General features: G+C 57.3%; 3 protein-coding genes and 1 long non-coding RNA gene across 4 annotated transcripts; 2 read left to right on the forward strand and 2 right to left on the reverse strand.

Moving 5' to 3' along the window:
* Positions 1-6,331: 6,331 nt before the first annotated feature.
* Positions 6,332-12,551, reverse strand: KRT83 (keratin 83). The gene is made up of 9 exons (XM_038577736.1): positions 12,168-12,551; positions 10,373-10,581; positions 9,284-9,344; positions 9,061-9,156; positions 8,685-8,849; positions 8,362-8,487; positions 7,905-8,125; positions 7,200-7,231; positions 6,332-6,756 (listed from the first exon to the last, which is right to left on the reverse strand). The coding sequence occupies exons 1-9, from the start codon at positions 12,549-12,551 to the stop codon at positions 6,587-6,589; spliced, it is 1,464 nt and encodes a 487-aa protein (XP_038433664.1). The 3' UTR covers positions 6,332-6,586.
* Positions 12,552-26,747: 14,196 nt separating this feature from the next.
* Positions 26,748-40,323, forward strand: KRT89 (keratin, type II cuticular Hb5). Its single transcript, XM_038577735.1, has 9 exons — positions 26,748-27,234; positions 29,476-29,684; positions 31,233-31,293; positions 31,889-31,984; positions 32,649-32,813; positions 33,038-33,163; positions 36,159-36,379; positions 38,861-38,892; positions 39,571-40,323. Exons 1-9 carry the CDS (start codon positions 26,809-26,811, stop codon positions 39,720-39,722), a joined length of 1,488 nt encoding a protein of 495 aa, XP_038433663.1. The 5' UTR covers positions 26,748-26,808; the 3' UTR covers positions 39,723-40,323.
* Positions 40,324-45,125: 4,802 nt separating this feature from the next.
* KRT85 (keratin 85) lies at positions 45,126-52,575 on the reverse strand. Its single transcript, NM_001346052.1, has 9 exons — positions 52,050-52,575; positions 49,870-50,078; positions 49,213-49,273; positions 48,988-49,083; positions 48,177-48,341; positions 47,854-47,979; positions 47,243-47,463; positions 46,463-46,494; positions 45,126-46,105 (listed from the first exon to the last, which is right to left on the reverse strand). The coding sequence occupies exons 1-9, from the start codon at positions 52,467-52,469 to the stop codon at positions 45,912-45,914; spliced, it is 1,524 nt and encodes a 507-aa protein (NP_001332981.1). The 5' UTR covers positions 52,470-52,575; the 3' UTR covers positions 45,126-45,911.
* LOC111092804 lies at positions 46,377-50,713 on the forward strand. Its single transcript, XR_005379676.1, has 3 exons — positions 46,377-48,633; positions 48,935-49,065; positions 50,516-50,713. It is a non-coding gene; the product is annotated as an uncharacterized LOC111092804 (long non-coding RNA).
* Positions 52,576-57,041: the final 4,466 nt, after the last annotated feature.

The following is a 57,041-nucleotide window of genomic DNA, read 5'->3' on the forward strand; positions in this document are numbered from 1 at the left end:
TTTGAATTATTCTTTTTTTAATAAATTAATTTTTTATTGGTGTTCAATTTACCAACATACAGAATAACACCCAGTGCTCATCCCGTCAAGTGTCCCCCTCAGTGCCCGTCACCCACTCACCCCCACCCCCCGCCCACCTCCCCTAACACTTCTTCACTTAATGTCACATCAGCTTATGAAATGTTTCCTAGGAATGCTCTGTGTTTGGATAGCGGGAGACCATGATTCCCCATCGCTCATGATTGTGGGCTTGCTGGGAAGTTCCTCTCCTTTCTGTGCTGCTGTGTGGGGTGTAGGATGTCTGTGAGGTCCAAAACAGTCTCCTCGCGCATGGCTGGGAGCCCAGCGAGAGGTATTGAGCTGAGTTCTGGAGAGACGTGGTGCTGCAGGAATCTGCCAAGAGGAGGACACTGGAACCTGGAAGGAAACCCCCTTCCTCCTGCACCGTCTTTCCAGCACCCTCTACTGACAAAGCCCAATGTCGTGTCAGCTGATGAAAAGCACTTAAAAGGCCCGTCTAAATGTCCACAGAGTGGGCAATGATGGATATGAATCGGGAGCTGAGAGACCATAAATTGATGATTGGCTTACAGGGACTTGGTTCTCTTCTGTATGAACCTCCGCCATGTGCTCCTTGGGCTTCCCCGCAGGAACAGTTCCTAGAAGAATGAAGCAAGGAAGCAGAAATTACCAGTCCCCTACAGGCCTGACCTCAGAAGGTCACTTCCACCATGTTCTATCAGCCAAACCTGTCACAGGTTTGATTCAAGGGAAGGGGAATCGGGCTCCATCTCTTGATGGCTTCTTGTGCAGGGAGGAAAGAATGATTGGTCCCGCGTCGCACTTGCTGGCCACAACCCTTCATGTCTCCCCTGCAAAGAACGTGTGCTCGCCCCCTCCCAAATCCTGCAAAGTTTCATCGTGTTGTGGCATCAACTTGAGGTTCAGGATCTCACTATTTGGATCAGATCCGAGTATGCACAGGCTCTTGGGACGTGCTTCCCTTGTTGCAGCTCCCCGCCGTGGTTTACCTCAGTCTGAAGGCCTGTGTTTTTATGGCCACCACACACCTGTCACGTATGGCGGGATAGGGATCGCATCGCCACATTAGTCGCTCCCGTTAGAGGGAGGAAAAGCTGGGGGCACTTAGAAGTCGCGGGTTCAAAGCAGTTCTGAGTAGAGTCAGGCAGGCACTGCTAACCCCTCCTGTTGTAGGGGCAGGGAGCGTGTTTCATCAGTGCCTACTTTTGTTCCCTAGAAGTGGTCGTCCTCTGTTCTTGGCTCTATCCTTTGGAATCTTGGTTCCCTTTTCTGAATTGTTCTTCCTTTTCCATGATAAGTGGGCCATGTTTTCTTAGCCTGCTTCCTGTCTGTAGGAGGGCAGGTGCCCAGAGGCTCATTTCCATTTTGAGCCATTTCTGTTCCTTCAGGTGAGAACTGCTAAAATTCTTTATAAAAATGTTGTTTCTGGTGTATCAAATGATAGCAGACTTCCTTAGATAAAAAGCTATCCCCATAAATATTTTTGAGATAGGGTCCTCTCACCCTTGGGCTGTGAGTCCTAATGCTTGGGGACGACACCGAAGATTCTCGGAAGCCCTGCTGCTTAGGAGGAGGATCTATAAAGTTGCCTTCAAGATTCTCAGAAAACTTTTGGTCGGCTGAGTGAGTCTAAGAGACTCTGAATTAAGTCTTTCTGAGATCTCAGCGAAGGGTCCAACAGCTGCAGTCTTTGACTTTGACATGAGGGCATGGTTTACTAGCAGTGCTTTGTGTGCGATCTTTGCTCTGAGGCCTGCTCGTTCGTTCTTTCTTTCTTTCTTTCTTTCTTTCTTTCTTTCTTTGTTTCTTTCTTTCTTTCTTCTTTCTTTCTTTCTTTCTTTCTTTCTTTCTTTCTTTTCTTTCATTTTCATCAGATTTTATGTATTTATTCACGAGAGACACGCAGAGAGAGGCAGAGACACAGGCAGAGGGAGAAGCAGGCTCCATGCAGGGAGCCCGACGTGGGACTCGATCCCAGGACCCCGGGATCATGGCCTGAGCCAAAGGCAGATGCTCAACCACTGAGCCACCCAAATGTCCCTCTGAGGCCCTTTCTTACCCTGAGAACCTTTGGCCGATTGGAAAGACCGTCTCCGTCTCCATTATTCTTCTGAATTGTGCTAAGAAGCTAATCATTTCCTTCTCTAGCCCTCTGTCTCCTCTTATATTTTATTTTTTTATTTTTTCCTCTTATATTTTATCGTAGGTGGCTGGGGGAAGCCAGTGGCATTCTCATCATTCTCCTGGAAACCTTAGCCAGGTCCACAAATCCATTCGATGTCCTTTTTTGTCTTCCTTGTCACCACAGGCCAGAGTACTGCCAAACCCGTCACCACTACGTAACACGTGTCACCTTTTACAGCATCTACTAATAACTTCCTCATTGTCCTTCCAGCAGCCTTCACCAATGACCTCCTTAAGGACATCCAGAGTCAGCCTGGTGCCCGGTCCCCAAACCAGTTGTAACCAAACTCAAGTTCGTTTGCCCAACGAGCCGCAAAGCCGACCGTTGAGACACAGAGCACGCAGCAAGGAAAAGGTCTATTCGAGAGGCAGCCAAACAAGGAGACGGGATGGCAAGCCTCCAACCCTCCTCTCTGAAGGGGGAGAGGACACGTTTGTCTACAATCATAGGAGATGAGATTATATACATCTTCACGGAAAGGGCAGGGGAACCTATGACTAGTTCGGAAAACAGGTGGAGCACGCGCACTGAGCAATCGTAGACGGGACATACATACCATGCTCACTTTAGGGTGGGCACTTAATATCAGCAGGAGGCAAAATTTAGCTCCTGCCGTTAAGCGTTAAGTGGTTGTCTCAGGACAAAGGAGAAGGGTCTATGGGTGTGCTCCGAGAGCCCTACAGATTGGACGGGCTCCTTGTCTCGGGTAAGGAAGCGGGGCCTTGCTGCGTCCCAGGCTGGACCCCTAGCGGTTGACCTGGAGTCCAGGCTTCTGCAGAGACAGCTCGTGGATTTGCCAGTGGGATCTGAGAAGACGCAGTGGCTGATCAGGGAGAAACAGTTCCCTGTGAAGAACAAGCTTTACGTTTTCTGTGAGTTTCGATCTCGGGATCTCTGTGGGGCACAGTTTCGTGACGTCACGGGGTTTAGATTTTCCTACAGTAGCGCCGACTTCCAGGTACCGGTTTCTTCACTTATCTATTGCTGTACAAAAATAGCCCCCAACCTAGCGGCTTAAAACAATGCTCTTCCTCACGATCGTGTAGTTTGACTGGATGATTCTTCTGCTTCCTATTATCGGCCGGGGCTCCGGGATGTCCAGGATGGCTTCTCTCACGTGGTTGACCTTGGTGTGGGCTCAGCTGGGGCTGGTGGCCAGGAGCCTCCCTCTGCTCCCCTCCACGTGCTGCTGGTTCTCCTAAGGCTGGGGGTGCGGTTGATGGCACAGAAGCCCCACGATGTCATTTCTACCGCATCGTATTGGTCAAAGCAGTCGCAGGGCCAGCCCAGACCCAGGGAAGGGGAAATAAGCTCCAGGTCTGAGATGAGGGGTGGCTGGCGCAGGGAGGGAGTGAGTAGCTGGGGGCCGCTTCTGACGATAGCTGCCACGAGGGCATTAAATGAGACCCTACAGATAAAAGGCCAGAGTGCGGCACATAACCGATACTCAACAGCTGCTGTTATCATTGTTGTTATTTCTGTGACTGTGGCACCACAACAGCCCAGCATCCCGAGCCTTTAAATAGCAGGAGGCAGGAGGCCTGGGGTGCAGGAGGGAGAAGGTTGGGTGAATGAGGAAAGCCCGACCAAGGGCGAATAAAAGCTTTCCTGGGGTGGAGTTGGGGTTGGGGCAGGAGTGGGCCATGGAGGAGAGTATGGACAGGAAGGGCTCATCTCAAGCTTTCCGAGGGCTCCAGAGAGCAGTCTCCCTCCTCCCCACCAGCCTGAGGACTTAATAGAGTTCCTGGATGTTTCCATGCTCTTTCTCCAGCCCACCTCTTTGGATGCTCTTCCCCTATGTCCAGAACACATCTCTTCCTCCTGGTTAACTCCTTACTTATGTTTGCTTTTTTGCTGTAAAGTATTAACTTCCTGGAGGACAGGCATCCGTGGTGATTTCCATCACGTATATGAACCCAGGCTTGTATAACAGTACTTGGTGCATGTTAGGTGCTCAATAATTATTTGTTGATAGAATAAATCAACTCCTGTTCTTCCTTTAGGCCTCAGCTTCAATATTTTCAGGAAGTAACCAGATTTCCCTGGTTAATAATCCTCCAGCCATGCTTCTCCTCTCCTCCTTGTACCAAGGCCCAGGCCTCTCTGTGGCTGCACCTCTTGCTTATGGAGGGGTGGCGGTGGCGGCAGAGGAGGTGGGGCTCAGAGGCTCAGGAAAGGAGGCTCTAGTAGTTGGAGAGCATGCACTGTCGGTCCTGCCTGGCACCTCAAGCTGATAGGGTGGAAGGAAGGTGCATCGCGTCCAAAGGCATGGAGTCTCCCTGGGATACCCCGGTGGCACCTGGATGACCTGCCAAGACCGGAAGTCCTCACAGTGTTTTCCTTAAGTCCCTGGGAGGGGAGTGTTAGGATTCCAGAGCGGAGCTCAGAGTCATTGCCCAAGAAAGAAGGTCAGATGGAGAGGCCCTTGCAGAGCCCCTGGGCCAGCCCTCACTTGACGCATGCTCAGGACATCTTGAACCAGAGGAGGGGAGGAAGACCGAGGCGGTGGGGAGTGCTGAGAGGCAGAGACCAGTCAGAGCCAGATACTGGTATGTACCAGAGGGGTACACCACGTTCAGGAGTCTGGACTTCATCCCGAGGGCAGTGGGGACCCGCTGAAAGGTCAGACTGGTGCTTTGTAAAGCCCCCTGGCTGCCGCGTTGTGTGGGTTGGCAGGGGGATGAGCAGCAGCGCTCTGGCAAGATGGTGGGGCCAGAATGTGGGTGGTGGTGGCGGAGAGAGACAGAGGAAAGAGACGGACTGGGTGGGGGTGCTTAGGAGGTAGAAGAGGAGAGCACTTGGGGGTTAGGTTGAGGGTAGATCATAGGTCTGGGCAACGGTGTTGATGACCTTGCCAGGGGACAGAGAGGGGGTCCCGGTGGAGAGTGTGGAGTAGCGAGTGCAGCTGGAAGGTCTGTTGGGTAGAGGCAGCTGCGGGAGACCCAGTGGAGATGTGAGTGGGAACTGGGGCAAGCGGGTCTGAAGCTGGGGAGTGAGGTCAGGCAGCCGGCGTGTCGGGAGGCACAAGTGCGGGTGGAGGATTTGAACCAGGAAGGCCGTTAACCCATTAACCGTGGGGGCAACTGAAGGCCAGAGACTGATGTCATTGCCCGGGCCGTGTGTGCAGAGGGGTGAGAGAAGGGCCCCAGGGCCCTGGAACGGTCCAGGGCCAGGTTGTCTGGATGAGGGACATGAGCCAGGGAGCAGCGCAGCCTGGGAGCTGCTGAGGACCTGGGAGAAGGCAGAATCAGGAGAACAAGGCAGTGGAGGCCCGAGACTCTGGGCAAGGAGGGTGTGACGGAAGGTAGGAGGGGCTCCTAGGACAGCGTGGGGAGATGGGTGGGCAGGAGTGGGGCTGGGGCCCACGGAGGGCTGATCCAGGCCTGGTTCCTCCTGAATGGGGCTAGGGGCTTCTCAAGGTTTTCCTCCTGAGAACTCCCGGACTCTTCCTGAACTGAGACCGGGGGAGTCCGGGCCACGCAGGGGGCGGGGGAGCCCTCTCAGCCTTGGGAGTGAAGCTCTGAGGCGCCTGAGGAGGAGAGCAGGGGCGCGGGGAGCTGAGAAAGTGGGTGTGCGGTGTCCTCTTGCCAGCTACGGGGCTTTCGAGGAGGCTGTCCCGGCTGTGCCACCCACGGGGCGGGGAGGGGCAAGAGGTGGGTGTCAAGGTCTCATCTGCCCTTGGTTGATGGGCAGCAGTGGGCGTGGGACGGGCTGGGTCTGGAATGACCCGGGGCGGCCGCCGAGTGGTGCCTGCGTGTGGTCGTGGGGACGGGAGACAGCGACGGATGCCAAGAAAACGGGGTGTCTGTGCGGGGGAAGGAGGCTAAGGCCACACGCACACGCTCCACCCGCACACTGCCTTCCAGGAGGCCCCGGCCTCCCTTGGCTCCCTCCAGACCCAGTCAGAGGAGTAAGTCCCAGACTCCCCGGCTGACAGGTGTGACTCGGTCCCGGGTGCTGCACCCGTGGGCACTGCCTGGCCGGGGGAGGGCGGCTCTGGGGAAGGCCCCGCAGGTGTGCGGCTGGGATGCTCAGGCGGCGCTGGCGCTCATGGGTCGGCGGACACGGGCTCGCTCGGGGAAAGCAAGGTGCACAGCACAGAAGGCGGGTCCCCCAGTTTATTGGGACAACAGGAGACAAGAGACCAGAGAGGCGGGCGGGAAGGGGGTGGGCATCAGCCGTGCTCCTTCGGGGGCAGGAGAGCCCTTCTCCGCGCGAGGGGCCTGCAGCCAAGGCAGCCGTGGGCCGAGGTGAGCGGAGGAGCCACGGGGGGTGTCTTCTCAGAACCCGAGGGGGAGAGCCCCGCGGCGGGCGCGTCCGGCAGGCAGGGGGGCTTCTCCGGCTCTATGCGGGGGCCGCCTAACACCGCCCTCCGCAGGTGGTGTTCAGCGGGCCGCAGGGCGCGCACATGCCCGTGCTCACCGCCACGTTCCCGGTGCACGGGGCGCTGCACACGCTGCCAGTCACGGGCCGGGAGCCCGACACGCAGAGGTCACCGCACACGACCCCGCCCCGGGAGCTGCTGACGCCTGCAGGAACGGGGCAAGTCAGGAGGCCGGGCTGGTGGCCTCTCTGACCTGCCTGACCCTCCAGGGAAGGACACAGAGGGCCTTGAGCTGTAGTTCTGGGGGCGTGGAAGGAACCTGACCCCACAGCCAGGAGCCCTGGCTTCTGAGACTCCTGCTCTGCGACCTTGGGCAAGTCCCTTCCTCTGTCTGGGCCTCGGCTTCACGTCACAGGTTCCTTCCTGTGGCGACCTGGTGTGCTTCCCCTTCCCCGATCCCCGACAGGCTGTCCGGTTCTCCCTGCGAGCTAACCGTAGTCCCTCCTCCTGCACTACCCACCTACTCCCATTTACTGGGCGAATGATTGGAAGTGCTGCCCCCACCCCAGAGCGTTTCTATACACTCGTAGCCAGAACATTCTTGTTGCCCAACATACAATTTTCCCTTCCAGGGCTCAAGATACTTACAGACATTCACAGCTCCAACACCTTCACACAGCCTGAGTGGAGAAAAGGGAAGAAAGGGGAAGAGAAAAGAAGTCACAGTGAGATCCTCGAATCCACTGCGTGCCGGAACGGACCATCTCAGGTCTATTTCCGGCCTCTATTCACGCCTTCGTGTAACTTTTCAAAAGCACCGTTCGGGCCACTGCAGCAATGTCAGGCCACACTGTGTTTGGCAAGCAGAGTATGGGCTGGATTGAGCTCTTAAAAGGCTCCAAGGCTCCTCGGCTGGCTGCCTTTGTGCAGGGCACAACCTGAACAACCGCACATGGCACACGTGGAAGGGGAAGGCTCTGCGGGGCAGTCACATGAGGCCAGGGTCCCAGTTTGGCCAGTTTGGCCTGCCGCTGGGCTAGGTGACCTCCTAGAAACCAGGCAGGGAGACTGTGCAAGACTTGGGGATGGCGTGACTTGAGGAATGAGAGTGGGTGTCTGTCTAGGTGTCCAGCTGCTGTCCTAGCAAGGACCTGGGTTCTCTGGGACTCAAGACCTCACAGTGACACTAGTCTTCATTTTTCCCCCTGCTGTATGCTATGTCCAAGGTTCAGTCTTTTCAGATCTGGGATTCCAAGACCCCAGAGTCTGGCCTGGGGTCAGTTCTCGGGGCTGATTGGGATATGGGCAGATCGACGCAGGTGTAATTCCTGGGGAGGCTGGGTTGGGCCTCACCTGTGCTCCTCGCCCTCCAGCAGCCGCCTGTAGGTGGCGATCTCGATGTCCAGGCCCAGCTTGGAGTTCATCACCTCCTGGTACTCCTTGACCAGGCAGGCCATGTCCTGCTTGGCCTTCTGCAGGGCGGCCTCCAGCTCTGCCAGCTTGCAGCGGGCGTCGGTGAGGGCCGCCTCGCCCTGCTGCTCCGCCTGCGTCACGGCAGCCTCCAGCTTGGTGTTCTGGGGGTGCAGAGAACAGGGTGCTATGGTCCCGGGTCTCTCTCTCCATTTCCTGGATGTGTCTGGTCGCTCCCACCTCCAACCCCCCCCAAAAAGGCCTCTCCCTTTATCAGCCGGGACCCCCAAGGGCCACAACCAGGGCCTCTAGCCAGGCACATGGGCTGGGGCGTGAGTGGGGTGGTCCCTGGGGCACACACTGCCTGGGCGGCCCTGGGGATGCTCAACATGAGCCCTACCTGGCACTTGGCGTTCTCGACCTCGGCCGTCAGCCTCTGGATCATGCGGTTGAGCTCGTTGATCTCCTCCTTGGTGCGGCGCAGGGTCTCCCCGTGCCGGATCACCGTGGCCTTCATCTCCTCACACTGTGTGTGTGTAGGGGGGGCACAGGGGCTCCTGAGGCTCAGGACGGGTCATCCCGCTGAGCCCCACACCTTGCACAACTGCCACCCCAACCCGAGGGCTGCCTGCCCTTCCCTCGTCCATCCCAGCTGGACAAATCCCAAAGCCCTTTCAGCATCCCTCCTTCTGGGGCTCTGGCAGGGGGAGGCTGGGCCCCGACCTTGCTGCGGTACCAGGACTCGGCCTCAGCCCGGCTGCGGCTGGCGATGTCGTCGTACTGGGCCTTGATCTCGGCCACGATGCAGTCCATGTTCAGGTCCCTGCTGTTGTCCATCTTGACGATGACCGAGGTGTCTGAGATGTGGGCGTGGAGGACGCGGATCTCCTGCGGGGGCGGGGGAAGGATGGAGGATCTTGTTTGCACCCCAGCCTCTCCCAGCACGTGTGGACCCAACCCTCCCTGGTCTCCCGCCCCTGCTCCCACTATAGCCCCATGGACTGCAGGCCTCAGCCCGATCCCAGGCCAACCAGTCCCAGGCCAGGGCCCCCTCTTCCAGGCTGGCTGCCAGTTCTCTGCCTGGACCACGGCCCCTCACCTCCTCATACAGGCGCCGCAGGAAGTCGATCTCCTCGGTCAGGGCTTCGGCGTTGGCCTCCAGGTCTGACTTGCGGAGGTAGGCGCAGTCCACCTCCTGCGTGGGGTTCAGAGGGCTGTGAGGCCAGCCGTGCTCAGGGCACCGCGAGGCAGGGTGGCCTTGGCGGGGCAGCCAGGAGGGGTGGCCGGGGACTCAGGGTGGGGGCTGGGCCTCGGGCACTCACCTTCTTTAGGGCCACAAACTCGTTCTCAGCGGTGGCCCGAAGTGCGACTTCTTCTTCATACCTGAGGTGGGCGGGAAGGACAGGAGCCCGTCTGAGCACCTCTCTGCTTGGCCCCGAAGCGTGTGTGCCGAGGAGCTTGATCCCCAGACCCCCTCCCTGGTCACCCCCCACCTCCGAATGAAATGGGGCAGGATGAAATCCTGGCCAGGCCTGCTGAGGTCCAGCAGGGAGCCGAAGTCCCCGCGTGCATATCACCCCTGAGCTCCTCAGTGGGGATGGGAGGCGAGAGCCGGAACTTGAGCGTGTACATGTGTGTGCATGTGCACGTGCGTGTGCAGAGGGCCAGGGAGTGGGAGGTGCCTGTGTCCTCACCCCGGTCTGCATTTCCTCTCTTCTGACCCCTGCCCCTTGCCCCTGGCTTTGCTCCAGGTCATGGGGTCCCCCCCTCTGTCACTCCTCTCCTGGACTCAGCCAACCAGGAGTCAACCTGCCACTTCCTCCTGCTGGGGGGCTGGGGGGCCCCGGCCAGCTCAGAGCCCGACGTGGGGAGCACGGTGGCCTGGGAAGTTCAGGGCAGAGAGTGTTGCTGAAGGAAGCCACTCGGCTCCCCGGGAACCAGCTTCTTACACGGAGAGTACCCGGTGTGCACCCTCCACGTCACGTGTCACACTCTCTAACTGATGGCCTATGTCCGTGACTCGGCCACGCCTGCCTCCCGGCAGACGGGAAGCCCCCCAGGACGGGCACTACAGCTACTGCCCGCCCCTGGATTGCTGGCAGCCTTCTCCGCGTCCGGCCGGCACCCTGCAGACACTGCTAGTTGAGAGGCCTAAGGATGTGACGACGGAGGAAGGGAGACATCATTCCCGGACCCGCTGATAGGAAGGCAGGGGGAGCTCTGTCCCCCAGGGGGCCAGCACCCTCCGCAGGCCGCGCGAGCCTTGGGGAAGGCAGAGAGTGCAGGTTCTTTCCCAGCCTCGGGCAGAGGCCCGGCCTCAGACCCAGACATGCCCCTGCTGCCCGCCCCCCTCCCAAGTGCTGGGAGCTTCCTTCAAACCCTTTCCCGCGCCGGCGCCTTCCAGCACTCACTTCTTCTTGTAGCCCTCCATCACCTCCTGGACGTGGTTGAGCTCGGAGGCCAGCCTCCCGCTGTCGGCCTCCACGCACTCGGCCTCCCGCCTCAGCGTCTCGATGTAGCCCTCGAACAGGGGCTCCAGGTTGCTCTCGCAGCACTTGCGGTTCTGGTAGAACTGCCACTTGGTCTCCAGCAGCTTGTTCTGCTGCTCCAGGAAGCGCACCTGCCACCCAGAGGCAGAGCCTGAGAATCTCTTCTTACAGGATCGGGGTGAGGGTGGGAGGGGAGGGGGGGTGGGGAAGAGGTGGGGAGGCCGGGTCCCAGCCCCAGGACCTGCGGGTCCCCAACTCTAAGACGTAGCAGGTGTATGTCAAAGCCACAGCAGGGCTTGATCGGCGCATCTGGAAGTCCTTCCTGAGAGCTCGCTACAGTCTTTTCTAGGCAATTACCTGGTGCCATGAGAAGAGCCAAACTACACAGAGTCCAGGTTCTGCTGCTACTTGCTAAGAGCACGTCCTCGGGCAGGGCATGTCTCCCCTCCGCCAGGCGGGAGGTTCATGCTCTCCTTACCAAGTGGCTTTAATGAGCCCTGGCATGAAAGGGCGCCTGCGTGCTGGGCAGTGGCTACACCAGGTCAGGTGCGGCTGTCAGCATGCAGATGAGCGGGCCGCCCTTTCTAGAAAGGCAGACTGCAAAAGGTGAAAAATAAGGCCTGTGCCAATTATGGAGACCTTGCAGCAACCGTGCAATTAGGATAATAGCTCCCCTTGGGACATTAGTGCGGGAATGCTCTGGGCACCGACCCTTTTCCTTTTACAGACGTGGAACTGGAGGTCCAGGGACCTGAGGTGTCGCCTAAGGTGTCACAGTAGCAGAGGGAAGACTCACACTCTGACCGTTTGCCCCCCCCCCCCCCGCCCCAGGGGCTCTTCTCTCACTATAACAATAACGATGGACCGTTGGGCCCCAGGAAAATGGCACGTCCCTCTGCCTGCCGCCAGGCTGGCCCGGCTGGCCCTCCTCTTCCTCCCGATCCCCTCGTCTAGAAACGTTGCCACAGCCCTGACCAGTCCTTTCCTGTGCCCTCCGTGGTGCTTCCTGTTGTTAGGAATTTCAGACTTGTTGGGTCCTTCCTGCCTGGGAGTTCTCTCCCTCTGTCCCTCGTGCCACTGCCCCGTTTCCCCAATTTGCTGGGGGAGGTGGCTGCAGACTTGCACCGGACACTGGCACCTGCAGGTGGCTTACGACGTGTCCTGACCATTTCCTGTCTGCTCCGCACGAGGCCCAGAGGGTGGGGACTGTAGCCACTGTTCATCCCTGGATCCCGAGCCCCAGACCCGGACAAAGCACCAAAGCATCCTGGGCCCCCGCTCAACGGCCGGGGAACCACCTGGCGGAGAAACGGCGCCTGTGACCCTGACCCAGGACACCCCAGGCCGTCTGCAGCGTTAACTCGCAGGCCTGCCCTCGGCATGGGGCGGTGGAAGGGGCCTGCCTTCCTGCAGGAACAGCTGTTTGACTGCAAAAGGGTCGCATCCCCCCGCGACAGCCCTGTGCTCCCCAGGAGACGTTGCTGCTTCTGCTTCCTGCTTACAGGTTTCCTGGGTGCCCTCCCCGTCAGACCGGCAGCCCCGATCCTATTCTCGTCCTTCCGTCCATGTCCTGGGCGCATGACTGACTCTTCCTTTTGGACTGGACGGGTTGGGGGGGGTTGTCTATGGGCAAACAAACGGCTCTGACTCCCTCCTCGGTGCCTGGCCTGAGTGTGAGCATGGGTGGGGCCCGGGAAGGGTGACCAGGGACACCCACCTTGTCGATGAAGGCGGCGAACCTGCTGTTGAGGCACTTGATCTGCTCCTTCTCCTCGTGCTTGACGCACTGCGCGTTGGGGTCGATCTCCAGGTTGAGGGGCGTCAGGAGGCTCTCGTTGACCGACACGGTGGTGATGCAGGGCGGGCTGGGCCCGCACACGCCGCCCGAGCGGTAGCCGAAGCTGCGGCCGCAGGAGCCGGCGCGGAAGGCCCCGCAGACGCTGCGGCTGCCGAAGCCCCCGGTGAGGCCGCGGTAGCAGGAGACGCCGCGGTAGGGGGCGGCCGTGATGCAGCAGCGGCCGGGCCGGGGCCCGCAGGCCGAGGCGCAGCTCAAGGTCCTGGGGCCGAATCCGCAGCCCACGTTGCTGAAGCCACAGGTCATGCTGGAGACGGGAAGGTGTCTGGACAGTGGAGAAGCTGGCAGAGGAAGGAGCCAGAGGCTTGTACTCCCTGGGCTGTGGCAGGCCCTTTTATGCACCACGGGCACTGGCATTAAAAGGGGCAGCAGGGTGACAATAGCTGCATTTTATTGGCTTGGCATCATCCCGGCCTCTTAAGAGCCAACCCGGCTTGCCTCTTCAGGGTAGCTGTGTCAACAATCCACAGCCACAGGCCTGTTTCATCTTCAAAGCTGTTAACAAGCTTCCTCATTGCCTCTCCCCCTCCCATTGCTACTGGAAGCAGAGAAAGGGAAGGGGTCCTGGAAGCCTCAGCTGGGCTCCACGCTCTGACCACTGGGAATGGGCACAGTGACTGGGGGGAGCCTATTCCCTGAGCCTTCTCTGGAAGGGGCATCACCGGGCTGTGGGCCCCAAACCTGTGACCTGGCCTCAGGCTGCATGTCCCAAGCCCCCTGTTGTTCTGAGAGGCTTCTCCGCCTGCCTCTGTCTCTCTGAAGCACATCCCATTCTCCACTGTCAATCTCAGCCTCTCCTGACCTGTTCCTACCCAGAGTCTAGTCAGGGGTGGCAGTGGAGGTGGAGGTTTGGGAGGTAGCATAATCTTTGCACTTTGGATATTCCTAGGAAGACAAGCCAGGGCATGCTAGATGGGATGTAGGAGAAACTGAGTCCTGAGAGTCCATGAGACACCCAAGACTATTCTCCAGAGTTCTGGGCCTCGTTGCTGGGGGACTAGTAGGGGGGCAGGATTGGGAGCATGGAATTTCCCAGAGCTACAGAGATGAATTGGGGAAGACTACTTGGAGGTGGGTTGAAGCAGGACTGGGGGAGTGTGGGGTAGGGTTGGGAGGACATGAGAAAGGAGGCCGGCTCCCATTTGGAGACTAGACTGGGTAATCATGCATTCTTTCGTTCATTCAGAAAATTCTTTTTTTTTTTTTTTTAAGATTTTTATTTATTCATTCACATTCAAGAAACAGAGAGGGAGGCAGAGACACAGGCAGAGGGAGAAGCAGGCTCCATGCAGGGAGCCCTGACGTGGGACTCGATCCTGGGTCTCCAGGATCAGGCCCTGACCCAAAGGCAGATGCTCAACCACTGAGCCACCCAGGCGTCCCTCGTTCAGCAAATTCTTACCGCACACCGACATTGCTGGGTTCTGGGAGTCCAGCGGAGACTGAGCTATTTGGAGGTAGGGGAGGGTGGCATGCATACAGGGGTGCCAACATTTGGCCAGTGGGCAAGGGGGAGAAGCCATGGGTGGACAGAAGGTCCAGAGATGTCTAGGCTGAGCTGGGATCTGTTATGGGGGCGTGTGGCTCTTTAGGGTCCCGGCAGGGATGCGCCCACCAGGAAGGATGAAGGGTGCTGGACATGGGAGGAAGGAGGTCAGCAGTGTTTGAAATGACATCTCTTCCTCCCCTCTGAGGACCCATGTTGTGAGAGGAGGTGGGGAGCTCATGCGGTTGCCCTGACAGCCAAGCTGCTTTGCCCTCATCCCTTTGGGCCGGGACCCGCGGTGGCTTTGCTGGGTGGACAGTGGACCGAGTCAAGAGGTGCCTCGAGCCTGCAGATCGGAGCCCGTAAACCCTTCCAAGAGCAAGTCTCTTGACTGCCTTTGTTCTCAATGATGACTCCTTTGATGGACCTGTTTGCTGACCAGCCACAAGCAGATGCTGACCCAGGCTGGGCTAAAAATAGCTCTCCCCATCCCCCCGCCCGGGGCCTCACCTTTTGCCCTCTTTCTCCTCTCAGGGTGCACGAGCCACTTACATCCCGGGCAAATCATTTCTGGGAGCACAGGGGGTACTTCTAGCCCCTCCACCTGGCCCTAGGAATACATCTTCACAGACTCGTGTGTAGACTGGGAACTCCGTGGGTTATGGGCTGGAGACACCCAAGCACGTAGGCCTGGGGTGAGGGAGGGAGGGGCTGATTCCAGCCTAGTGGCCGGGGTTGGGGGGGTTGGAGTCCTTCCGCGGGAGGCACGGCTGAGTGTTGGCTGGCTCACACATCTGCCAGAGCTCCAAGAAAGAACCGGCTCTTGCTCCCCTCTTGTCTCAGCTGGAAGGGCTGAGCATCCGAGGATTATGTGGGATTCATTTCTTGGTAAATGCTGCGAGCTACAAGGTCGTGAGTCTTCCAGGAAACCTTTCTCTATTACCCTGCTGGTCATCGCACCTCTGCCCTCTGACCCCGTTCCTCGGTCACACGCACACCCAATGGGCTCCGTGTCGAGGTGCAAGCTTCACTGAGGGCCCCTGTGTAGACACAGCCTGTGTAGACACAGCCGCTTCCTGGGGGTTGGGGGAGCCATGAGTACGCCCAGGCCCCTGTCCTGATTGGAGATGATGGTCGTGCTGATTCTGGACATAAAAAGGTGTGGTTTGAAGCCCAGCTCTGCCACTGACTAGCTCTGTGACCCTGGCAAGTCATGTTTCCTTACCTGTAAAATATGTAAGGCTATCTTTGCTGGGCTCTTGGGAGGATTCACTGGGTGCCTGGAGGGGGTTGGTGCCACCCCCACCTTCACCCATACTGACAAGGTGACTGGTCTTGGTTCCAGCAGGGCCTTGCAAAGGGACAGTGGACACAGGCGGTGCAGTGTCACTCTTGGTAAGCAGAAAACAGCCCAGCAGCTTTACAAGGCAATCGTGGCCACATCAGAAAGCCTTAATTAGAGCACCTATTTGTAAATGGCCGAGAACAAAGGGGATTGCAAACTGGGTGAGCCCTTGAAAATAGGCTTAGACAGGAAGCTGACAAAGGGACAGCTGGCCAACAGGCTGCTTCCTTCCACCTGGGTCCCAGGATGGATTGGTTCCACCCTAACCATGGGCTATAAAGGCTCTGGTCGAGCCCCAGACTGGTGCGGGCCCCAAGGCCTGTGCCCCGAGCCTGCCCTTCGCACAGCTGGCCTGGGTTGGCCTGGGGTGGCCTCGTCCCTGCTGCCTGGAGTGCACCGCTTGCCCCGACTTCTAGCTTAGCTTCCTGCCTACCTCCCTGGGCCTGTGAGCGCCACTTGGCCGCATTCATCAGTGGTTTTCTGGTGGCCACCTGCCTGTCCGCCTGGCTGCTGACCCACTTATGCAATTGTCATTTCATATAGATGGGCCTTTTAATTTGTGTCCCCTCTTAATGGATTTAAAAAAAAAAGATTTATTTATTTATTTGAGAGAGAAAGAGAGAGAGAGGGCATGAGCAGAGGGAGGAGAAGAGGGCGAGGGAGAGGGAAAAGGAGAGAGAAAGTCCTTAGAAAGACTCCCCGCTGAGTGCGGGGCCCGACATGGGACTCCATCCCAGGACCCCGAGGTCATGACCTGAGCCCAAACCAAGACTCAAGAGTTAGATGCTCAATAGACTGAGCCACCTGGGTGCCCCTGCCCCTTCTTAGTGGAGTTTTGATGAACAACTCTGTGAGGAACGTTTGTAAGATATCTCTTCATGCACATGTCCACTAATTTATTTTTTTAAAGATTTTATTTATTTATTCATGAGAGACAGAGAGAGAGAGAGAGAGGCAGAGGGAGAAGCAGGCTGCGTGCAAGGACCCTGATGTGGGACTCGAACCCGGGAATCTGGGATCACGCCCTGAGCTGAAGGCAGGCGCTCAACCGCTGAGCCACCCAGGCATCCCGCCCTTATTTCTTTAAAATAAATTCCTGAACATGGATTCGTGGGTCCAGGGGGACAACCATCCTGGCCTGGGTTGTGCCTGGCTGTTGCTTGCCTGGCTGTGGAGTTGGCATTTCCGCGGGGAGGCCACTGCCATGAAGTAGGAGGATTTGGGAGTCAGGAAGTGGGGATGCAAATCCGTGGGATTCTCAGCGGCTGTGTGACAAGTACTTCATCTCTGTGCGCCCTGTCTCTTCATCTGCAAAATGACCATCGGAATATCGGCCTCCTGGGCCCCGTGAAGACGCGGTGAGGTGGTGCTGGTGAAGGCACAGGGGCGGCTGAGGCCCAGGGGTGGGGGGCATCTCCTTCTGAGCTTTTGCTTGCCTTTGCTCTGCAACCTTGCTGCTTCCCGTTGCGCCTTCTGGCCTTGAACTCACAGCACTCAGGCCTCTGAGCTGGAGCTGATGGCACGTGGCGCCTTCCTGTGCCCCAGAACCGTTTATTAAGCAAGTATCGTGTACCTCAGGGTATAAAGAGGAGTGTGATAAACATAAGGAGCTGGCTGCTTAGTCGGGATAGATCTGTAAATAGGCACAGGCTAAATGGATGGGAGATACAGTAGTTCTTCAGGGCAGCTCATGGGCTGTTGATGGACAGTGTGTGTGCTGGCTCAGGGGCCCATGGGGGAGCTCTCTGTGAGCTGGAGCCAATGGGGAGACTGTGGGAAAGGTCAGCCTTGAGCCGGGCTTTCAAAGATGGGAAGGGCTTGGGAAAGTCAGCGTGGTGAAGGCAGCGCCGGGCGGAGGGTGGCAGGAGAGTCCAGGAGTCTTCAAAGGGCGGTGGATGGGCACCGGGGAGCTTGGGGGTGTTGCGTCTACGGGATGAACTTCGGGTACACTCTCATAGAGCCGGGAGCAGGATGAGGGTGCCCTACTCTCAAGGCCGGGCTCCACATACTGGAATTCTCGGCTCAGAAGATAAATATAAGGATGAGGAGGGAACTGGCATTGTTGGCACAGCTACATAGAAGGCCAAACAAGATTGGGGCTCCTGGGACGCCCGGGGGGCTCAGCGGTTGAGCATCTGCCTTCAGCTCAGGGCGTGATCCCTCGGTCCCCGGATCGAGTCCCACATTGGGCTCCCTGGATGGAGCCTGCTTCTCCCTCTGCCTATGCCTCTGCCTCTCTCTCTCTGTCTCTCATGAATAAATAAATAAAATCTTAAAAAAAAAAAAATTGGGGCTCCTGGTGGTTCACGAGCCTTCAGCTCCGGTCATGATCTCAGGGTCCTGGGATCCAGCCCTGCATGGGGCTCCCTGCTTGTCCCTTCTCCATCTGCCTGCCCCTCCCCCTGCTTGCGCTCAGTCTCTCTTTCAAATAAATAAATAAATAAATAAATAAATAAATAAAAAGACGGCCGAATGCATTCAACTGATAAACTATAGAAATAATGAGATGAGATGAGCAGCCAGTTACAAGGTCAACTTACAGCAATCCGGAGTGTTCTTCTGCGTCAGCAGCTGTCAGTTAGCAAATAGAGAGAAAAATGAAGACACCATTCCTAAGAGCGATAAAAATAAGGACGTGTTTACGGTGTAGCAGCAGAGCCTTCCCGAGATCGCTGTGAAGAGCCACGTAAGCCTCTCTTCTGAGGAGAACATACAAGAGAATCCGGTGACGTGGGTTTCTATCACATTCAAGGATAGTTTGACCTCATGCTCCAAAGATAGGAGTTCTCTCAGAGTCAATTTATAAGGCAAACCCAATAAAAACCCTGGGCTGGATTTCTTCTGAGGGACTTGATGAAATGATCTAAAACTTACGTGAAAAAATAAAATCTGGGCAGCCCGGAGGGCTCAGCGGTTCAGAGCTCCCTGCATGGAGCCTGCTTCTCCCTCTGCCTGTCTCTGCCTCTCTCTGTGTCTCTCAAGAATAAATAAAATCTTAAAAAAAAAAAAGAAAGAATAAAATCCACTTGTGGTAAAGGCGGTGGTGAAAAAAGGAAAGCAAAGAGACTGTCCGAGGATCTGAGCGTCCCAGTGATAAAGAAGTACGGAACCTACGCAGCAGCAGGTCAACGGGCCACTGGAACGGAAGACAGAGCCCAAAACAGCCCCTTTAAAAAAAAAAAAAAGGTTGGGGCGACATGCAAAAGGCCATTTCTTCAGTGGGTGAGATTGGTACAAACAGACTCAGCGAATGGCAAGCGTGGAGCTGGAGTCCAGTCCAGTCCCTACACCGTGGGCGCCCCCGGGGAATGAAGGCCGCGGCAGGAACCGGGACGCACACAGGAGAGCACGCGAGAGATCTTCCTTGTAGCTTAGGGCGAGGGAAAGCATTCTTAAGCAAATGTTAGAAGCCGAAATTGCAAGGTTAAAAAAAAAAAAAAAGATTTGATTGACACAAACACATCAAAATTAAGAATTCCAGTTCAGTGGGGGAGAAAAACGTGAGCAGCTAGTCGACACCCCGGAAAAGCGAAGTGGATGGTGAGCTCCTGACTATGGGTGGGCAGCGGTGGGGCGATGGGGGTGGGGGGATGGGGACCCTGACCAGGGTGGGGGCGGTGGGAGGTGGGGACCCGTGCACGCGGGGGAAGGGGAGGTGTTCTGGACTGCAGCACAGCCTAACGCAGTGGATTCCAGGGAGCAGACACCCTGGGAGCCCCTGGCCGCCCTCCGGAAAAGCCCCCCTCCTGCAAGGACAAGGCGGTTTGCGGTGGCCTTGGGCACAGCAGCAGGAGGCTGAGGCAGGCCAGGGCCCCGCGGCGCCAGGGAGAGGGGGATGCACGCGGGGAGACGAGGGCCGCTGGAAGCCACACAGGCCATGGACTCGCAGACCCCACAGTGTCCCGCGGGGACGTGTCACGTCAGGACTGCACCGCGGCGGCCGGTGGGACAGGCCAGCTCCCAGAGCAGCGTAGCTTCCTTTCCAGGCACGAGCGACTATGTGAGGACGTCACATGTGTCACCTGCGCTGAGAGGGACAGCAGGGGTAGGGGATGAAGGGAACAGGGGAGCAAAACAGAGAGCGGCTTTCCAGGGGCTCCTGGGGCCACTGAGCCAGGAACCGCGGCGTGCGACGGGTTCACCTGTCTGCCCAGGGGACACGGAAGACACAGTAAAGACGTGGGGAGGGCCTAGGAGACCAGCCGGATGGGCTGGCCGGGCCCCTGGAGACTGGGCTGCGCAGCCGTCGGTGACCGGGGAGCTGTGTCCCGGAAGCAGATTTCCGGGGAACCGGGACCGTCCGGGGCCCACGATGAGTTGGAGGGAAGCCCGGTGCGCGGATCTGTTAGGAAGTGGACCCTCAGGGGCCGGCCGGGTGCTCCGTGTGCCGAGCTCTTGCGGGGAGTGAAAAACGCAGGCGGGGAGGAGCCAGCGAAGCTGCTGCTGCTGCTGCTTCGTGAGAGGCCTCGCCCTGGGAAGGCTTCCTGGAGGAGGGGCGCTTCCCACGCCGCGGCCACTGGGCTGGGGCGCCCTCCAGCGGAGCCGTGGGGCCGGTCGTGCTTTCTGGGCGCCTGTGCGGCCCAGGGGTGACTCACACAGCCGCAGGGCTCCTCGGAGCCTCAGACGCAGCAGCAGCAGCGCTTTGGTGTGTGAAATGGGGATGCAGGGTCCTGCAGGTGTGATGCGGCTGGACGAGCTCCTGGAGGAAGACAGGACAGGGCGGGGCGATTACGAGCGTTTCTGAGCCACGTTTTCCTCCTGGGGGTCTCCTGGAAGTGCTCCCCTGGCACGGCCTGCGAGCTGTCGGAGTTGGAGGACTCTGGGGGGCGGGCGCTGCTGTGTCCCACTGCACCCTCCAGGCAGGTAGCAGCCTCCCTGTCCCCCCTCCCCTCACTCCCGGCTGCTGGGGAGCCCTGGAAGGGGCCCTTCCGTAGATCCCAAAGCTGGGTGTCCCCTGTCGAGTCAGCTCACTGTCCTCTTTGGGCTCCCCATGACGTCAGCCCTGTCCCCCCGGCAGCCTCGCTCGGTGGCTGTGGGCACAGCTGCCTCTCATATGCCCCCCACCCCTCCCCCCACTCCAAGACAGACGCCCTCCTCTTCTTTGTGACTCCCCGCAGGGTCCTGGGGGCCCTAACCCGCCTGCGCCCAGGTGTCTCATGGCCAGCGCTGACCCCTGGACGCAGCGAGGGGGCCCAGAGTGCTCACCCTCCCTCCCCAGGGGCCTGAGCTGCCGGGGGCAGGAGCGGGGCCCCTCTAGATGCCGTCCGTGGGTGCCGCCTGGGACTGCAGGAGCTCCCTGGAACAGAGAACTGAGCCGTCCCCGCAGCCGCTGCTACCAGGACGGACGTCGTGGCTTCTGACTATCGGAGTCGTCGTATTCTAGAATTCGGGATACAATGTCAGTTTTCAAGTCCGCTCAAAACTTTTCTCTCTCTCCGCCCCTAAACCAACCGGCCCCCCAGCCCTGGCTTGCATGCTCGTGGCCCTCACGGCCTGGTTCGCGGGACACGGTCGTTTCATCACCTCCTCCTTTCTGGAGACTTCCAACATGTGTTGTGACAGAGGAGGCACCGCCGAGCAGCGGTCTGCCTGGGTGACAGCTGCTGGGGGCCGGGGAGGCTCCACGGCCATCAGCGGGGTGGTGGCTGCGCGGTTGGCGTCCACGAGGTCCCCACACGGTGCTGCCTTGTGACGACGCCTGGCCACAGGATGCCCTTCCCGCTGCTGGGCGCTGGCAAGGCCGACCCTTCCACGTCCGCTCTCCTCCCACCGAACCTGGTGACCGTGCGGCGCGGTGGCCGGGTCCCGTGTGCAGCTTCCTGAGAACCTGGGGGACTGAGGCCCTTTTGTGCCCCGCTTTGGGACTTGGCTGCTTTCTGGGACCACGGGAAAAATCTACGGGATCTCCGTCCCTGACACGGCGCCGCGTGGCCTCACAGTGTTTTAGCTGCTGGAAATCAGAAGAGCCCTGTGTCTCCCTCCCCTGTCACCCTGTCACATGCAGGAGACCCAAAGCTGCTCTCCCCAGACCCCCCTTCATCGTCCTTGGTGATGCACATGCTCGTCCGACGACTCCCTACCCCGGAAACCCTGCTCCTGCCTTCCACCTGCCTCGGTGTGACCGCATCCCCGCCTGGCTCGTCCCGTTCCAGGTTCTGTGTGTCCTGTGCCAGGCTGTCTGTCCTCTTCCCTCCCTTGGCTTGAAAGCATCTTGGAAGCAGGGATCTAATCCAGTGGCACGAACTGTCTGCCGATCTGGAATCACGAGGGAAGGAGGTAAAATTCAGTAAAATTTTCAATACTCGAAGTTTGACCCCAAACTTCTGTGTTTGACCCCAAACTTCTGTGTGACCCCAAAAGTCTGTTAGTGACGTTCCTGCTGCAGTGAAGTGCATCAGACGCGGCGTGAGGCTGACGCCGTGGCTCCAGGTTATAGGGTTAGGCCCTCCTTTACCTGGGGAAGGACCCAGAGAGCGAGCGAGGGAGTGAGCGAGCGAGAGGGAGAGTAAGGGGCTGTCCTCTTACTGGCCCTCTGAACCCCGGGCCAGCTCAAGGCTGAGATGCGGGGCTGCGAGGCTGACACTCCACTGCCTCATTTTCACAGCCGCAAGCACGCTCCTTGGGGCAGCGCCTCGTGGAGCACAATGGACGTGGTGCATGTGCCATGGGGTCCCCACGCTGCGGGCCGCGCTGGCTGTGCTGCTTCCCCGCACACGTTGGCGTGGGATCCCGAGGGGCAACGAAAAGCGGGGGCGTGCAGGGTGCACGCCCAGGGAGCATCCAGGGTGCTGCTCGCTGTGCTGAGTGCTCTGCGCGCCTGTCCCCACGGGCTCAGGCAGGGCTGGGGTTCGGGTGTCTTGGTGCCCAAGGGCCGAAGGGGCGCGGTGGGGGCTCAGGGAAGGGCGGTCGCCTTGCTCTTTGCCGTCCTGTCTTCTGTTTTGCTGATCCCACGTCCATGCAACCGCCAGGCCTTCTGACGCCTCGTGGTCCTTCCGTTTCTCCTTCATCTTAGCTCAGGCCGGGGTATTTCTCATTTTGTTTCACGTGATAGCTTGCTGGCTGGATTTTCTGCCTTTTATCGGGTTCTTGCCATCTGGTCTTTACTCTCCTCCTCCTCCTTCTCCTTGTCCTCCTCGTCCTCCTCGTCCTCCTCCTCCTTCTTTTAAAAGATTTTATTTATTTATCCATGGAAGGCACGGAGTGAGAGGCAGAGACGTAGGCTGAGGGAGAAGCAGGCTCCATGCAGGGACCCTGGGATCACGACCTGAGCCGAAGGCAGACGCTTAGCCACTGAGCCACCCAGGTGTCCCTACCCCACTTCTTAGTTGATCGGATCGTGCATCCAGCCGCCTCCTTCCCGCCATTCCGTCCGTCACCGCGCAGCCCAACCCGCCTGCCCCTCTAAGGCACCGGCGGATAAAACTCTGCTGTTGGCGGGACTGGGGGAAGCCCCCGTCCTGCCTCCCTCCTCATCACTCCGCAGGGGACGCCCTGCCCCCCGGCCACACTCGGCCAGCTGGGTGTCTGTCCATACCCCTGACACACTGTCTCCTGGCTTTGGGCACCTCCAGACTTAGTTCAGGGACCATTTCCTTGAAAAGGAGTTTGGCATCTTTGCTCGTGCCTGTTACCACACTGTACCATGGACGTTGGGTTTCCCGCACCAGGCTGTGAGCCACTGGAGGGCAGGGACTGGCTTTTGCCCAGGTAGGTGCCATCGGCATCCAGAACCGTGCACAGCTCCCAGGTGCGTGATAAGCAATTGCTGAATGAAAGGATCAGTGGACGTCCTGGGCCAGGGACTCGCAGATGACGAGGAAATGGGTGTTCAGTGGCCACCCTGCTCCCCCGGCCTCTAGAGCGCAGAGCATCAACCTGTGTGGCCGTGATACCCTTGCCAGACACCTTCACGTACCAGGGGAGGCCTTGCTGCCTGGGCTGGCTGTGAGCAGGGTCCCCTCCATAGCCATGTGCTCTGTTTACAGGGGCCTCCCAAGCCCCCAGCCCTGGCGGTTTTCTAGCTGGAGAATCTGGCCGGGAATTGCCAGTTCTCCTTCAGGGGCTGAGCACAGCAGAAGATTCAAGCCAAGATCCTCCTTTCTGGATTTTTTTTTTGGCGGGGGGGGGGGGGGGGGGGGACACCCTCATCATGTTGGTGATACCAGTAAGAAAAACAAGTATCATTAAGCTGGAGGCAAAACAGAAAGACCATGTAGTACAACCCTCTACTCCCCAGGCCCCACAACAGAAGATCCCCAGTTCTCCTTTGGTGGATCGTCTAATATCCTACACCCAAAGGCTTGTTCTCCACATGCAGAGGGGTGAGTAATCACGCCATGTATCAGGGCCTTGGTCTCTGAGTGACGCGTGGAGGGAAGCTGTCCAAGCTGTCCTACCCACCAGTCTACACCCTCAGCAGTGTCTGGTGAGCAAGGAATAACCTCTGAAGATATCTGAGCCATTAGTGATGCACGGCAAGGGGCGGGGCGGGGGGGTGGTGCAGTGGGACCGGTCCACCCTGAGTGGAGGCCGTAGGGGTGCATTTTTTTGGGTAGAGAACCTAAAAAACAACAACAACAAAATCCGTTTGTTTTTACGATCACCCAGCAGGAGCAGTTCTAAACGACGTCGGTGATGAAGTTCGCTTTCCATCAGCGCGCACTGCTTCCCCACCCTGCTCGGTGCTCCCACCTCGGGGATACATCACTAGAGCCATTGCATTTTTTTTTTTTCTTCTTTGCACAGTCAGCTCTCTTTACGATACAGGAATACAGGAACGCATTTGGTAATCCTGGAAGTTCTCCAACCTCCCCCTCCACCCCGGAATGTAGGGCCTTCTGGACAAAGAGGTCCCAGGCGCTGGTCTTCGTGCCCCAAGATTAGCAAGATTAGGCCAGACATTTGCTGTTGGGCCAAAGGTACCATGGCCAGCCTGGTTCTCAGGGAGCGAGCCAGGCTTGCTGAGAGACTGGCCGGTAAGGGTGCTCCGAATGGGGTGCTGATGAACTAGCCTAACCCAGTTCTCTGTCTTCAGGAATATCCATGTGAGGCATCCCCCTCTTGGAGGAGGCAGCAGGAACCGCTCCCGAGGTGACCCCACACCTGGGTCCAGCTGGCCCCGGAGCGTGGGCAGCCTTCCTCCATGCCTTCCTGCGCACTCTGGGGCGACCCAGTGTGAAGGTGGGCCACATCCTTTTGATTCCAAAGGCACCAAAATAAGTTGGCTCTTCCTTTTTCTCATGCAATGCTTGGGACCAGAGGCAGCTCGGGCACACGCAGGTAAGCAGCAGGGCGCAGTGAGGAACAGGCCGGTCCCACAGGGCCCCACTGGTGCTCCCCTCCCTCTCTGTGTCCCCCAAACTCACCAAACTCAGGACTCCTCACTCTCTCTGCTCAAACCACAGGCCTCCTGGCTCAGACCCGGGCCTGTTTCTACCTCAGGCCTTTGCCCTGGCTGGTCCCCTTACCTCCTCAAGACCTTTGCTCCACGTCCCCTTCTCGGGGCAGCCAGTGCAGACCTCCCTGTTCAAGTTGGACCCCATCTTTCTCTCACTTCTCCTGAGTCCCCATCCTTGTTCTATCTCTTCCTCGTACGACCTGTATCCCCATCGAATATACGACGGCCGTGCTTCCCGAGTTTATTGCCGATCTCTCTCATTGGGATGGGAGCCCATGAAAACGTACATCTCTGTGTGTTTCACTCGTGATTTATCCCGAGCTCATGGAATGGTGGCCGGCACATGGTAGGTACCCGGTAAATACTTGTTGAATGAATGCAAAGACGCAAAGAATGCCCAGCCAGGCCCTTCCAGGGCATCGACTTTGGGTTCTGGCTCCTGGGCTGCTTCCCTAGTTGGGCCTGCCTGCCACGGAGGAGCTCTCTCAGCTCCCCGTCCCACTGGTTGGGGTCATTGTGGGTGTTGTGCTTCTGTGGTCACAAGAGTAAAAGGCTGCGGCGAGTTGGTTCTGTAGGACTTCGGTTTATGGGGTGTCTCCCAGCCCGTCGCCCCGTGACTTGGCTCAGCGCTGGGGCTCTGTCCTCCAGGGGCAGAAACAAGCACTTCCCCTCAGAGCGGTGGTCCTGGGGCGGGTCCTGCTGCCTCTGCCTCCACCCTTACACTCCCCACATTGGGTCCGGTTCTGTCCTCTGTGTCCCCCTGCTGTGAGGCGTGTGCGTGAGCTGGAGCCAGCCAGTGGGTCAGAGCAGAAAGACCCTCCCCATCCTCTCTTGTCTTGTTTGGCTCTTTTCTTATGGCCCCTCCCCAAGCCTGTTCCCCCAAGCAGGAGTTCTGGAAGACCATTCCTGTTCTTGTCTTCATTCACAGAGATTCCCTATAACGAGGGCTTGCCTCAGAGGACTGGGTTGCTTGGGCTTGGACCTCGTTATAGTCGGGGGTGCAGGCAGGGGCTTTTCCCATGGGGTCCCGTTTCCACCCTGCCCTTCCAGGGCGTGACAGGGCGTGACACCTGTACCATCAGGGTGGGTGGCTGGGGGCGAGCAGCCCCAGCTGAGAGCTTGGATTTGCTGAGGATCTCAGGAACCGGGCCATCTCCGGTTGCCAGGCCCGCGCAGCGGCTCTCCCGGGCACCCCTGCTTCTATTCTCTCTGCCACATCTCGTCGTCTTCCAGGACCTGCCTCAGGTCTCGCCTCCTTTGTGACATTCCACCTGCCACGAGTGGGCCTCCTCAGAAAGCCAAGAGTGTTCCCTTTACCTACTCGGTTGTCTTTCCCGTTCTTGCCACGGCTCTCTCCGGCCTCAGTCTGACGTCCCCTGGAGATCCAGGTCCTTCCAGGGGCCTGAGCGCTGTCCTGCTTTGTTTCCCTCGGCAGCTGCTCAGGGCCTTGTTCTGGTAGGGCCTCAGCACTTGCCCGTGCATGAAGGCACCTCCCCTGGGACAGCTCCTGGGCCCGGCACACGGTGCCAGGACGGTCAGTATGTGTGGACTAGGTGAAGACGCTCTCCGGCTATTGGCCCTTCCTTCCTGCGTCCAGTCTACTCAGCTCCGGCGATGCTTCCTGACGGTCGACTGTGTGTCAGTTGCCACGAAGGCCGCACAAGTAGATAAGACCTGCTTTCTAGGCCCACCAAGGGGCCTATGCCAAGGCCAGTGACCCTACTCTGAGACAGAATGTAGGACACGCCGCAGCAGGGAAGGTGTGAAGAGTTCACTCCGCAAGGACTCGCCCTGGAAAGATGAGCCAAGCATCCCTTGGCAGCCTTATGGAGGGGAACGTGCAGCCTGCCTGGAAGGACGGGCCCGTCGACCTTGTGGGACACGGGACCCTTGGCATCCAAGATGTGCCAGCTCAAGCCCCCGCTTGCCTGTGTGGGATAATGATGGCAGGTGGACTCACAGGTGGGAGGGGAATTAGGGGCCGAAGAGCCGTGTCTAGGCCTGTGGGACGGAAAAGGCAGGGGGCAGGTTTATTGTGACGCGGGGTCTCCTCCACATGCTTATTAGAGGAGACAAGTTTCGGCTTTGCTTCTCCGTCTGCCTAGCGGGAGATTCCCACGCTCGTAAATGGCATTAATAACTTTCTCCTGCCTTTTATGTTGTTGGGAGGCCTGCTTTCTGCCCCATAAAAGGCAGAGGCGCTGACAGGTCTCCAGCAGGAGGCCTGCGTCGTCGGCCCGGCCGCCTTCCCGGGGCCGCCCTGCGCAGCGGAGGCATGACGACCCGCTCCTACCGCCTGGGCTCTGGCTGTGGGGTCAGGAACTTCAGTGCCTGCTCTGCGGTGCTGCCCAAGCCCACGGCCCGCAGCTGCTCGGGGGCCGTGGTGGCGTCCTGCAGGGGCGGCCCCGGGGGGCCCGGCTACAGGCGCTTCGGGGGCTTCAGCAGCCGGAGCCTGTGCGCCGTGGGGTCCCCGTGGACGGCGGTGAGCTGCGGGTGGCCCGTGCGCGGCAGGAGCAGCTTCGGCTACCGGGTCGGGGGCCTCTGCGGGCCCAGCCCGCCCTGCATCACCAGCGTGTCGGTCAACGAGAGCCTCCTGACGCCCCTCAACCTGGAGATCGACCCCAACGCGCAGTGCGTCAAGCACCAGGAGAAGGAGCAGATCAAGTGCCTCAATAACAAGTTCGCCGCCTTCATCGACAAGGTGGGTCTGCGGGTCGCTCCCTGGGGCTGAGGCTCAGGAGCGGGCAGGGGACTCGAACCCGATGCCTACAGCCTTCCTCACCCAACACCGACACAGATTAAAGACAGTGACTTGAGAAACTTAAGGGGAACCCCAAGAGGGGTTGTAGAACTGACCTTTCCTGTTGCTGCAGTCTCTGAGCCCACCTTCGGGTTGGATGCAGAGCTCTGGCTTCCTCTGACTCAGTGGTACCCCATCCGAGAGCCTCCCCGGGGGAGGACAGCCACTGAAGTCCAGGGGAGGAAAGACTCTAGGGCTGAATGGTGTGCGCATCTACACGCAGGGACTTTATAAGTGGCCGCACGCGAGGGTGATGGTGCGTGGGAGCTTTGCTCTCAGATAAGTGCCACCATCAGAGATAAGGATCTCGCGAGCGAAGGTGCCGCACGTGGATTCTTAACATGAAGCTGGCTCTTCCTTACCCTCAGTGCATCATGCGGGGTGTTCATTTCACAAGGATACACACTAAGGGCGCTGGTTGAGGGTGGGGGGTGGTGGGGATTGAAATCCAGCCCACGCTCTGCTCACCGGGTCGTGTGCCCCGGCAGGAGGCTGCGTCTCCTTGGAGGGGCCCCTTTTCCCCGCATGGCTTTCTGGGCAGCACCCAGCTATGCAGACTCTGTTGTGAGCAGTCAGTTCCGGTCTGAAGAGAGAGCGTCGGGCTGCTGCCCAGGCTGGCTTCCCCCCCCCCCCGGGGAGGCCGGCAGCCCCCACCTCCTCAGCATGTGCAAAGTGTATTGCCCGGGTGAGTTTAAGCCTGCAGAGCCGGCAAGCCAGAGAGTGGACCTGCAATGGCAACCCAGGGCAGATGCCTTTGGTTAACTGGGGTTTGGTTTCTTTTCCCACACAATGGGCAATGGAGGGCTGCTTTATACCAGGCTTGTGCTCCCAGAAGGTTAGGGCCTGGGAGGAGATCACGTAGCGTAGAGCTGGCCAGGGCATGGGGCTTGGCAGGACATGAATAAAGCCGGGCTGAGATGCACGCCTGCCTGCAGGGGCAGCTGCTGTGACTTACCTCCAGACCCAGGCCCAGCATTGCCTGAGCTTCTGGCTTGTCAAGGTCACAGAGGTCCAGATCCTTGTCTGAAATGACTCGATTGTTAAATGTTGGCAATGAGTTAGATTTCAATAAAGCAGCTTATAGGCCAAGTGAAACACGCCTGCGGGGCAGAAAGAGCCTGGGGCCTGCCAGTGTGCGGTTGCTGATGTACTGCCTGCTGAGGCTCAGAGAGAACGAGGCGCACGGGCCTGGTTAGTGGCCGAGTCAGCCCGTGGGAGGTCTCCTAACTCCTGGTCCGGGGCCTCCCAGCGGGGCTCTCATGCCCCAGGACCAGAGTGAGGGAGAGTCCTGGTGGGTGCATTTAAAAATCACTGCCATAAAGATGTCCACAAATGTAGTGGCTTAAAATAACACGAACTTATTATCTTGTGAAGCCGAAATCTAGGTGTTGGGAGGGCCGCATTTCTCTCCCTAGAGGAGACCCGTGTCTAGGGACATGCAGGCTTTGGGCAGCGTTGAGTTCCATGTGATTGTGGGACTGAGGTCCCTGTTTCCTTGCTGGCTTGCTGCTGGAGCCTGTTCTGTTCCTAGAGGCCCCTGGCATTCCTGACGCAGGCCCTTTCTCCCTCTGCCTCCAAAGCTGGTGATGGTGGTGGAGGCCATTTCAGGTTCTAAGTTTCTCCTCCATCTCCCTTCTGTGCATCTCTCCACTCCTCTGCCTTCTGCTTCCACTTTAAGAGGCCCATTTGATCCCTTGGGGCCACCTGGATAATTCCAGATCTGATCTTCAGCGCCGTAACCTAAATTCCACCTGCAGGGTCCCTTTTGCCATAAAATAGAACATATTCCCAGGTTCCAGGGATTGGGATGTGAACATCTTTGGGGGGCCACTTCTGGCTCCCCACCCCATGTACGATCTAGGGTGTTTTTTTGCAGGATCAGAAGTTATTTTATTCTGCGCAGAAGAAACACATCACAGATAGTGTGCTCTACTGGGTGATGGGGAGAGGATGAAGGGAACACGACTGGGGGAAGAGTTGGGAACTGCATTTTCAGGCTTTGCCTAATGATTTGGCCTTTGGGGGGAGGTCACAGGTAGCTGCTGCAGGTCAGGGGCCATCCCCCAGGACAGAGAGGGCTCTGGGATCCTGGGCACCTCTCTGGGCTCCCCCTGAGTCTTTTTCCTCCACCCCGGGTGGCAGGTGCGCTTCCTGGAGCAGCAGAACAAGCTGCTGGAGACCAAGTGGCAGTTCTACCAGAACCGCAAGTGCTGCGAGAGCAACCTGGAGCCCCTGTTCCAGGGCTACCTGGAGACGCTGAGGCGGGAGGCCGAGTGCGTGGAGGCCGACAGCGGGAGGCTGGCCTCTGAGCTCAACCACGTCCAGGAGGTGCTGGAGGGCTACAAGAAGAAGTGAGTGTGGCCTGGCTGGGGGTAGTTACGGGTGTGGGGCAGCTCTTGGCTGGGTCCACCCGACTCTCCCGGAGGTGGAGATGGCGGCAGGGCAGGGTCATTGCCGGCTAGCACTCAGATGTTCCGTTTCATCAGCCTGCTCCATCTGGTCTTGGCACTCAGCTTTTGGGGCCCCATCCTGGGGAATGAGGAGACACCTGGGGAGAAGAGCTGCTCCCAGTCTGGGAGGGCACAGAGCGGCCCAGAGACTAAGAGGGAGGAACGAGATCACTGGGCTGGAGGAGCAAACTTGGGGGCGGTCCGTGCTAGGATGGGCACAGAGGAAAGGTCCCTGGGGAGATATCAGGAAGGTGATCTGGCCCATGCCATTCAAGGTATCTGATGAGCTTGGATAATTCTCTAATCTTTCTTCTGCTCTGTAGATAAATCGCCAGGCTCTGGTTCTGCAAGGCTCATCGATTCAAAGGCCCATGTAAATCTTTCATTTTAACCTGACTGTTTGGCTTGGCCATCACCTAGTTTAAACTCACCGGGTCACCCCTAATTTGCTCCTCCTTACCTGCTAGATGTGGACAGAGAGAAGGGTGATTCTCCCATAGTCGGTCCTGGTCATGCTAACTGGAAGTAACTGGAATTCTGATCTTGGGAGATCAGGTTTTACCATCCAGATGGGCCCGGCGATGAGCTTACAACTTTCCTTGGGGGGATGCAAACGCAGATGCAATTCTGTTTGGAGGTGGCAAGGTCCGTCTCCCAGCCCAGGACGTGTGAGGGCTGGTAATTACACAGCGCAGAATTTATAGCAGCACAGATTACTCTGTCATTAAAAAGCTAGAGGGCGGGGGGTGGGGGTGACTGGGTGATGGACACTGAAGGGGGGTGCTTGACGGGATGAGCACTGGGTGTTATTCTGTATGTTGGTAAATTGAACACCAATAAAAAATAAATTTATTATATATATAAAAAAAGCTATGGAAAACGTGTGGTGGGAACTCTTCTCCTCCCTGTCGGCTGGGCAGGGCTGCGGCAGGAATGGCCTGGGCAGGAGCAAGAGAATGTGCCGGGTGGTGGAGCAGGGCTGTGGAAGTGCCCCTCCAGCAGGCTGGGCACAGTGGGGAGCTTCCAGGATTTCAAGTCCTTGATGTGGGGGGGAGGGAAGAGAACATCATGGGGATGGCTTCGTGGAGCTTTATGTCTTGTACAGTTTTCGGGTTGAAAGACCCCTCGGAGTATCTGTCTTCCACTCATCCCACGAATATGTCCAGAGAAACTTCCTGCACACCAGCCGATTTAGCCCAAGATGCAGAGAGATGAAATGACTTGTCCGAGTTTTGCAGCAATTTCAGTCCAAGCTTGGACTCGAAACCAGGGCCTTGAGCTCCATGTCCAGTGTCCTTTTGGTGGCTTCTTTGTGACTGAAAAATAGAAGCCAAGAGAGGCCAAGTCTCTTCTCCCAAGGCACACAACTAGTCTTGAAAACCTAGGGCTCCTGGCCGGCCCAAAGCCCTCCTCCCCAGGGGCCTCTCCACCTGTGCTCTCTCTCCTCAGGTATGAAGAGGAGGTGGCCCTCAGGACCACAGCCGAGAATGAGTTTGTGGTGCTGAAGAAGGTGAGTGACTCTTTCCACGTGGGGAGGAATGAAATCTTGGATGCTGGGCCTCTGAGACTCGCCACGATTGTACCAGTCTAGTCATGGTGGCCCGGCACTCGAGTCCCCTGACAAATGGAGGCCGGGTGGTTGGCAGTGTCCGTGTCCCTACGAGAGTGAAATGGATTTAAAAGTGACCATGGTGGGTCATCAGGGAGTCTACAGAAAGCAGACAGCAGCACGCGGAGAGCCAGCTACTTGGGTGGCACCTGACCTGGGTGCCAAGGACAACTTGCTGGGGCGGCGCACTCGTGGCTCAGTGGCCACCACACGGTCATGCTCCATGGGCCAGGCTGGCTTCGTGGTAGCAGTCTGACATTTTGGCCTGTGCTATTAGGCTACCTGCTTCGGAAAGATCTCCAATTCTGCAGGAATCAGAAAAAAGTCTGCAGGGGTCAGACTTCTCTCCCCTCCCTATTCCTCGGTGATCCCACGGATGTTTCTGTGGTAGGAGAACAGTGGGCCAGAACATGGTCTCAGGGTCCCCTAGAGAGAGCAGAGGTCCAGGGGCACCGGGTGGCCCCGTGTTCCATCCTTTCCCATGTGTGTCCACCAGGACATAGACTCTGCCTACCTGCGCAAGGCTGACCTGGAGGCCAATGTGGAGGTGCTGAGGGAGGAGACGGCCTTCCTGCAGGCCCTCTACGAGGAGGTGAGTCTCTCCCCAGCTCCAGAAGAGAAAGTGAGGGAGGGGAAGGTGGACGGCTTCTTGGGTTGTGGCTTGTCTTGGCCCCTTGGCTCTAAAGAGCGTTGTCCATCCCTAACTCTTCTAGGGCCTAAACACCCTCTCCTTCTGTGACCAGAGGAGATTTTTCTCTTGCTCAGGCCTCTTTGCAAGATGGAAGAGGGTGATGCCCTTCCTTTAAAATGATTTGAAAGATGATGATTCCTTGCCTGTCTACCCAATGTAACACAAAGCGGAGATTTGACAATATAGGTATAGGTAGAGATAATAATAGCTTATTAATTCAGGTGATGTGAAAACCTAATTAGAAAACCCAGAAATCTCAATCTGTCCATTATCTGGTTGATCAGATTTATACGGATAGCTACAGCTGATTGGGATAGTTGGGGCCCCAGGTGGAGGGATCCCCTCTGTCTCTATCCCTAGAAATCTGCCTCTGTTGATCCAGGCTTTAATGGAATTCCACCTTGTTTGCCTTGAGGCCATGGTCCAAATTTCAGCCTTTTCTCTTAAAATTCCCCTCTGAAATTTTCTTTTTTATTTCCTGAAGCTTCAGATAGGTTTTTAACTTACAGTGATGGGAATCAGAGGGGGATTTGGGGCTGAGGGCACTGGTTGCTGTCTCCTACAGGAGATCTACCTTCTTCACTCGCAAATCTCTGACACCTCGGTGGTGGTCAAGATGGACAACAGCCGGGAGCTCAACATGGACTCGGTCGTGGCTGAGATCAAGGCTCAGTATGACGACGTCGCCAGCCGCAGCCGGGCCGAGGCTGAGTCCTGGTACCAAACCAAGGTGAACTGGAGGGCCGGCTGCCCGTCAGGCAGGGAGGATAGCCAGAACCCGGAGCTTCCCTGGGAAGCACAGCCATGCACTCATGGGGCTACAGCAGAGGCCCAAGCAGAGTGGGGGGCGGAGGCGGGAACAGCGGGCTGACTCCCCGTAGTGACAGCCTAGCACCCCCTCCAGCAGTGTCTCAAACACCCGCTGGTTCTTAACGTTGGTCTCCCAACCCGCAGTGCGAGGAGATGAAAGCCACAGTGAGCCAGCAGGGTGAGAACCTCCGCAGAACCAAGGAGGAACTGCACGAGCTGAACCGCCTGATCCAGAGGCTGACAGCGGAGGTGGAGAACGCCAAGCAGCAGGTCAGGGGGCGTCGAGAGCTCGCCTGCTCCGTGTCCCTGCTGCTTCTGCTCTGCTCCCTGCTTTCCTCCTACCTGGAGGGGCTGCTGTTTTAACCACCTGCATGGGAAGGACCTGCAAACGCTGTTTGCACACATTTCAGGGGGAGGATTGAGGTGCCTGCCTTCTCTGAATTCTGTTCTTATTTCCCTTCTTTTTTTTTTAATTTTTATTTATTTATGATAGTCACACAGAGAGTGAGAGAGAGAGAGGCAGAGACACAGGCAGAGGGAGAAGCAGGCTCCATGCACCGGGAGCCCGACGTGGGATTCGATCCCGGGTCTCCAGGATCGCGCCCTGGGCCAAAGGCAGGCGCCAAACCGCTGCGCCACCCAGGGATCCCTCTTATTTCCCTTCTTATCCCGCATCTGTTTCTCTCCTTTAAACATGCCTCAGGCAACGTGGTCTAGTGCAGGTTGTGTCTCGCTCTCTCTCTCTCCCCCACCCTCTGGATGGACGTGAGGTGCACAGATCTGAGCTGATCTCACGCCACTGTTCAAAGCGCTCACTACCACCGTCTGCACACCTCTGCAGGTGAACGTGGTCTCTCCTTCATCTTCATTCCGCTCCCCTCCGTCCCCAGACTCATTTGCATGCAGCTAATAGATGTCCCTCTGTCACACATATATTTATATACGTACATATGCATCCCCTAAAATAAATTTATAGAAACTTCTTAGTGTTTTAGATTTGCATAATGACATTACACCATAAATCTCATCTGATTCTTCCCATAGCCAGTTTAAAGTCTTTGAAGTCCACGCACATTGCCATAAATGATCTGTTTCATCTTTTCTGTGGTATCGAATGCTGAATATTCCTAAACCGGAGTTTCCTGTCCATTCCCCCATGGATGGCTACTCCATTCACTTCCAAGTCTTTGGTATGGCAACCAGTTGTATCATGAACTTTTTAAATATATTTTTATACATGTATACCTGTTTCCATGTACATCTCCATGAGAGATGTTTTATTTTTTTATTTTTTTTAAAGATTTTATTTATTTATTCATAGAGACACACACACACACACACAGAGGCAGAGACATAGGCAGAGGGAGAAGCAGGCTCCATGCAGGGAGCCCGATGTGGGACTCGATCCCGGGTCTCCAGGATCAGGCCCTGGGCTGAAGGCAGGTGCCAAACCACTGAGCCACCCAGGCAGGCATCCTTATGAGAGATGTTTTAAAGGCATAAAGCAGGAAATGGAAATGTTGAATTGTAGGATATTCACTGAATTACTTCCCCTAAGAACCCTCAGAGCTCTGTGTCGGCACACACTCCCTCCACAGGCAGGTGGGGGCTTCTGCTCCAATCCCTGTGGATCTAAGAGGTGTAATGAATTGTTTTTAAAACATTTCTCTGGTTAACTAGTGATGTCAAATGTCTCCTCATATGCTTACTTACACATTTGCATTTCCCATTCTAAGAACTGCCTATTCCTATCATCTGCCCATTTTTCTGTTGTGATTCCTATCTTTCTTTTGATGATTTACAGCAGTTCCTTGTCCATTCTGTCTAGATCACAACCCTTTGTCAGTTCTACGTGTTGCAGTTCATCTTCTCTCAGGCTGTCACTTGTCTGTTTGCTTTGCTCTGGTGTCCTTTATTGAACAGAAATCTTTAGCCCGGATGTGGCCAAATCCATCAGTTCTTCCCTTAGTGGTTAACACTTGTGAAGGTTTGAGGTCCTAGAGATATCCTCTTGCATTCTTTTTTTTTTTTTTTAAGATTTTATTTATTATTCATGAGAAACACACACAAACGGAGAGAGAGAGAGAGAGGCAGAGACACAGGCAGAGGGAGAAGGAGGCTCCATGCAGGGAGACCGATCAGGGACTCGATCCCAGGACCCTGGGATCACGGCCTGAGCCGAAGGCAGACGCTCAACCACTGAGCCAGCCAGGCGCCCCTTCATTGTACGTCTATACCATGTTTTCTTTGTCTGTTCATCTGTAGATAGACACTTAGGGTTGCTCCCATGTGTTGGCTGTGGTGAATCGTGCTGCAATGAACATGGGAGCGCTGATATCTCTTCGAGATCCTGATTTTACTTCTTTGGGATAAATGCCGAGAAGTGGAATTGCTGGATCCCAATGGGGTAGTTCTATTTTTAACTTTTTGAGGACCCTCCACATGGTTTCCATAGCGACTGCACCATTTTGCATTCCCACCAACCGTTTGCAAGGGGTTCAGTTTCTCCATATCCTCGCCAATACTTACCTTGTTTCTTTGATAATAGCCAACCAGGCAGGGGTGAGGTGATTCTCATTGTGGCTATGATTAGCATTTCCTTGAAGATGAGTGACGTTGAGCAATCTTCTCATGTATCTGTGGACCATTTATATGTCTTCTTGAGAGAAATGTCTCTTTGGGTTCCTTCTGCTTTAAGTGGGGGCAGAAGGGAGGAGCTGTAGTTCGTGTGTTGGGTGTTTGTGTGGGGACTTCTTCCAGTACGCTGATTTCAGTGGGTCAGAGAATGGGACCCCAGACAGGGGCCTATGAAAACCTGGGGGTGGCACTAATGACTCAGGGTAGCGTAGGGCAAGTCACAGCCTCTCTGAGTCTCAATTTCTCCATCTGCATAAGGGGAATAGCCATGCCTGTTCCGACAAGCTTGCAGAGTAACTGGCGGTGGGTAAGGTAACATCTGCGAAAGTGCCTTGTAAACTCACAACAGTAAACAAACATAAGATAATATCATTACTTATTATTAGCCCTGTTCCAGTGCTAATATTTCCTCCCTCTAACGGCTCACCGGAGACCTGAGTTTTACAACCACCGTCGTGCAAAAATGGAGGAAGAAAGCTCCAAAAGGTCATTGTTTTCCTACCTACTTAATTTGCAAGTTGACCATTTTGGATGGAGGTGCAATAGGTTGACCGAGGCCATGGGGGACCCACCAGTATTCCCACAGCCTGCACCCCACTCAAGCTCCTTCCCTCCTCTCCTTCCCCAGCGCTGCAAGCTGGAAGGCGCCGTGGCGGAGGCGGAGCAGCAGGGTGAGGCAGCCCTCCGGGACGCCAAGTGCAAGCTGGCAGGGCTGGAGGAGGCCCTGCAGAAGGCCAAGCAGGACATGGCCTGCCTGCTCAAGGAGTACCAGGAGGTGATGAACTCCAAGCTGGGCCTGGACGTGGAGATCGCCACGTACCGAAAGCTGCTGGAGGGCGAGGAGAGCCGGTGAGCACGGGCGGGACTCAGGGTCTCTTCTCATCCCCACTTAGGGCTCGAAGAGCGCCTTGCTGGACTCTAATTCTCCAGGCAGAGAGCACTCACACCGGGAAGGACCCCAGAAAGACTCCAGAAATCACGGGAATCCAACCATTTCCCCATTTACAGATGGGGAAACTGAGGCCTTGAGGAACTTGTTCAAGGTCACAGCTAGGTCGTGGCTATGCTTACATGACACCTGTCTCCTGGTTAGCGTTCCAGTGATCTTTCCCCTCCTCCACTGCCCCTCTGGCTGTGCCTAAAGCTCATTCCAACACAGCTGCTTTGCCCTGTTGGCTGAAAGGATGTTTTTGCCGTTACATCTCAGTGGGTTGCAAAGGCTGGAATCGTCCGGAAGCTTTATTAAAGGCCATTTGGTTTGGGATGCAGAGACAGGGAACCCTAGAGTTCCGTGTTCAGGACCAGCAAATGGAAACGATCAGCACAGCGTCCTTGCTTGGCAGGGAAAGACAGAGCTGGACATAAATCTGGCCTCCAGGTGACCGGGGTTAGTGTCCCAGGGAGGCTGCTGGAGGCTTCTCAGAGGAGGAGGTAGCAGAGCTGAGTGGGTGGGAAAGGAAAGGACACATCAGGCTGTGCCGACGGTTTGAGCCAAGAATCGGGGCCCGTGAAGTCAGCCAGGGAAGGAGCGATGTGGATTTACAGCTGGGGCAGTGGTGGGCCCTTAGCCCAGAGGTGCGTACATCCTTACTGCCTCCTAGCTGGGTCCCGTCACAGGGGAGCAGGCTAGACTGGGGGTGGAACGTAAAGGTTAAGATCACGGGCTGCGAGCCAAACCGCCGGGCCTCAAATCCCAGCTCTGCCACTTTCCAGCTCTGAGCCCCTGTGCCTCCGCCTTCTCACCTGTAAAACAGATCATCATAAAACCCGCCACTGTAGGCTGTTGCACGGATTAAATGAGTTACTGTGCATAGTAGAGCATAAGTAGGGGCAGGTTATGAGCAGAGTAAGACTCTCTCTATCCAGGGTGGCCAGGCCGGGCGGTACCATGGACAGGCTCCTTACTAACCAGGTTAGCTTTAGAAACCTGACGTGTGTGGCGCCCAAGGCAGCTAGCCATGCCGCTGGATTTGTGCCACGCTTGACCAAAGCAGATAAACTCTCCTGTCCAGGTCCTCAGGCCGCCAGAACTACCTCCTCCTTTGTACCCGTAAGCCCCCAATCCACTCACCTGCCTTCAGTGAAGCATTCAGCATTTGCAACGACATTACTGTCGTTGCCATAATCATCATCATTCGTGTATTAATACCTCAATCATATAATCAATGGGATTTTAAAAGATGGTTTAGTGTATGGTGTTTTGCATATGGTGGCCATTGACCTTTTAACAGACTTTCTCTTCGTGGCATTTAACAAGTTTAATTGGGTGACACGAGGAACTCTCATGGCAGAAAATAAGAAAAGCGGCCGTAATCCCTCAACTCGTAGCAGCTAGCTGCTGCTAGCACTGTGGCTCAACGGGCACCATGACTGGAATCTTCTGGAAAGGCGCAGTTCTAAGGCTGTGGTAGGGTCAGATTCACGTGACAGGGGAGTGAGCCCGAAGCATAGATCCTCACGGAAGAGCTGTAGCGTGTACAAGTGCTCTGTGTCGGGCAGAAGGAATCAGACTAGAGCTTTCCTGGAGCGAAGGGTTGGAAGCCGGCGTTACCAAAGAGGGCCACGTAGAACCGAAAGTGCGGGTGGGTGTGAGGGAGGAGCCCACCGCAGGGGTGTACGTGTCCCATCCTTAATGAGATGGTTATCACGTCCATAGCAAACGCGGTGGATGTACTGTGGGCCAGGCTCCGCTTGCACGCACTTTGCAATGTAGCGCTTACAACAATCCTGGAAGGTTGGGTGTCATCATCCCCGTTGCAGAAATGAGGAGACCGAGGTCACCCAGCTAGTAAGTGGCTCAGCCAGCTTTGCTCCCAGGAGGCCTGGCTCCAGAGTCCAGGCTCTTAACCACTCTACCCTCCTGCTTCTCCCTCTGCGTTTATCAAATCGGGTGCCTATCCGGGAGAGCGTGTGAACTCACGGGGTGAAGACCGATTGACTAGAATGAGACGCAAGACTTTCCCTACCCAGAGGCGTCCCGCGGGCCGTGGCTGCTCCCATCACCTATTTGGCTGTGCTGGAATGTCCAGCCAGGGGGCAGGGAGGGTAACCCCCACGGTAACCCACGCCCACCTTTCAGTACACCAGCTTTCCATGGCCGAGAAGCTAACAAGGCATAAAGTGGCCTTTGGGGTCCTGCAACCTAACACTCCCCTGTCCTTTTGGGATCCCTGGGAGCAGGGGCAACACCGACACTCTCTGCAGAGGGTGGGCAATAGGCCCCCAGCCCCTCAGCTCTGCTCCCCTCTCTCCGGATGGGGCACAACAGGCCCGATGGAGCGGAAGCAGAGGAACACCGTCCTAAATGTTCACTCTCTCTCTCCCCTGCAGCTTGTGTGAAGGCGTGGGCTCCGTCAATATCTGTAAGTTGGGTGTCCGTCATGGGCATCATCCTTTTGGGTCTTAATGTTGGGTTACAGCTAATTGGTGACTGAACCTCTGTCTGTGGGGCCCTGGGTGGGGGAGAAGGGGGCTGAGGTCTCTGGGATCTGGACAAAAGGAGGGTCTAAAATATTTGCCCCCTACGCAGATCCACCTGGGCCCCAAGCTAGTGATCGTGGCAGGTTCTGTCCCCCTAATTGGTTCTGCAAAAATAGCCCGAGTCTTTCAGTCATACGTGGAATTCTCCTCAAGTGGCACAATGTTTTAATGAGAGACCCTAGATGTTTATTCTGATCACCTGGGGGGCCATTGCGGGCAATGGTTGAATCTTTAATAATCCAATGTACACGCAGTCCCCAGGTCAGGTGTCTATCTGTTCTTCTCATCTTTGCAGCAGTCGTATTTCTCGAGTTTTCCTCCACTTTGACCATCAGTCTTTGGTCAAAGGTTGTATAAACACATCTCGACATTAGTCTGGTTCAAGGAGAGTTAGGTGTTGACGGCAATGGGTTCGGATGAATGTCTGTTGTAAAGATTCATGTTGCTGCCCCCCACCCCCGCCCCGAATGGGAAGAGAGTAAATCATTGGTTCCAAAAAAGTCTGGGTCATGTCATGTCAAGGATGGAAGAGAATTCTGATGCAGCGTCTCCCTCCACAGGTGTGAGCCGTTCCCAGGGCGGCGTGGTCTGCGGGGACCTCAGTGCCACTGTCCCTCGTGGCCTGGGGGGCGTGGCCACCAGCAGCGGCATCCTGTGTGCCCCCTCCGTAGCGGGGGCCTGCTCCAGTGCCCGATCGGTGCGCTTTGCGTAGCGGGCGGGCGGGGGTGGGTGCAGGGGGGAGGTCATCGCTCTCTCAGACCTCAGTGTCCGTGCGGTACTTTCCCCTGGCTGGGAACCCAGATGAACGCTCCAGTTTCCTCCCTGTAGCAGTTATGACTTACCTTCAAGTGCGAACCCTGGGGCTGGCATTACTGCCACCTGCACCTGTCTCCCTTCCCAGTGGCCCAGCTTTCTGAGATAAGCTGCTCGGCCCCTTTCTTTCCCAACCAACTTCGACTTAGCAGGCATTTACGAGGTACTGACCGTGTGCCAGGCCCTCTGGGAAGGGGGCAGGGTAGGGGAACGGCTGTGGGTGGGTGCATGTCACCTGGGTGCTGAGGGGGCTGCGGGGAAAGTGGGCTGGGGGTCCGGGAAGCCCCTCACTGATCTGAGACATTGTGTGTCCCCAAGAGTGTCCCCCACCTATGCACACGTCAGCGTGGAAAGGCTTGACTGAAGCTAACGGCTGAGCTGTTTATGGTTGGTGCTTTGGATTTTTTTTTTTTTTGGGGGGGGGGATGCAATTCCTGTTGTGGCTTCTTCTCTCTTTGCGTGTGTGTGATTAAATACTGATGGTAAAACATTTTCTCCTAGTAAATGAATTAATGCCTGCTTCCTTTGCGGTTTTCCCAGCCCTATCCTCCTCCTCCCCAGAGCCCTGACCATCTCAGCGCTCCTGCCAGGTGTGGTCCACGGACACCATCTACATCAGGGTCCCTGGGGGTGGCGGGTGGAGGGGGCTTCTTACATAGGCAGATCCTGGGCTTCATCCAGAACCACTGAATCAGAAGTTCCAGGGACGAACCCGGGAATCTGAATTTTATTTTGAAGATTTATTTACTCCTGAGACACACACACACACAGAGGCAGAGACCCAGGCAGAGGGAGAAGCAGGCTCCCTGCAGGGAGCCCGACGCGGGACTCAATCCCGGGACCCTGGGGTCATGCCCTGGGCCAAAAGCAGGTGCTCAATCACTGGCCGCCCGGGCGTCCCAGGAATCTGAACTTCAACACGCTCCCAAGTGATTCCAAAAGAACGAAAGCCGAGAACCGTTGGATTCTGTGGGCAGGGGGTAGTGGGAGGGTCAGGTAATTCTGACGGTGGAGCTGACTTCCTCTGTGACTCTCACAGGATCAGGTTCACCTCCTCGCATTTCTCCTTTGACTTTGCCCGAGCCACCTGGGTGGGGTGGAGGTGAAGGTGGAAGAGGGGAGGACACAGGAGCCTGTATCCACAAGCGCCTGCTAAGCATCTGGCACATCATATCTGAATTTCATTCATGGCTCAGAGCAGCAGCAGCAGCATTTTATCTTCACTTTATAGATTAGGAAGTCCAGACCCGAAGAGGTTAAGTAACTTCTCTGACATCACGCAGCTAGTCCAGCCTCTGTCTGAGGCCAACTGTTCCTTTGGCTGGGACATCCTGGCTCGTCAGAATGCTCCTGGAGGAGGCGTTCTAACTGATGCCGCTTGCTGGTCAGACACTTGGGGAGCAAAACACGCAAGATGGCACAAAGGAACTTCCTGGAACGCTCGTAGAAACAGCTCCCATAGTCTCTGCTCTCCAAGAATCTTGGACAGATCTTCTTATGGGGCGGGTAGTACAGGCCAGTTATGTGGGAACCCAGAAGTAAAACCCAGACTTCTGGTTGGAGGATATTTGCCCTGGCGGCCTGGACGTTCCTGAACTGACGGTCCCCGAGAAGTCCCACCTGGGGAAGTCTGTTTGGAGCCCCCTCTGATGCAAGGGGTGTCCTCCTGCTGAGGTGCAGAGAGAGCTTTCTGATGGATAGGTTTGTTTCATTTGAGTTATGGGAAGAGCTCCTCTTCTTCCATTTTATTTTATTTGGGATTTAAGAAGAAAGATTCAAAACCAGCCCGACTGGGTAGAGAATATCTTGCCATAAGAATACATACTTGATCTCAAGACATAGAAAAAGCTTTGGACAGTTGTCTGGGCAATGCAGTCCTTCTGAGGCTTTCAGAATGTGTCTTCAGGGGGCACATTGTTCCCTGGGGCCTGGGAGGACCAAGATCTTCCTTCCTTCCTTCCTTCCTTCCTTTCTTTTTTTTTAAATTTTATTTATTTATTCATGAGAGACAGAGAGAGAGAGGCAGAGACACAGGCAGAGGGAGAAGCAGGCTCCATGCAGGGAGCCTGACGCGGGACTCGATCCCAGGACTCCAGGATCACGCAGAGGCAGACGCTCAACCGCTGAACCACCCAGCAGCCCCAAGATCTTTCTTAGAATATTACTCTCCTGGTCTCTGCCTCCTGGCCTTAGAGGGTCCTATAGGGGCTGCATGCTGCGCACAGCATGGTATAGATGCCACCAAGTTTGGGTGGAGGTAAAATCAGCTTCAAAGGGCCACTGGATCTGCTCTGAGGATGAAGAGGAGTCTCACGGGGCCCCTGCTGCCCTGGGACAGAACAGGGGATGGAATGGGGAGGGGGCCCTCTGCCTTTCCTTTCTCATGGGGCTGGGGGGGGGTGTATATACACGTTTTTATGTCTCTGATGTTTTCCTTATTTTTAATGCGAAAGCTCATTCTCGGAGCACCTGGGTGGCTTAGTTGGGTAAGCATCTGACTTTTGATTTTGGCTCAGGTCATGATCTCGGCGTCATGAGATTGAGCCCTGTGTTGGGTTCTGTGCTGAGCGTGGAGCCTGCCTGGGATTCTCTCTTTCCCTCTCCGTCTGCCCCCACCATTTGCTCTCTCTCTCTCTCTCTCTCTCTCCAAAAAAACAAAAACAAAAACAAAAACAAAAGCTCATCTTCTGAGGGCTGCCTCCACCCTACTCATTCCCTGGCTATCCATCTCTGCCTTATAGCACCAAGAGAATAGGAGTGGGCACTTTGGAGAACTCTCCATTTTTAAGCAAAGCGGAAGTGGGCAGGGATTTCCAAGGGGCACACAGGGGGTCTGGTAAGGGTCACAGATGGGGCAGGAGAGTGGTGTGAGGCAGTTCCGAACTCAGCCATTCCCCAGTGCAAGTCCCCCACCCAAAGCAAAAGCAGAACCAAGCTCGTGTGTCCTCACTGCTCTGATTTTCAATGAACAAACCACTCCATACAGTCTCTGCTCTATATCCCCGTTCCCAGAGAGCTGCCGTGGCTTGCATATGTGGACAGGGGGTGATTCCAGGATAGCCATTTCCAGTGTCTCGTCCATTCCAAGGAGCCATATGCTTTGTCATTTCCTTGACCGTGTGGTTAATTTCCATTGCTCACTATGCTTGGTTCGATGGCACCAGTCTGTGTTTCCCGGGATCCCAAAGATTGAAGCAGGGAAGTTGGAGACGCTGGGCTGGTTGAAGGAGCCGACCAGGGGGTGGGTGTCTGTGAGGATGGTCCAAGGGGAGGGTACCTGAGACTTGGTGGAGGAAGCTGGTGGCCTTAGAGAGGAAAGAGAAATACCAAGGCCTAAGCTGACTTGATTGTTTTGAAAAGACTATAAGCCATACTTCCCTCATCCCTTGGAGATCCTTGTATTTTGGGGAACATTGAATATTTGAATAAGGCTAGAACACAAGCAGCAAGTCTGATTTTCTCTGAAGAAGGTCTTATTGGGTTTGTGGAGTTTCAAGGGAAAGGGAGCCCAGGAAAGCACTCGGGGATCACCCACATGGGCCAGTTTGCTCTAGAATTTACCTGATCTCTTGATTTCAGACCATGTCACTTCTCCTTAAAATTTTTTTCTAATAAGACTTTAATCCTTAGTTGCCCTTGGATTAATCATTTGCTTTGTGTATATCAGGAGAGGGCCGTGGGAGCCCCAGAAGCCTTTGAACTGGAAAAGCTTGCTCCGCATTTTTGCTGTTGGCCAGAAGGAGGGCTGGGGAGGGCAGGCTTCTTCCTTATAAGGCAATGGCACCTCTGCCCGTCTGAGTAGGTTGACGGGTCTTTGCACACAAAGAATGAAAACTCATTAAAAAGCTTATTATTATCTCCCGGTTTGTGGCCTTCTGACTTTTTAATGCACACTGTCCTATTTCGGGGGTACCAGAGTTGGCATCCTAGGAATGCTTGGCCCAGATCCATGGGAACATCCAAGTGTGTTCCCCCAGCACAGACTCACCCCAGCAGCCCAGACCCACAGGAGGTAGCAGGGCTGGGGAAGGCTCGGCTTACAGACCCTCAGGCTGATGCAAAAAGCTTGAAGGCCACTTCCTGCCCGACGGCTCACTGAGACACCTCAGGGTTCATGCTCAGGTTTTGATTTTCAGCCCCTGACTTATTACCTTCCCTGTGGATGAGTGAGTGAGGACCAGAGGACCATGCCCTTGAGGACCAGAGAGGCGGGCAAAAGGAGAGAGGCCAGCGGGGAGCTTAGAACAGGCCTGCCCCGTGGCAGCCGGCAAACCTTAAACAGCAGCACCAGAGCTCTCAGGAGAGGCCAGCAGCCCCCTCAAGGGAGCTCCTGCCCTTTGGGGGCTGAAATGAGGAATCATCAGAACACAGAGTCGTAACTTCTCCTCCCAGGGAAAGGCTGCCGAGCGGGCTGGCAGGTGGACATCCACCCAGAATGGGGACAGCCCGTCTGTTCTCCAAATGGAGAAATGGAGGGGAGTCCAACAGGGCTGATGTCTTCTCATGCTCTGCCAGCTGCCTGAGGCCATCCAACCATCCCAGACCTGACGAGTCCTGGAGCCCCATCCTGGGAGGTGGGGGCAGTCAGAGCCAGAAGCAGATACCTCCTGGAACTTCCTCAAGGAACTTCCAGCTTGATCCAGGCTCCGGATGCCCGGTGACATCCCCGGCCCTGAGCCACAAGTCAGAACCAGAGATCCTGAGGGTTGGAGACTGTGTGGGGCAGGGGTGGGGGGATTGTGCACATGGGAGGGAGGGAAGGGAGGGAGAGCAGAGAGAGCAGGGTAGAGGCCAACGGGGGGAGAGCCTTGGGATGTCTGTGTGTCTGTGTGGGATGGTGGTGGGTGGCTTAGAGGGTGGGATTGGCTCCATGGGGTGGAGCCTGAATCTGGGAAGAGCAGCACTGGGGAGGGAGCCCTTGGCAGGGGTTTGAGGAGCAGGTGGCGAAAGAGGAGATGGAGGGAGCGGGTGCTTGGCATCAGCAGGGCGCGCACACCTGGGAACTGATCTGAACCAGTAGGGGGTGAGAGCCATGGATCTGCGGTGGGTTCTGGCTGCCTGGGGCGGGTGGGGGCTTGGGACAAAAGATCTTGGGGGAAGCTGGAGCTGAGGTCCAGGCCCGACTGGACTGGGCAGGGCTGAGCTGGAATCAGGCTATGGATCAGTGGATGAGAAGAGACACAATCACTGGAGGGTTCGGGAAACATGACCTGGGGCTGGAAAGGGTTGCCGAGCTGGGGAGGGGCCGCGCATCTGTGTGTTGGAGAGGGCGGCCACACTGTCATCCACAAGACCACGCATCCTTGCATCGAAGCAGCATTTATTGGAACAGAGACTGAGACAACCCAGAAGGCAAGGCACCCACAGACAGTCGTAACAAGAGGGAGACTCAGAAGTGGCCTAACCTTCTCCATCCCACCGGCTCTGCATTGGACACACCCCTCCTGCACCCGCAGGGGAAGGGGGAGATCTGGAGCAACCTTGGAGTTTTCTTTGAAATGTATAAAGGTACAATGAAGAGCAAGACCCGTCCCAAGTCAAAAGGATTCCCTCACCCCCCATGATGGGCCCTCAACTGGGAGGCCACACGAGGAGTTGGGCTGGGACAGGTTAACCCAAAGAAGGCATCGGTCAGAGAGACAAACAGAGGACCCAGGGCCAGTGCTTCCTGCGCGTGCCAGCCAGGGGAGGAGCTGCTGGGAGGGAGGGCTTGCTCTCAGCCTCTCAGCCTATGCGAATGCGAGGCTGGCACTAGGCTCACGCCCTGTCTCGGGGGAAGGCCAAGCTCCTGCGACGTCCAGCCACCCTGGGTGACTGGTAGTGTCCCAGAGAGCTTGGAGAATGATGCAAACCGGCCACGGGTCTTTTGGAGTCAAACTGGAGTTAGGTTGGACAAACTGGGAATGCCTCTCTAACTGAAGCCCAGAGGAGAACCAGGAAACAACTCCCTAGAAGGAGAAGGTGCGGGAGCACGGCCGAGGGTCTTTCCCTCTCTAGGAACATGTGGAAGATTCCGGAAGCAAGCACACGATTTCCATTCACACGCCATTCCGCGCTCCGGGGCCGGGGCCGCGGGCGGCCGGGGGCTCTAGGCAAAGCGGACGGACCGGCTGCTGCTGCAGGTGAAGCTGGCCTGGCGGGGCTGGCAGGGGGCGCAGGAGTCAGGCGCCATCACCGTGATGCTGCCCCCCGTGGCCGCGGGCCCCGAGGCAATCTGGCGCCCCGGGGTGCTGCTGTACGTGAGGCCTCCGCAGGCCACTCCGCCGCGGGAGCTGCTGACGCCTGCGGGGGAAGAGAGGGGACACCGGGGGTGAGTGGCCAGCCTTGTGATGGGCCCCAGGGAGCTCCCGCCTAGCGGAGGGGGATTTAGTGGTTAGGAGCTCAGGGCCCGGTGCCCCCAGCATCTCACTCCTTCTTGGGACTGGGACAGGAGGGGGTGAGGACCCCCCACCCAGAGGGGACATTTCCCTGGCCTGCGGGTCCCATCGCCACCTGGGGAGGTGCTCCCCTGGGTGCTCCCCAGTGAGGAGCTCTGGGAGGAGGAAAGACCCCTCCCACTCGTCCAGAAGCATCCCAGGTTCAGCTCTGCCCATCAGCAAAGCCGCTTTTCTGCGGGCAGGTGATCGGGCAGGTACTTACAGACATTCACGGAGCCCACACCTTCACACAGCCTGCGGGAAAGAAAACTCCGTTAGCGCTGCACACGGAGCGGGGATCCTCGAGCCAGGTGGTTGCTCAGGGACAGGGAGGGCCGTTCCATGTACAGATGCCCCCCCTGCCCCCCGAGTCAGGGAGGGCGCCCCAACGTCTGCATTACAGGACCCCCGTCTCTCTCTGACCATTCTCTGACCACAGGGACAAGGCCTTCCGGTTCTGAGCAGAGCTGGCACGACGCTGAGCTCCGCCGGCTGCCGCCGATCTGAGGTCCCCTGGGCCTCCCGGAGGAGTGTGGTCAGGCCCCCAGAAAGCAGCAGGAGGGTGTGCAAAGGGCCGGAGCGCCATCCAGGAGCTCGCGTGCAGGGAGCGCACTGTCCTCACGCCGTGCCAGCCCGTGGGGCGGCCACGCGGCGGCCTCCCGTAGGGAGCTACTGGGAGAAAATGGGTTTGGGGGGCAAGTGGCTTGGAAACAGGCTGCGCCTCTTGCGCTTAGTAACTGAGGCCACGAGAACGTCACTGCACGCGGGGCCTTACTCCCTCACCTTTGGGTGTGAAACATGGTCTCTACCTCATTGGATTGTGAGGACTGAGCTGAGCGCATGGCACAGGCCAAACACATAGTATTTGATAAGTTATGACTATTATTGAAGCTTAACCTGTACTAGCGGTGGTTAGAGATGTAGCTCACACTTGGGCTCAGGGAAACACACTCCTGGGGGTGCCAGGGCCTCCTCCATCCCACCAGAGCCTCCTCAGCCCCACCTGTGCTCCTCGCCCTCCAGCAGCCGCCTGTAGGTGGCGATCTCGATGTCCAGGCCCAGCTTGGAGTTCATCACCTCCTGGTACTCCTTGAGCAGGCAGGCCATGTCCTGCTTGGCCTTCTGCAGGGCGGCCTCCAGCTCGGCCAGCTTGCAGCGGGCGTCGGTGAGGGCCGCCTCGCCCTGCTGCTCCGCCTCGGCCACGGCGGCCTCCAGCTTGGCCCGCTGCGGGGAGGGAGATGGGGGATCAGGGATGAGAGAGAGAAGGCACGGCCGGGCTCGCCTGAGCGCGTGGAGCTGCACCAGGGAGAGGGGGCCAGAGGTCCAGGGAGAAGCTAGGTGAACCATGTACGATGGGTGCTTAATGAGACCTTGCCCATGAGCGAGAAGGCCCATGGCCTTTCACCATGTCTCCTTGATGGTGGCCTCAAGGTGGCCAAGGAGGGTGATGCGGATGCGTGTGACGTGGTACGTCCCACTGTGGGTGCCGAGTGATTCGGTTGGGTCCCTGCTTCCTCACGGGCATGCTGTGAAGCCCGACTGGGGCCAGGCTTTTGCCCTCCTGGTACTGCGGTCTGCCCGTGCTGGACATGCAGGCCCCTCCTCGTACCCTACCTGGCACTTGGCGTTCTCGATCTCGGCTGTCAGCCTCTGGATCATGCGGTTGAGCTCGTTGATCTCCTCCTTGGTGCGGCGCAGAGTCTCCCCGTGCCGGATCACCGTGGCCTTCATCTCCTCACACTGTGTGTATGTAGGGGGGGCACAGGGGCTCCTGAGGCTCAGGACGGGTCATCCCGCTGAGTCCCACACCTTGCACAACTGCCACCCCAACCCGAGGGCTGCCTGCCCTTCCCTCGTCCATCCCAGCTGGACAAATCCCAAAGCCCTTTCAGCATCCCTCCTTCTGGGGCTCTGGCAGGGGGAGGCTGGGCCCCGACCTTGCTGCGGTACCAGGACTCGGCCTCAGCCCGGCTGCGGCTGGCGATGTCGTCGTACTGGGCCTTGATCTCGGCCACGACGCAGTCCATGTTCAGGTCCCGGCTGTTGTCCATCTTGACGATGACCGAGGTGTCTGAGATGTGGGCGTGGAGGACCTGGAGCTCCTGGGGGCCAACAGCCAATACATTTGGGTCTGGCGCCCGGTCTGGGCCGTGGGCTCCACCCTTAGGGGCGGTGTCCGCTCCCTGGAGTGGTCATGCGTGTGGCATGACTCCTGCTCCGCGGGCTCCCCTGCCGCCTTCATTCCCACGCAGGCTCATCATCAGACAAGAAAGCTGGAAGGGCCCCAGGAGGAGCTGCGGACTGACTGCCCCTGACTTAACAAATGGGAAAACCGAAGCCCGTGCTGGCTTTTCTCAAAGTCACCCAGCAGGGGACCTGGGGTTCGAACACTGGGTGAGTGATTGGTTCACTAATTAACCAGAGACTCGCCCTGACCCCCACCCTCAAATAGACGCTTTCATATCCACGTGCAGACGGACCCGCCCCAGGCCGGCACACGGGCGCACACACTGCAGCGCACCGAGGCACTCACAGCTGCGGAGAAGCCCAACCACACACACTCCGCAGTCCGGGCTCTCCCCGGGCACGTTCATACGTGTGTCCATCACAGCTGTGTGTGCGTGTGCTCTCGTGCTTTCATCACGCACACGGGGCAGGCGTGGACTCCCGGCACACGCTCTCCCCTCTTTCTCAGGTGCTCACGCCTCCCGTCTACCTGCCCTGGCTGGTCAGCAGGGGCCCCCTCACCTCGTCGTAGAGGCGCTTCAGGAAGCTAGATTCCTCCACCAGCGCCTCCACGTTGGCCTCCAGGTCGGATTTCCGCAGGTAGGCGCAGTCCACGTCCTGGCGGTGGAGGGAAGGGGGGCATGTATGAGTGGGAGGCCTTGAGGTCAGTGTGGTAACCATGCTCCCCCCACTGGAGGTTGCCCCCAAGGGTCCCCTCCCTTCCTGCCCCATGGCCAGCCCCCTCACCTTCTTCAGAACCACGAACTCATTCTCTGCCGTGGCTCTCAGAGCCACCTCCTCTTCATACCTGGGTTGGGAGGAAGGGAAGGGTTGCAGCCAAGGGGTCGGAGCTCAGACACCCTCCTAGCTTCTGGGCAAGCTCTCCCAGGGGTCAAAAGAGACAGAGTCCGTGCGATTGTTGTCTTGTCCTCTCCATGATCTAGCTTGTGCATCATTCCTGGGGCTAGCCCTCCCTTGTCCCGGCCTGGCTTATGCCACCCCAGTCCTGCTGCCTCTGGGATGAGATCAGGGAATGCACGCCCTGCTCCCCAAATCTAAGCTCCTCTGTGCATTCTGGATGCGGAGAGAGCCAGTGCTCTGGGCTGTGAAAACATAGAGCGAGCGGCATAAAGCGAGCTGAGCCGGGTAGGCCCACAGAAAGCTGTAGAACTCCGCTGCGTTTCCTCTCCTCAGTCCCCATGAAAGCAGCTCTAAGACCCGACGAGCCTCCAAAAGGTAGAGTGAGGCCAAAGAATCTAAGAAACATGAGCTCTGGCCCCCCGACAGCCTTGGGGGTTCCAGGCAGCCCTGCTCATAGGCAGGCGGGAATCTTAAGCCGCTTCAAGAAGTTGAGGGCGAGGCCTTCCTGCGTTCCCTGGTGCCCCCCGGCCAGGCCGCACTCACTTCTTCTTGTAGCCCTCCAGCACCTCCTGGACGTGGTTGAGCTCGGAGGCCAGCCTCCCGCCGTCGGCCTCCACGCACTCGGCCTCCCGCCTCAGCGTCTCAATATAGCCGTTGAACAGGGGCTCCAGGTTGCTCTCGCAGCAGCGCTGGTTCTGGTAGAACTGCCACTTGGTCTCCAGCAGCTTGTTCTGCTGCTCCAGGAAGCGCACCTGCGTCGGGGCGGGAGAATGAGACTTGGGGTTGGGGGAGCCCGGGAGGAGCCTGACCCCCCTGCTCCCCCCAGAGCCCTCTCTGCCCTTGGTGCTTCCTGAACGGCCAGGGCCGGCCGAGGGCCGAGCATGGGGCTGAGAGTCTGAGACTCTCCGTGCCCACCCGGCCCACCCGGCCCCTGCCCCTGGAGGCAATGGGGTGGCGGTGGGGGGGAAAGCGCCCCGGGGCCTCCGGCCCGCCCTCTGGTTCAAGTCCAGTTGTGCTGCTTGAAGCGGGCAAGCTTCTGAACCAGAGATGATAATAGTGCCTCCCTTAGAAGTCGTAAAGGTCGAACAAGTTAATACATGGAAAATGCTTAGAACATCCCTAACACGCGGTAAGCGCTCAGCTCATGTAGCGACCCCTGTAATCGGCAGCTCCTCATTTATTAATCCAGGTGGGGACGCTTCCTGAGACGTTCCTGTGTGGTGTGAGGCCCATGCTAAGCGCCCACATCCATCCATCTGTAGCTACAGCTGACCCTTGAACAATGCGGGGCTTAGGGGCACCCACGCCTCCCCCGGCCCTCCCACCCCGCGCAGTTGAAAATTGGCGTATGGCTTTTGACTCCCCGAAAACTGAACTACTAATACCCACCCCCGCCCCCGTTGCCCGGAAGCCTCGTTGACGACCTTAAGCAGTCGAGTAACATACATTTTGAATGTTATGTGTATCAAATATTGCATTTGTACGACAACGTGAGCTAGAGGAAATCTGTTATTAGGACACTCATAAGGAAGAGAAAATACATTCACAGTACTGCATTTGTCGGGAAAAAAATCCTCATGGAGGTAGATTTGTTCATCTCCTACCCGTGCTGTTCAAGGGTCAACTGTGTATCTCTCTCTACCCTGTGTATCCATCACACTCAGTTCTCCCAAGCCCCCTAGGTAGAAGGGGGGTATTATTCTGCTCATAGTACAGATGGGGAGACGGAGGTGACTAGCTCCTTGTCACACAGATAGTCAGTGAGAGTCGGGGTCTGATGTCCCCCGAGCCCCCTTCGCCTGCCCACCGCGTCTAAGCAGCTCATCTGAACTCTCTCAGCTTCAATTTGATAATAGGAAAATGGCAATAGCACTGCCGACCCCGTTGGGCCATTTCGAAGATGAACCCAACTTGCTAAGGGACATGGTAACTGGAGCTCCTGACTGCAACCCCAGAGCCGGTCCTATCTGCTCTGCCAGAGTGAGGCCTCGTGGGCACGCGGGGAGGGCACAGGGGGGCTTGGGAGGCGGCCTCACGGCGTGGGGGTTCCCACACTCTGCATGTCTGGGCTTGCTCCTCGCAGCCTGGCCGCCCCCTCCCGCCTTCCCAGCCCTCCGTCCACGGCGTGCTCGGTTTCCCGTCACACCTCCTGGCCCTCTATCCTTGAAGAATCATGCTGACAGCCAGCACTCATTGAGCACCTACTGTGTGCCATCCATGCCCACAGACACGTATACGAGGCTGGTTCTGTTATCCAGACAGGTCACACGGCTGAGGCCTCGTGCTGCCGAGGGGCAGAGCAAAGACGGGGAGGCCGGTGGCTCCGGGCCAAGCCCGCCCACTTCCCGAGCTGCCGGGCTGGGAGCTGTGTGCCTTTTGCTCTCCCCATTATCTCCCACTCTTGCGGCACCCAGTACCCCGTCCAGGTTTCCGGGGGTGCCTCTGATGTTTCTGGGTTGCTTTGTCTGCAGAAGCGCGCGCGCACACACACACACGCGCGCGCACACACTCGCTCTAGGCTGCAGACTCTGCTTCTGGCCCCCACCGGGCCCCTGGGCTGGAGTTAAAAGATGGAAACCGATCCTCTGCCTCTGTTGGCCTGCGTTTCTCTCCCTCTGCTGTCTCCAGCCCGGCTCCGTGCTGTCTCCCCAACACACGAGGACCTTCCCGAGGGGACGCACGCAGGCTGGGGCCTTCCCCGGACTGTCCTGGGCCTCACTGACCTTGTCGATGAAGGCGGCGAACCTGTTGTTGAGGCACTTGATCTGCTCCTTCTCCTCGTGCTTGACGCACTGCGCGTTGGGGTCGATCTCCAGGTTGAGGGGCGTCAGGAGGCTCTCGTTGACCGACACGGTGGTGATGCAGGGCGGGCTGGGCCCGCACACGCCGCCCGAGCGGTAGCCGAAGCTGCGGCCGCAGGAGCCGGCGCGGAAGCCGCCCACAGCCATGCGGGGCCCGCAGGAGCCCAGGTTGGAGAGGCTGCGGCTGCCGAAGCCGGTCAGCCCCCGGTAGCAGGACACCCCTCGGTAGGGGGCGGCGCTGATGCAGCAGCGGTTGCCAGTTTTGGGGGCCACGGCCGAGCAGGAGCTGAAGGTCCTGGTGACCCCACATCCTGAGCTGATTCTGTAGGAGCGGCAGGACATGGTGCGGGTCTGAGCAGAGGCCGAGTGCCACGGGAGTAAGTGAGGGCTTCAGGTGCGCTGCTTAGGATCCTCTGGCCTCTCTGATCCTCCCTGGTCCTTTTATTGGTGGGGAGAGCTGGGGTTGGCTGCATAAAAGGAGTGAAAAGCCATTTTATGTTGTTTATTGGCTTGGGGAGTTTGCCAGCAACTCCCCAAAGACTCGTCTTAAAGGTGAGCTCAGCGGCGACGTGGGGCCTCCGTAAAAGGGTTGAAGATGTTATTAGGGACACTGTGTTTGCACTTTTCATCTTCAAAGCTCGTTTACATACATTAAGCAATTAATTTTCTTGCAGTCTCCCTGTAAGATGGCCCCAACCCACACCTGGAGACGGATCTGAACTCAACAGTCTGAGGTGGCTGGCGTTGGGGTAGAGGCTGGGCCCGCTGTCTCAAGGGGGAAGGAGGGTCTAGCGTCCCAGGTTGGGTGAGACCCCAGGAGTGCATTAGCTCTGTCCTCCCGGCTCCATGCAGGATGTGTTCTCGGGTAAATCACCGTGTTTCAGGGGCTGACGGATCAGGCAAGTCCAGGCCCTGCCAGGCACCATTGCCTGGAAGGTGGTTCAGGTCCGTGGGACCATTTTGACCACGCTCTCTGCAGGACACGGGGCTGGAGCACATGGTCTCTTAGAACCTTCTGGATTCCAGCCCAGGGGCTCTGTCTCAGAGCTTCGTTCCTCACTCAGCAAAATTGCAAACCACTCCATTCCCAGTGGCCACAATAATGGCTACTTGTGGATAATGGGGGAGCCTCCCCTTCAGCCACTTTCTCCCACTGGGCGGCAAGGATGGAGGAACCCAATCCTGGGGTAACCTGCCTGCTGTGAACTTGCTCTGGGCACTTTCCCTCGGCTCTTCAAGAAGAAACAGGTTCTGTTAGTCTCCCTTCCAGGACCACCAGCCAGAGAAGGGGCGCATCCCGTTCGCCAACCCCACAACCGTAACGTTTAGAGACGGAGGCAGGAAAGTGGCTTTATTTATCTTGTCTGAGGATGCTGTGATTTCTGGCGACTGGGGGGACTCTGGGGGCCTGGCTCCTCATAACGTCCCTGCTTCCCTGTGTACCCTGGAGCCACTTATTAAGATAATGATTGCTATTCTTTTAATGGTCATTGAGCACAGAGCTGGGGGATGTGGTCTCTGCCCCCAGGGAGGCTAACCAGGCACCTGAGGTGTTAGGGACTTCAAGAAGGGAAGAAGAGCAGATGAGCATCCTTCGAGGAGGGTGACAACCCCTCCGGGGACCCCCCCAGAGCCAAGCCCTGCCGCCGTGGGAGCCCTCGCGTGCCTGATGTTCCATCCTGGTTCTGCCCTTATCTCCCCAGCTGGGCCCCTGCAGGTCTTCACCCGCAGCCAGGCGATTGGCTTCCGTCTCCACACTCCACACGTGTTCTTCCAAGGAGGGCAGAGAGACTTGGGGCAGCGGGTGAGGGGGACCAAGGCAGCCTCACCAGCTGGCCCCGAAGGATCTCCGGGTCACGGTCAACCCTGGGCAGCAGAGTCCAAGGCAGAGGGCCTGGTTCCAGTGCCAGCTCGGATGCCTCCCACCGTGCGGCTCTAGGGCCCTCTCGGCTCTCTGAGCGTTTGTGCACTTGACCGCGGTGTGGGCTTCATCCTCACCTTCCAGGGCTGTTGGGAGGTTGTGTGGCTAATACGCAAGCGTGTGCTTTGGGGGCCAGGCAACTCCGTATAAAGGAAGGAGCTTCTTGCTTCCTATCGGAAACGCCGCTGCCACTCCCGCACCCCTCACCCGGCAGGGAGTGGGTGTGCTCCCTGCCCCACCCATGGTCTTCACCTCCTCGGCACATTTATGACTGCTTTACCCTTTCAAGGCTGCTTTTAATGTTTCCTTCAACCTGATTTCACTAGTATAAAAATTTGGGGTGGAGTCTGGGGGTGGAGAGGGGAGGTTAGGGAGCACGGGGGCTGGTTTCCCAGCACCCACTCCCGAGGGGGGGCCCTGGTGGCCTGGGCCCAGGGATGTGTTCTGGTGCCTTGGGTGGTGAGCTCCTGCCTGCCTGTTGTGTGGACCTGGTGCTGGTGTGTTGGGAACCAAAAAAGGATTTGGGTCCTTTGAACATGGCAGGGGGAGGGGAACAAGTGAACATGGGAGATAGAAGATGGGTGGGCCCCCTGCTCGGCCGGCTTGGGAAGCCCACGAACCCCCTCTTCTCAACCCCCACGAGCCTCTGCTCTCCTTCAGCGTGTTGAAGAGGATGGAACTAGATCCATCTCTGCCGCTCCCTGGGGCAGGAGACAGTGGAGGCTTTGTGCCCTGAGAAGCTCCTGAGTCAGTTGTTCTCCAGCCTCCAACACACACATGCACGCACACGCGTGTGCACACGTGCACACACCCCTCCCAAACCTCTACCTTGAACTGGGCTTGGGCACTGAGGGTGGGGAAGAGGATGCTGGGGGGCTCAGGAGACCTGGGGGGAGCTTGAGTGTGCCGGGGTGGGGGTGGGGGGAGGCCCAGCCTGGCACAGGGATGTGCTCATGGGCACCGGGTGAAGTTTGCAGATGGCAGCGGAACCCAGGGCTGCTGGGGCTGCTCAGGGACGCCCTTCTGCATGGTGCTTTGGATCAGAGAGGCTGGGCTGGAGAGGGAGGCTCAGTTCTTACTGAGGCTGTTCCCAGGTTGCGCAGGGCAAGTGAGAAACCCACAGACCAGGCCAGTCTGACACAGCTGCCCTGGAGGGTCTGTGTGGACGCGGCAGACCTGGACCTTCACCGTCTAGTTCTACCCAAGAAAGGGACCGAGGACCCATAGCCCCACGCTTGGCTCTACTCATTACCCATCACCTCTGCTCATGGGACTCACTCTCCGGTGGGAGCCTGACCTCCCTTGGCTGGCCTCCTCCTCATTTACTGCCACTGTGCAGTATAGGTTCCCTGCACCTCTTTCCCTACGCCCAAGCCTCCTCTCTGGTCACACCTTTGCCTGGAATGTTCCTAAGTGGCTGGCCACCTCTTCCAGGAAGCCTTTGTGAGCTAGTCAGAGGGAGGCTATGATTTCTCCTCCTCTGTCTCAGCAGGCAGCTCATAAAATGCCCTTTCCGGGGCTTCCCAGGTAACTCCAATTATCCCCTTCCACACCCTCTTGTCCCAGGTGCTGTCATCCATCACCTCTTTGGTCTTGTCCCCTCCTACCCCCATATGTTTTGAAGGCCACACCCAGTGTCAGGAACGGGCACTTAAGAACCCACGTCCTTTCTGCAATGTAAAATGCTCCCAAGAGGGTGCTTGGTCCAGGAAGCATTCAAGAGCTGATTGAGTGACAGAGATTCTTTTCTTTTTTAAAAATGTATTTATTTATTTGAGAGAGAGAGAGAGAGAGAGAGAGACTCCGAAGCAGGCTCTGTGCTCAGCTCGCAGCCCTATGTGGGGCTCATCTCACGACCCGAAGACCATGACCTGAGATGAAATCAAGAGTTGGATGCCTAACCCACTGAGCCACCCAGGCACCCCAGAGAGAGGGAGAGAGAGAGAGAGAGAGAGAGAGAGAGAGATATTCTTCACCCCACCCTGGAGACCCAGGCAACTGCCACGACTCCCTCTGAATCTGCCCCATTCTTGGTTGCCATCTCCTGGGGCTTCCGCAGAGGCCTATCACCCACACGCCTCCCCGCAGATGAGCCACCCTGCTCCTGTGGGCTACCTACTTGTTGGGGCACCCTTGCTCTTCCCCCACACCAGGGATCACCACCTACCTTCCCTTCTGATCTGTCTACTGTGCTTTAAACCCCCCTGCTTCTAGGAAGGCTTTCTGGATTTGTCCAAAGACAAAGGCATGCTGACATCTTCCCATCCTTCCCTGTCTGCCCTTAGAGCTGCCGGCCGGCCCTTGCAGTCTTGTATCTGTGTCTCTCTGGGCTCTTGTGGACCGTGTCTCTATCCTTCCTGGCTGGCTGGTTCTCTAGAATCAACCCTGTTGGACTCCCCATGGATCATGCCCAGGTAGGGCTTCGGTGGCTGCCCGCGCAGCTCACTCAAGTTGGGCATCACCCACCATCTCTGCTGAGCCTCTCCATGCCTTTCAGATTTTGAATCTACACCACCTCCTGGGGCTGAGACAAAGCTCTTTAAGGGTCTTCTAGCCCCGTGACACTTTCTTTGGCTTTCATAAAACTTGGGCATGACTCATGACCCTGTGTGAGAGGAGCGAGGTCTGAGCAACCACAGGGAGGAGCTGGATGAGCCACTGGGCTGAGCCCATTGCACGTAGGGCAGGGCTCCCCTGCAGCCACCAAGCTGCAACCTGGCCTGCCCACCTCCCCTGTCACGGGATTCCCCACCAGGAGCTGCGAGAAGCAGTGTGGTTCCCTCCTGAAAGCTACCCACACCTCGCAGGCAGCTTACCTGGCGGCCTTGCGGTTGCCCGCGGCCGCTCTGGGTCAGAGCAGTCGATCCGTTAATACAGGGCCTCCAATTTTAGGATTGTACGTTAGTACTGGTCCGGAACTTTTTTCTTGTTTCTTCTTGTCTTTTTCAGCACTAGAACCACTTCCCTGAATCTCAGGAGGAAAACAGGGATCT

The sequence above is a fragment of the Canis lupus genome, chromosome 27, assembly GCF_011100685.1.
Source record: "Canis lupus familiaris isolate Mischka breed German Shepherd chromosome 27, alternate assembly UU_Cfam_GSD_1.0, whole genome shotgun sequence".
In the NCBI taxonomy this organism is placed as follows: Eukaryota; Metazoa; Chordata; class Mammalia; order Carnivora; family Canidae; genus Canis; species Canis lupus.

What these genes read in the sequence shown, in the direction of transcription:
- KRT83 (XM_038577736.1), bottom strand. Translation starts at nt 12,551, where the DNA reads ATGACCTGTGGCTTCAGCAACGTGGGCTGCGGATTCGGCCCCAGGACC. An exon ending in ATGGAGGGCTACAAGAAGAA is followed by an intron (nt 9,345 to 10,372) that starts GTGAGTGCTGGA and finishes CGCCCACCTCAG; the next exon opens with GTATGAAGAAGAAGTCGCAC. An exon ending in TCGAGAACGCCAAGTGCCAG is followed by an intron (nt 8,126 to 8,361) that starts GTAGGGCTCATG and finishes CTGCACCCCCAG; the next exon opens with AACACCAAGCTGGAGGCTGC.
- KRT89 (XM_038577735.1), top strand. Translation starts at nt 26,809, where the DNA reads ATGACGACCCGCTCCTACCGCCTGGGCTCTGGCTGTGGGGTCAGGAAC. An exon ending in AGTTTGTGGTGCTGAAGAAG is followed by an intron (nt 31,294 to 31,888) that starts GTGAGTGACTCT and finishes TGTGTCCACCAG; the next exon opens with GACATAGACTCTGCCTACCT. An exon ending in TGCAGGCCCTCTACGAGGAG is followed by an intron (nt 31,985 to 32,648) that starts GTGAGTCTCTCC and finishes TGTCTCCTACAG; the next exon opens with GAGATCTACCTTCTTCACTC.
- KRT85 (NM_001346052.1), bottom strand. Translation starts at nt 52,469, where the DNA reads ATGTCCTGCCGCTCCTACAGAATCAGCTCAGGATGTGGGGTCACCAGG. An exon ending in AGTTCGTGGTTCTGAAGAAG is followed by an intron (nt 49,084 to 49,212) that starts GTGAGGGGGCTG and finishes CTCCACCGCCAG; the next exon opens with GACGTGGACTGCGCCTACCT. An exon ending in CTGGAGGGCGAGGAGCACAG is followed by an intron (nt 46,495 to 47,242) that starts GTGGGGCTGAGG and finishes TCTTTCCCGCAG; the next exon opens with GCTGTGTGAAGGTGTGGGCT.